Source organism: Oncorhynchus nerka, linkage group LG9a (genome assembly GCF_034236695.1).
Source record: "Oncorhynchus nerka isolate Pitt River linkage group LG9a, Oner_Uvic_2.0, whole genome shotgun sequence".
Lineage (NCBI taxonomy): Eukaryota > Metazoa > Chordata > Actinopteri > Salmoniformes > Salmonidae > Oncorhynchus > Oncorhynchus nerka.
Genome location: NC_088404.1, coordinates 45323529 through 45378495, shown reverse-complemented (window position 1 = coordinate 45378495; position 54967 = coordinate 45323529). Strand labels below are relative to the sequence as shown.

Sequence of the window (54967 nt, the reverse complement as noted above, 5' to 3'; positions counted from 1 at the left end):
GAGTCAATGGAGGAGGCAGGTGACAGGCTACTACAGGCACTGTAATAACCAGGGTCGGAGCTGGGACAGCTCGGCTTCAGAAAGCCATCACTGTCCATCAGATGCTCTCCAGCCTGGAGAAACAAGAGTTTAGCGAAATCAACGGACTCCATTACTGCAATGTTTTCTGAGCTAGGAATATCTTCAGTTTGTCTGTCCTTGGAGAGGCTGTGAGGAGTACTGGAGGACCCCAGAGCTGCTCCCCAATTTATCCTACAGGCAGGTGTGATATGGCACCATCAGGGTGCCTGGACTTCAAAGTGCCCAAGTACAGATCACACTAGAATTACGGAGTTCCTGGGAAACACCATCCTAGAGCCAGGTGTTAGGTGGCAGGCAGATTAGAATGAAATATGCATCAAGTTCAAGAATTCATGTTGGGAGAGATTATTGTTTTTAACAATTCACTAAATTGGGCAGTATCGGATAGGAATGTATTGATTATTTAATATGGACAGATGTATTGATGAATTAATATGGACAGAGGACAAAAACTGGTTGAATCAAGGTTGTTTCCACACCATAAAAAAAGCAATGTGATGACGCTGAATCAATGTGGAAAACTGGTTGGATTTTTTTTTTTTCACAGTGAAATTATTTGACAACGTAACCACATGTAAATCAAAACTAGACGTTGAACTGACGTCTGTGCCCAGTGGGTGGGGACTGTTAAAAACAGTTATAATTATTATATTTGTGTTTTGGAATGCAGATTATGCAAATAACTATAAAAACTCAAATACTATCCTATATCTACATAACACATTGCCGGCCTTCAGCAGAATCTTGTCATTCTCAATGACCAATAGTCCCATGGCTCTCAGCAGACCTCACTGGTAAAAGAAGTGTGCCAGCTGTAATGTGTGAAGTTCACACCTCTCCTCTGTTTAGACAAGCAGACAACTCCTACACTGCCTTGGGAAACAGAGGGAATATAGCTGTTTTGACTATTATTTGCCAACCATATTGTTTGTTTTTTCTCCCTTCATGCTGAGTACATTAAATGTTGTATCACAATTTATAGCGAGTCTTGTTCTGAAGAGATTGGCTCTGCCAAGATCAAGGTGATGGGTGACTTTCTATGCAGCAATTGAATTAGTCACTAGATGCAAAAATAAATAATTGTCTGGGGATGTCTCAATGCGATATCACACATGTGGGTGAAAACTAGTCTATAGTAATTGTCTGTATATAAAACTTGAAACTGGGCTCTAATGACAACTTTTGGAAAGAGTCATTTGATCATTAACAACCTCTAACTCCTTTTCCATATTCATAACCCCTGTGCACAGAAATAACATTGTGTTTTTGTGGTCTTAGCTGTGTTTCTGGGCCTGAGGTGCTATTTGGCACCTCTACCTTTCCCACCCCAGGAGTGTGGATTGCAGTGGTTGTGGAACCGGTCATAAGAGAATGTTCCCACAGAAGAGAGTCACATTTATCCCCTTCCCTCATAGGTGTAGAGCTATGTTGATGAGACCTAAAACATGGCCAGAAGACATACACACACACACACACACACATATAGCGTGTCTCACAGCAACACAACCAATGGTTCTTATTAATTTCTACAGTGAGTACAAATATAATGCCCACATTCCACAGTAGAGCCAAATTTGGTAATAAAAGAAGGAGAATGGGTAGAATTAAAACTACTAGAGTAGTTGACTCTCCACTGACTGATTTCCTTCTATTTTTTTAAAGGAAGCATGGTGAGTGAGGAGACACCTCTGTGGCACTGACAGAACTGACAGATGCACTGAAGAACAGGTCAGAAGGTAGCATTCCCGTCTCCTCTCATAACCTGAGCCTAACCTCTAAATCTGACCCTTCTGAATGTGTTGCAAATGTAATATTATGAGTGTTTAGCTACTGGCTAGTTCATCGAGGTTAGTGAAGCCAAAATATGAGACATAGTTCTTTGCCACGACTTTGTATCGTAGTAGTGTTTTGTCGGTGTTACATTTTCTAACACTCATAACTTTTTGTATTATCAATTTTGAATGATGAAATATTATTTTTGTATGTTTTTTTTTTGTTGTTGTGTATACTTCTCAACTCTACAGGAGATTTCTAAAATGTGATGATGGTCCCTTTAACCAGAATAAGGGATAAGCATAAGAAAATCTTGCCATCTTTATGATCTTAGGTTGATTAGCAAATCAACGTGAACTAGTTTTATTTATTATGGCTGGTTTAAGCTTTCTATTAACACATCAAATGCCCTTGGCAAGCTGATGAAACAGGCACTTCATTTTAATTCCTCAGATATCCAACACCTCACCTCTCCAGTGATATGCATATCCTAGCTCATCCTCTCTCACATTAGGGTTGTTAAGATAAGGGATCATACTCTCTCTCCAGACTGAGAGGTGCCAAAGCGGTGTCTCTATTGACCCGAGGATCAGTTTGTCTCTTTGCGGCTTGATACATCACTGATACATAGCTGATGCATAGATTATGACTAAATATCTAATGCATGGCAGATACATAGCTGTTGATACTTAGCTGTTACATAGTTTTTATTTAACTAGGCAAGTCAGTTAAGAACAAATTCTTATCACAATGACATCCTACTCCGGCCAAACCTTGGCCAATTGTGCACCGCCTGAAGGGACTCCCAATCATGTCTGGATGTGATACAGCCTGGAATCGAACCAGGGAACGTAGGAATGCCTCTTGCATGTAGTGCCTTAGACTGCTGCGCTACTCAGAAGTTGATACTGAAACATAGCTGTTGATACCTAGCTGTTACATAGTTGATGCTGTTACATAGTTGATACATAGGTGATACTGTTACATAGTTGACACATAGTTGATAAATAGTTGATACATAGTTGATACATAGTTGATACATAGTTGATACATAGTTGATGCATAGTTTATACATAGTTTATACTGTTACATAGTTGATACATAATTGATATTGTTACATAGTTGATACATAGTTGATACATAGTTGATACTGTTACATAGTTGATACAGAGTTGATACATAATTTATACTGTTACATAGGTGATACATAGTTGATACATAGGTGATACAAAGTTGATACATAGTTGATACTGTTACAAAGCTGTTACATAGTTGATACTGTTACATACAGTTAAAGTTGGAAGTTTACATACACTTAGGTTGGAGTCATTAAAACTTGTTTTCAACCACTCCACAAATGTCTTGTTAACAAACTATAGTTTTGGCAAGTCAGTTAGGACATCTACTTTGTGCATGGCACAAGTAATTTTTCCAATAATTGTTTACAGACAAATTATTTAACTTATAATTCACTGTATCACAATTCCAGGGGATCAGAAGTTTACATACAATACGTTGACTGTGCCTTTAAACAGCTTGGAAAATTCCAGAAAAGTATGTCATGGCTTTAGAAGCTTCTGATAGGCTAATTGCTGTCATTTGAGTCAATTGGAGGTGTACCTGTGGATGTATTTCAAGGCCTACCTTCACACTCAGTGCCTCTTTGCTTGACGTCATGGGGAAATCAAAAGAAATCAGCCAAGACCTCAGAAAACAAATTGTAGACCTCCACAAGTCTGGTTCATCCTTGGGAGCAATTTCCAAACGCCTGACGGTACCACGTTCATCTGTACAAACAATAGTACGCAAGTATAAACACCATGGGACCACGCAGCCGTCATACCGCTCAGGAAAGAGACGCATTCTGTCTCCTAGAGATTAATGTACTTTGGTGCTAAAAGCGCAAATCAATCCTGGAACAACAGCCACGGACCTTGTGAAGATGCTGGAGGAAACAGGTACAAAAGTATCTATATCCACAGAGTCCTATATCGACTTAACCTGAAAGGCTGCTCAGCAAGGAAAAACCACTGCTCCAAAACCCCCATAAAAAAGCCAGACTACGGTTTGTAACTGCACATGGGGACAAAGATCTTACTTATTGGAGAAATGTCCTCTGATCTGATGACGCAAAAATATAACTGTTTGGCCATAATGACCATCATTATGTTTGGAAGAAAAAGGGGGAGGCTTGGAAGCCAAAGAACACCATCCCAACAGTGAAACACGGGGGTGGCAGCATCATGTTGTGGGGGTGCTTTGCTGGAGGAGGGGCTGGTGCACTTCAAAAAATAGATGCATAATGAGGAAGGAAAATAATGTGGATATATTGAAACATCTCAAGACATCAGTCAGGAAGTTAAAGCCTCAATCCTATGGCCCCATCCTATAGAAAATTGTGGGCAGAACTGAAAAAGCATGTGCGAGCAAGAAGGCCTACAAACCTGACTCAGTTACACCAACTCTGTCAGGAATGGGCCATAATTCACCCAACTTATTGTGGGAAGCTTGTGGAAGGATACCCAATACGTTTGACCTAAGTTTTCTATTATTCTGACATTTCACATTCTTAAAATAAAGTGGTGATCCTAACTGACCTAAGACAGGGAATTTTTACTAGGTTTAAATGTCAGCAATTTTGAAAAACTGAGTTTAAATGTATTTGGCTAAGGTGTATGTAAACTTCCGGCATCAACTGTAGTTGATACTGTTACATAGTTGATACATAGTAGACAAATAGTTGATACTGTTACACAGTTGATACATAGTTGATACTGTTACAAAACAGATACATAGTTGATAGATAGTTGATGCTGTTACATAGTTGACACATAGTTGATACTGTTGCATAGTTGATACATAGTTGATACTGTTACATAGTTGACACTGTTACATAGTTGATACATAGTTGATACTGTTGCATAGTTGATACATAGTTGATACTGTTACATAGTTGACACTGTTACATAGTTGATACATAGTTGATACATGGTTGATACATAGTTGATGCTGTTACATAGTTGATACACAGTTGATACTGTTACATAGTTGATACTGTTACATAGTTGATACAGTTGCATAGTTGATACATAGGCGATACATGGTTGACACATAGTTGATACATAGTTGATACTGTTACATAGTTGATACATAGTTGATAGTGTTACATAGTTGATACATAGTTGATACTGTTACATAGTTGATACATAATTGATAGTGTTACATAGTTGATACATAGTTGATACTGTTACATAGTTGATACATAGTTGATACTGTTCCATAGCTGATACATAGTTGATACTGTTACATAGTTGATACATAGTTGGTACTGTAACAGAGTTGATACACAGTTGATACATAGTTGATACTGTTAAATAGTTGATACTGTTACATAGTTGTTACATAGTTGATGATGTTACATAGTTGATATATAGTTGATGCTGTTACATAGTTGATATATAGTTGATACATAGTTGTATTGCTTTTAATCTTTTTAATGAATTTATCTTTTTAACACTTTGTTCTAGCTAGCTATTTGTGTAGGTAGCTATCAAGTAAACCCAATGATAGTAGTTGATACTGTTACATAGTTGATACTGTTACATGGTTGATACATAGTTGATGCTGTTACTTAGTTGATACATCGTTGCTACTGTTACATAGTTGAAACATAGTTGATACATAGTTGATACTGTTACGTAGTTGCTACATAGTTGATACATAGTTGATACATAGGTGATACTGTTACATAGTTGATACATAGTTGATACTGTTACATAGTTGATACATAGTTGATACTGTTACAACGCTGATACATAGTTGATACTGTTACATAGTTGATGCATAGTTGATACATAGTTGATCCTGTTACATAGTTGAAACATAGTTGATGCATAGTTGATACTGTTACATAGTTTAAACATAGTTGATACTGTTACATAGTTGATACATAGTTGATACTGTTACGTAGTTGCTACATAGTTGATACATAGTTGATACATAGTTGATACTGTTACGTAGTTGCTACATAGTTGATACATAGTTGATACATAGGTGATACTGTTACATAGTTGATACATAGTTGATACTGTTACATAGTTGATACATAGTTGATACTGTTACAACGCTGATACATAGTTGATACTGTTACATAGTTGATACATAGTTGATACTGTTACATAGTTGATACATAGTTGATACTGTTACAACGCTGATACATACCGTAATTGCTGGACTATTAAGCGCACCTGAATATAAACCGCACCAACTGATTTAAAAAAAAAAAAAGTATTTTGTACATAAATACGCCGCACATGTCTATAAGCCGCAGGTGCCTACCGGTACATTGAAACAAATGAACTTTACACAGCCTTTAAACGAAACACGGCTTGTAACAAAAATAAATAGGCTGTAACGAAATACGGCTTGTAACAAAAATAAATAGGCTTTAACGAAACACGGCTTGTAACAAAAATTTAACAGTAGCCTACCAGTAAAGTCATTGGTCACTATCTTCCTCCTCCTGTGCACTGAAACCACTGAAGTCATCTCCTTCGGTGTCGGAGTTGAATAGCCTCAGAATTGCTTCATCCGATGTTGGATCGTTTTCATTGTCGCAAACCGTTGATGATAGTGGATTTTTGACAATGCTCCACGCTGTCAGGACCCACTGGCAGACTTGACCATAAGTGGCTCTTCGCATGCGGCCCGTTTTAGTGAAGGATTTCTCCCCACTTGTCATCCAAGCCTCTCACTGAACACGTAGCGCCACCTTAAATGCACGATTTACACTGATGTCCAGTGGCTGCAAATACTTTGTTGTGCCCCCAGGAATCACAGCTGGAATTGAGTTTGTCCTCTTGATGGCTTCTTTCACAGAATCTGTTATGTGGGCCCTCATGCTGTCCAACACTAGCAATGCCTTGTTCTTGTGAAAGAATCCTCCCGGTCGCTTGCCGTAACACTCCGTATGCCATTCATGCATTAGGCCCTCCGTCATCCATCTTTTCTTGTTGACTTTCATAACAATTCTTCTCAGGAAGTTTTCTTTTGGCATCGTCATGCGTTTAAAAATCAACATCGGTGGAAGCTTTTCTCCCGATTCCGTGCAGCTCAGAACACAGGTGAAGTGCGGTTTTTCATGCCCAGTTGTTTTCAGCGTGACGGATGAATCGCCTTTCCTGTTGACAGTCCGAGTGAGAGGCAGGTCAAACGTCAGAGGAACCTCATCCATATTTATGATGTCGTGCGGGCCTCTATCTTTGCATCAGTGAATTTGCGGAAGTTTGAAACGTTTTCCTCGTAGTCGGGAGGGAGCTGCTGACACAGACTCGTCGGTACCCTGATGGACAGGCCCGTACGTCTCATAAATCTTAGACACCACGATGGTCCACCTCTAAAATCCTCAAACTTCATTGCGGTGGCGATTGTTTTGGCTTTCAGTCGGATCTGCACAGTTGAAACACCTCGGCCGTCTGCTCTCTGTGTGTTGACCCAGTCTTCAAGCTCATTTTCTAGTTTGGGCCATCTGTTTTTCTTCCCTCTGAAAGCTTTTGTCGTCTTTTTGCACTGAGCCAGTTCCTCACGCTGCTGTTTCCAACGTCTTATCATTGACTCATTAAGGCCAAGCTCCCGTGCAACAGCTCTATTTCCTTTTCCAACAGCCAGATCGATCGCCTTCAACTTGAAAGCTGCATCATATGCATTTCTCTGTGTCTTTGCCATGATGAGGGTGACAAAATTACTACCGTAATCAGAATGATGGGAAGTTTGAGCGCGCTCGATTTACGTCACATTATGTGACGGTGCTCAGTTTTTTGGCGGCATGAATCTTGTGAAAGCGGGAAAAATCCATAAATGAGCCGCGTCATTGTATAAACCGCGAGGTTCAAAGTGTGGGAAAAAAGTAGCGGCTTATAGTCCAGCAATTACGGTAGTTGATAATGTTACAACGCTGATACATAGATGATAGATAGTTTATACTGTTCCATAGCTGATACAATAGTTGATACTGTTACATAGTTGATACACAGTTGATACATGGTTGATACATAGTTGATACTGTTACATAGTTGATACTGTTACATAGTTGATACATAGTTGATACTGTTACATAGTTGAAACATAGTTGATACTGTTACATAGATGATGCATAGTTTATACTGTTCCATAGCTGATACAAAGTTGGTACTGTTACATAGTTGATACATAGTTGATACATAGTTGATGCTGTTAAATAGTTGATACTGTTACATAGTTGATACATAGTTGATACTGTTACAACGCTGATACATAGTTGATACATAGTTGATACTGTTACATAGTTGATACACAGTTGATAATGTTACAACGCTGATACAAAGATGATAGATAGTTGATACATAGTTGATACATAGGTGATATTGTTGCATAGTTGATGCTGTTACATAGTTGATACATAGTTGATACTGTTATATAGTTGATACATAGTTGATACGTAGTTGATACATAGTTGATACATAGTTGATAGTGTTACATAGTTGATACATAGTTGATACATAGTTGATACTGTTACATAGTTGATACATAGTTGATAATGTTACATAGGTGATACTGTTACATAGTTGATACATAGTTGATAATGTTACATAGGTGATACTGTTACATAGTTGATACATAGTTGTTACATAGTTGATACGTAGTTGATACATAGTTGATGCTGTTACATAGTTGATACTGTTACATAGCTGATACGTAGTTGATGCTGTTACAGTTGATGCATAGTTTATACTGTTACATAGTTGATACTGTTACATAGTTGATACTGTTACATAGTTGATACATAGTTGATGCTGTTACATAGTTGATACTGTTACATAGTTGATACGTAGTTGATGCTGTTACATAGTTGAAACATAGTTGATTCTGTTACATAGTTGATACATAGTTTATACTGTTACATAGTTGATACATAGTTGATACTGTTACGTAGTTGATACACAGTTGATACATAGTTGATACATAGTTGATACATAGCTGATGCTGTTACGTAGTTGATACACAGTTGATACTGTTACATTGTTGATACATAGTTGATACTGTTACCTAGTTGTTACATAGTTGATACTGTTACATAGTTGTTACATAGTTGTTACATAGTTGATGCGGTTACCTAGTTGTTACATAGTTGATGCATAGTTGATACATAGTTGATACTGTTACATAGGTGATACTGTTAGATTGTTGATATGTAGTTGATACTGTTACATAGTTGATAGATAGTTGATACATAGTTGATACTGTTACATAGTTGATACATAGTTGATACTGTTACATAGTTGATACATAGTTGATACATAGTTGATAGTCTTACATAGTTGATACTCTTACATAGTTGAAAGATAGTTTATACTGTTGCATAGTAGATACATAGTTGATACATAGTTGATACATAGTTGATACTGTTGCATAGTAGATACATAGTTGATACATAGTTGATACTGTTACATAGTTGATACGTAGTTGATACATAGTTGATACTGTTACAAAGCTGAATCATAGATGATATATAGTTGATACATAGTTGATACATAGTTGCTACTTTTACATAGCTGATACATAGTTGATACTCATACATTGCCGATACATAGCTGATATTGTGACACGTGTGTGGAATGGCAGCACTTCCAGTCTCTGCCACATCGTGGCATACTGACCACGACATGGCACTTGATCCAAGCTTGATCTACCTGTTTATCGCTACAATATAGTCATTTCTACCAACAGGTTACCAGCATCCATGGTTTCAGTCAAAGTGAAAGATTTTAGATAAGTGAAGGAGTTCATTAATTATCCTCCATGCATCTGATTTATGATCCAGGGCAAAAATAGCTTGTTGTTTACTGTGCCCACCAGGGCTCTAACCAGTACTCTCTCATCCTTGTATTAGCATGGGAGTGCTAAGCTCTTTATCTGGTCTAGGATAAGAGGGGTCATTAGAATGCTAATGTCAGAGGGGGGTGTGGGTCCTGACTTATAGCTTCTCTGTGAAAGATAAACAGTGTTCTGAAGTTAAGGAGATTGTGTGGAAGCATACAATAGACCAACGATTGAAGCTTTGGTATGTACAGATGTAGGATCTTAATTTGATCCTGTGTTTCATAGTCATTCTTGATTATGTTATTCTTTACTCAGTGTCTGTACTGATGTGGAAGGTATAGGCTACTCATGCATTTAAAATATTGTTTTGAAAATGATGTTTTTGACCTACAGAGCGCTCGCTTTCATTTAATTGGTGCTGTGGTTATGTTAGCTGGCAGCCGGACTGTTTGAGTTCATTTCTATCAAAGCAGTTATAATGCTGGCAAATCTGCCATGCTGTGTTCCATAATCACAAAATGCACTCCGTGTCATATGCCTCTGTAAATGTCTGGTGGTGTGGGCTGACTTTTATGGAGGAAGTAAAACCGTCTAGACAGAAAAAGTAAAAAATATTCCATTAATATTTACATACTGTTACTTACATTTTAAAATGCTTCTTTACTTACAAACTTGCTAATTTACTTACAAAACCCTTACTTTTAAATACAGGAATAGCCAAAGACACATTAGTTAGTTATTAGTTAATATTTTATTATACACTTAAAAAAAAGTTTTGTATTTACAATGAACGTTGTATAAAATCTAGAATTTGGAAATAATAGAAACGAGTTATATTAACATATAAATACTCTGTAGATCAAAGTAAACGTCTATGACTGGACAGTAGATTCTCTTGATGAGGACTTCTGTTACATCCAGAAGTCTTGAGGAATGTTCTGATAGTGGACATCTTTTCTGTATATCTGAAGGGGAAAAAAAATGATTTTGTTTACTGGTTCAAACAGATTTTCTAATTTCCTTAAAACCATCAAACTGAAAAATTGCAATGAGTGATACCAATTATTGTGAGTAAACAAAATTAACAGCAATAAAACTTGTCATTGACCATATAAATGGAAAAATATTTGAACATCTAAATACTGTACATTGAATCTGTACATACCTGACATGACTGTGCAGCCTCTGCATACTCTGGCGATTCCAACAGCGAATCCATACTGGAGTTGAAGCTGTTGTCATAAGCACACGTGTCCATCTCACTGCTGAGTGGGTGCCTCTCCATCCCAGTGTTGTGGAGCGGGTACGTGGGCGTTGCTGTGTGGAGGATCTGTTCCTGCCCTGCACGTCTCCCCACCTCTGCTTCCTCACCCCAGCAGTACCCTGAGGAGGAGGTGTTGAACTGGCACAGGCCCACAGAATCTTGTTGAGGCGATACGTGGTTTCCTGACACGGTGAGGTTCAGCTCCTTCCTCTGACACACAGCCTCCTCGCTGAGCTCTAGCTGGGCCGACAGGTGGGAGATGTAGCCGATGGTGAGGCGCAGCGTCTCGATCTTGGTCAGAGTCTGTCCAGCCGGAGCCACAGATGGGGGCAGGTAGGTCCTGAGGTGGTTGAGGGCTTTGGTCAGGTCTCTCATCCTCAGCTTCTCCTTCTCGCTGGCACTCTGTCTCTGCTTGCTGGGGTTCTTGGAACGGTTCTTTCTAATCCTCCCTCCGGAGGGTCCTCCCTCGTCGCTGGAGGATGGGGAAGCGGACGCCTTGGCTCCTCCAGAGTGTGTGGACCTGTGAGGTTCTGTGGCGGTCCCCTGAGGCAGGCAGGAGGATGAGAAGTCCATGTAGGCAGAAGGGGAGAGGATGCAGGTCTCTGGAGAGGAGACGTTATAAAACTCAGAGTCCGAACTGGGATAACTCCAGTGGTACTGAACACCAACACCATAGTTGCTGAGAAGAGGGGCAGACATATCCATGCTGTCTGTCTGTGTCCTGTCCTGCGTGTTGAGCGGTAGGACTGAACTGAAGAGCTTGGCCTGTGGGCTGGTGAAGAGGAGAGCCCTGGTTTTATGTAGGAGTCGGAGGTGTGAAGTGACACCTCTGCAGGCCCTCTCAGGCCATCAACATGGCTTCCCAGAGCTTCTCAGAGCTTCCCAGAGCTCAGCCCTACTGGACAGAGAGAGGCTCCACCATGCAGTCCTCTGCTGGGAAATCATACAACTACTGCTGCTCAGAGAGAGACGTGTCAAATTTGACCCCTGACCAAAACAATAAACATTTTTGCTCACGTAATGTTTTTGCCATTGTGGTCTCAAATCATCTGGTTTTGTAATCATTTCCCTCATGAGTTACATCAGCAAATGATTTGAAAAAGGCCACTGTTCACAAGTTATTCATTTAGACCATAGTAGTTCAGAGGCTGAATTTTCAGATTCATTGACTGCCTTAATTTTTCATGAGGCGGGAAATAATTGCTCCAATGACAATGACTGAAACAAATGTTTATGCATATAGAGCCATTATTACACGTTAAATGAAATATTATTGAATATTTATAACAATTGTCAATCAATCCATCACTTGATCATTAATCATTGATATAACATAGGGAAAATTTGAAAGACTGCTGCGTAATATAATTTTTAACAATGTAAGTCAGTTACAGCATACCATTCCCTGGGCATGGCATTATGTGTACATTTTGGTCATCACAGCCCACTATGAAAGGTCTTAATTATGTTTGATTATCTCTTTAGTCCCAGTTACACGTGTGGCGTGACTTTCCATTACAGATTCACACAGTGGTTGTGTCTTTAGCTGAGCTCATTAGAGGTGCCAAGTGACGCCTTGGCTGTGAGAGAGTCACTCCTGACTCTTCTCTGAACCTAAACTGACCAACGGTGTACTCTGTGACCGGTTGACCTGTCATGTTGTGGTTTTAGGCTGCCATAGTAGATATGTACATTCACCCTGAATGAGACATCTGTACCCCTCCCACACCAACACACACTCCTATTCATTGACATCAATTCAAATATGAGCCAAAGAGAATGTTATTGATAGTTACGCAACTGCTAGTAGCACCATGAGCAATGGATGCATTGCCCACCTGATGCACTGGGACTGAGACTGGGGGAGGTCCGTGGGGGTTTTCCTCACACGTTTATGTTTATCCTGAAGCCTGGTTTTGTTAACTCGTGAACATCTCCATGGGAAACAGTGCAGGATTCGGAATTACATGACCCATCTCGACCCTTGGTGAACAGGTCAAGATCACTGAATTACCCTCTGTAGATAGATCAAGTATATAGCTGTGAATAGAATGTCTAGATCTGGACATTGTGAGAGAAAAAAATGACCCAGATCACTGTGCTGTACACACAACTTTGCATTTCCTTATGTGACTAAACATTCAAACCACAAAAGAAAATGTGTTCATTTCATTTGAGAGTTGAGCTACCAGATACTTGAACATGCTTGCCAATCATTCTCAGTCACATTTCTATGTGGAGCCAGTAGTGTATCTGTATTGCAGTGTTCCATTAATGTACACATTGTACAACGGTTGGCATCCATCACCATCCCCAGCTGCCCTGGCCCTGAGTGACCCTAGGCTCACCCTGGTCCGGGTGAGAGGGGCCAGTGGGACTGCGGGGGTGAGGCCAGTGAGCCTGTGGTGGCCTTTGGCACCTCAGAGTTACAGCTAGAGACAGAGCTGGCACCTGTCCTGTCCACCCCCCACGCAACCAGAACCTTCAGCCTGCCTGACATGGCCCAAGCCTTCCCAGGGGCGCACACTCAGCACTCCACAGTTGTTTAAAGCAGTGAGTCTAGTTTTTGCCTTAGAACCCAGTTTGTGGTTTTAGAGAAGAGCTGTGATGGATTTTCACCAGATTCATATTTGTATAGCAGTGAACCTCTATTATGTCCTGTATAATTGTTTACAATTCCTCATACAATATGCAAACCAAGGAATATGATTGATTCACTGTTAGTATTCTGTCCTGCACTACCTATAAATATCCACAGCTCCCATTTTTACTCTTGTATTGGACCCAGTGTCCTGATGTTGTCCCTGGGGAAGTGAGTTGTTTCACACCTCTGGTAGAGTAAACATCACCACCCACAAATCTACCCCCCTTCAATGCTCTCTGTTGAGGACCATCCCCCACGCCTCCAATGTCCCCCCACTCAAAACAGGTGAAATGACGGGAAGCCCTGAATGGGTTCTATGTCTGACTCGAAACATCTCAACCAAGCGTAAAGAGAGCATGTTTCCAACTCAGAATGAATGCGTTATGAGAGTTGTGTAGTTCCTCATGCTCGTGTTTTACACCTTTCATATCACTGGAGAAACCTGAACCAACCAGGTCTGTCTACCACCGAGTGGCATATTACATCGCTGATGCCAAGTAGAAACCAGACATCGCTCACAGTACACTGATAGATTTGATAGGTTTTTATTTTTTGTTACAGTCACAAAACGAAACATGTATGTGAAATGAATGTCTTTTACCGTGACAGACAATATTTTGAGATCAAAATAGAAAAAATCAAAGAACAACGCATGGCTTTTTCTGTTTTACAATGACGGACACACAAACTAACTCAGAAAAACAAACCGCCCAAGAACTGTATTCATAAGCCGATCCCTTGATAACCGCAGTGATGCAGTTCAAACATGTGCTTGAGAAAGAAACCAGGTTTTTATTGAAAACGCACGATTACTTTCTTGGTAGGTTCGGCAGAACCGTTGCATTCAGGTAAGGCGGATAACTTCCTGCAGCTCAGTTGATAACAGCTCCGTGTATGTTTTCAAGAGAGGTATAACAAGTATTAATTACTACATCATGTATCGGCAATAATGTGATTGTGTCTACCTCCGGAGGATGGAACAAGTGCTCGATAGACTAGCTAAAGGAAACCAAAGCTACACTTTGAAGAAGGATAATTCAATATCACCTTCATTCTTGCTTTGTAACTTTCTCTATTTAAAAATGTCTTACGTTATTGTGTGAATATAGTGTAGATACAATAACGACAGTCAAATGTAAAATAGTGTTTCAACAGCAAAGCATGTAACTGTTTGATTGTTAGTATGACAGAAATAATTGGCAAAAGTATTGTTTTGTATTGGGGAAAAAATGCAATTGGCTCCTCAATACTTGACAAGAAACAGCTTATGAATGCTTAAACTAACTAAAGTGATTGTTAATTCAAGCCGGTACAGGCTACAATCCCATCAGTTATTTACATTGACACAGACAGCAAACATCATTCAGACGACTTACTTTTTGAACAACACATGAAAAAGACACAGAAACATTACCTGGTAGGTAGATAACACCCACACACCCACATGCAACTCAGTCGACAGTTATCAGTAACAGCACGGTGTGCTTCAGTGAATCCCCCATCCCCAATACAATAAAAGCATTTCCCCCACATATTGTAAAATACATTTTCCTTCTTATTTCTATGTGGTACCACTTAAACAGAAAAACTAAAGATGTCGTCGCATAGACAACACAAATAAAGCACAACCAAGAGCATCATGTGCAGTAACGTGGAGGCTGAAACTGATAACATTTACAAGCAAGCACATAAACACACTCATGGACCAAACAGTTTGCTAAATGAAGTTGCTAGTTAGATTCAATTGTGACGTTGGACCACAAAAATCGACAAAATAAATCGATTTATCGTGGTTTCCAAGGGCATATTCATCAGGAAAATAACATTAGAATGGAACGGTCAAATACTGCAGTAAATTGCAGTTCTGTTGTTTCTCTTGTGTCGACCTACTGCTGGACTATAACTTCTTAACACTCAACTAAAGTTAGAAATTCAAAAATACAGTACAGATGTGGTGAAGGATATTTGCTGTTCTCCCACTCCATACCGTAGGTTGATTGTAACACAAGACAATAACAGGGAGGGAGTGCTACAGTCTACAGAGTTTACATTTTGGCGAGAAAGTAGAGGGTATGAGTTGAGAGCTATTCATTGAGGCAGGGCCAAGATTTAAAAAACAACGTAATTCTGGCAGAACAAAACAACAGTATGTGAATTCAAAATGGCACTGGGGAAAGATTTCCACGACCAGAAATCTGTTTTTGGTTACCGAAGTCGCCGTCGAGGTTTATACATGTTCAGATGTTTCATCTGGGCTCAGATGTACAGTATCATACATTAGTAGGGCAAATTAGGATTCATAGACTGATAAATAAGCAATTGAATTAGAGAAAATGTCCATTTGGTCCCAAGAATAATTTATATATACAGAGTAGATTTGAAAGAATTTCACTCCAAACACATAACTGGTGAGACAGAACAGACAATGAAGCACACTGTTAGTTAGCATGTTATTAAAGGTTCTCAATATGTTGCTGGAAAAAACTCCTGTCAATTCCTGTTGGTCACAGCCAATCTTGCTTAATGCCTGTGTGTCTCTCAGAGTAACTCCACCTGTAAAGGTTGCTCCTGGCACCTTTGACCTTTTGGCCAGTATGACCACCTCACTGGAGGATCTTCTCCCTGGTCTCAGGTAGCTTGAGGGCAACCAGGCCTCCGCACACCAGAGCAGCGCAGGAGAGGAGAATGGGGACGACTTTGGTGACCCCCACAAAGGAGGCAAAGATGGAGCTACCCAGGATAGCAGCCAGTTTACACAGGGCATTCAACACCCCAAACGCTGTGGCTCTGTGGGAGGAGGTCAGGGACACAGGTTAAGTAACCACAGGAAACTAACTTTATAACTTTCTGATAATGGGTTGACATACGTAGTTCTAAGAGTATAAAAATCAATCATACGATATAGAATAATCTAGCTATATATCCAATAGGCCTAATCTAAGAAATTGCTGTATGGTACCTTTTGGAGGCTGGGTAGAGTTCCACTGTGATGACCTCGATGCCGTTCCATGCTGCCACGCTGACCCCACAGAACAGACACTGCCAGGCTATGATGGCCGCCTGACTGAAGCTCAGGAACAGGAAGAAGGTGCACCCAGCTGAGATTAGCATGGAGAGGCCTGCAGAGAGAGGAGCAGAGCAGGCTCACGGTAGAATGTCGCTTAGCTCAGTGGCACGTCGTGTGCAGAGGGTGATGTAGCCGTGAGGTGTGCGGTACGATTCATTCACACTTCAATGTTCCTTGATCATATTTCAAGGCTCACACCCATAGATATAACTTCATAACACCTTTCTCATCTGACAATTGCAGAGCAGAATCCCAGGGGAGCAATAGCTGAGCTGCTGCTCTACACAGTATCTGCACTTGTCCTACCTGTCCATTGTAAGAGCTAATACAGCTCAAACGAAAGGAAGCTTTTACCATTGTACTTTGTGCAATGCAGACCTACTCACCTATGATTTTGACCCTGCCTATCTTCTCCATGAACAGAGCTGATATGATGTTGCCGGGGAGAACAGCCAGGGACCCCAGGAAGCTGACCAGGTAGATAAGCACGTCGTTCTCCTCGTCGATGTCCAGGTGACAGCCCTTCTTGTTGTGGAGGAACGTGGTGTTCTCCAGCTTACAGTCTATGAACTTCTCCTCGTACAGGTCTGGAGGAAATGTGACAAGGGCATTGATAATACATAAACAGTATACACGGAGTAACATGCATGGCTTTGCAATTCTTAGTCCATTGGTCAATATGTACTGTCGTTTTACAGTGAAACATAGCAATAGTAATTGATGATGCTGGCATGCATTAGACACTGTATGGTCACAATGTTTCATTCATATTGAGCAGGACTTGATTATTGCAAAAGTTCAATCTCCGTTTAACCTTTTTTTGCTTTTGGAAACTTTCCAAAGGGTTAAACTTGTTAACAATGTGATGCATTGGTTGGCCTACTGTAACACCTCCAGCGGCTCCCACCTGTGTTATAGAAGACGGTGGATCTGATGGTGCAGTTCTCAAACATTGTTTCAGTGGACTTGATGTCCTCAAAATAACAATCTTCAAACAGTGAATCCTCAAACTTTACAGACTTCATCTCTATGTTGATGAACCTAAAGGGATGGAACACAAAAGCATGATTCCTGACTTTTTGACCAAGTGGCACACAGCTAACTAATGGTTACATGCTAGAATGGCAGACAGCACTATCCCTCTTCAAAATTGTCTGTCGAATTTTGAAAGAAATTATACACTCCATCAGGAGCGCAACTTTCACTGGGGATGGGGCCCCACATTCAGAAATGCTTTTTTGCCCCCCCCCCAGTTTTATAATTGGAATGTGATACAAATGGAGGCAATGGTGTGCTTTAGGACCATGCAGACACCTCCTAGCGGTCAGGTAGGATGTTTGGAGTGTTTATCTGACTGGATCATTTAAAAATATATATTATTATAATTATGTCCACCTCACTTCTAAAACCAAAGTTGCGCCCCTGGGCACCATACTTACATAGAATGAAATGTTACACTGTCATATTAAAGAGACATGATAATGAAATGACTGTAATATTACTACACGTGGTACTTAGGTGTAGTAATGAGAAGGCCCAGAAGGGGGCGATAGAGGTGCCATACTTGTCATTGATGTATTCTCCCTCTCTGTGGATCTGATTCTCCAGGGAGAAGTTGAAGTGGAAGCGTTCAACTCTCTCTCTATGGAACACCTTGACTTTGGACTCATACTCCTCTTGCTGCAGGTATTTGATCATGTCAGGGAACCACACACCCAGTCCATAGTAACTGAAACACAATGGTAACAAGAGTTATTGGACAATGTAAAAAGGAACATTGACAACCAACGTTAGAATACACATACAGTATTTTTGCATCCTGATTGGGTGCCATTTGTGATGCAGTCTTGATATATTTACAATCAGCTGCACACACTATATATACACTCTTACCTTTTTGGCATCACATATATTGTACATATATTTACCTGAAGGCCATGGTGAACCAGATGATGGCCATGAACAGCGTACTCAGTCTCAGCTCAGGTCCCAAGAGAGAAGCAACGTTCCTCAGCATCTGCAATGAAAACATGGCATAGTGACACGTCACCTACTAATAGCCTGTTACTGTTAATGTTGGTCTCATTAGGTAACACGTTTGTTTTCAGGACATTTTGGGGCCTACCAGTTTGCACAGAGTGAGGGTTCGAACGGCCCATCGCTGTATAGCCGTCCCTGTGGCACTCTGGATCTCAATGAACTCATCCTCATTGGTCTTAGGAGCTTTGATGTGGGTCACCTGACGGGAATGAAATGATGGTCACTCCTCTAGTTAGGTTTCATGATATTCTGTGATGCTGAGAAACGGCAAAGCAGCCCTTCAAGAGCGTGTTATTTATTGTCAAACTGTTGTCGTGTCGCCACTCACCTGGAAGACCTTCTCAGGCTGGCCCTTAGCCCTCCAGTTGGTGTCATGGACATTCTTCAAGATCATCCAGGCCTCGTCATGTTTGGCATTCTAACAAAGACAACCACATACTCTGAGTGAAACCTCAGGATAGTAGTCCTCACTCTTTTTATCGATCAGTTTTATTTAACAAAATCGGTGTTGATTTATGAACGGGGGAAAAAGGATTGACACAATATGTTAAACCCAGAGTATAACGTTCCTGAACTGTTCATCTGTGAACAATCTTTTAATTGGAGAAAACAGATCTTACTTCCAGGAGGAACCTGGGGCTCTCAGGCATGAACATGAGCCCCACCAGGGAGGTGATGGCAGGCAGGGCACAGACCAGCACAAACACCCTCCAGCCGTGGAACTGGAACTCTGTCCCCATGCTGAAGCCCCAGCCTGGAACACAACACAGCCACAACATAATCCTTATTCATTCTCTACGTCTAGACTCAAGAGCCTGGAACACAACACAGCCACAACACAATCCTTATTCATTCTCTACGTCTAGACTCAAGAGCCTGGAACACAACACAGCCACAACATAATCCTTATTCATTCTCTACGTCTAGACCCAAGAGCCTGGAACACAACACAGCCACAACACAATCCTTATTCATTCTCTACGTCTAGACTCAAGAGCCTGGAACACAACACAACCAAATCTCTCAATGTGTCTAGAAAACAATCACAGTAAGATATACTAAAAGGGCATTATGATAATTTTCACACTTTCACAGTATTATTTCACAGTATTATAGGAAAATCACATTGTGGACTGCACTGAGATGTATTTCAATGCAAACCTAGAGAGTAAATTACTGGTACTGAAATATATTTTACTGTGCGTTTACAGACTAATATCAGCCAGTTAATGAACTCAATACATATGCTATATAATTTGGTTACATTTACACAACATGCTGGACACGGACCACTGTAGCTAAACTTGCTTATGTCAGCGAGATAATATTGATCCCAGGTCATAGTAAGAGTTTCCTGTTGAGTGCTTAGTGTGTACTATACCGTAGCGAGGGATGATGCCCCAGGCAGTGAAGGAGGCGTAGATGCCCCCCACCATCCAGAACATACACAGCCAGCTCAGGTGTTCCCCTCTCTTATCCATCTGCAGGAACTCTGAGAAGTAGGAGTAGACTATGGGGACAGAGCCTCCGATGCTGAAGGGAGAAACACAGGATCAGTATAGGAACTCAACGATATTGTAGACTACACAACAGATGTGTAATCTTGCAAGTATTATCTTTATTTCAAGGTCCAACACAGCCGTTTTTTGTGGTAACAATGAATTACCTTACTGTGATTGTTTTCAATTAAAATGGTCAAAAAGAAAGAAAAATGGCTTCTTAGCAAAGAGCAATTTCTCAAGCAAGAATTTTGCTAGGACTGTCTGGGAGTGGTCTGAGTGGGAGGGGACAACTGAAAAAGCTTTTATTGGCAGAGAGGTTTGGAACTCTCTTTCTTATTGGTCTGTTAAAGTAATTTACTGCCTGTCACTAGACAGGCCAGAACTCCATCCCACCAAAACAGGCAGAAATTTCAGGCGGTCTTTTTAAACAGCTCTTACACTAAAAGGGCATTATCATAATTGTCACAATTTCACAGAATTATTCCATCCTCATAGTTTGGAAATATATATAAAACACAGGGAAATCACATTGTGGACTGCACTGAGATGTATTTCAATGCAAACCTAGAGAGTAAATTACTGGTACTGAAATATATTTCTGGAGCAGGAGACATAAAGGAGAATAGTATTTTTTTGCAGATTTTTGTCAGTAGTTTGAGCTTCCCCAAATATCCAAACATACATGGATACACACGGAACTAATTCACCATGCTCTTGCAGCTGAGCTTTTCTTTTTACACAACACAATGTTTTTGCGTACTGTAGCTTTGACCTGATTCTGGAGTCAGTATGCATAGGCTTACATCCCTGTGGAACAACGCTATTCTGAGACAGCACAGTGCTGCGTTGTTGTAGGAGGAGGAAGGCTCTGAATGTGTTGTCCTGCAGTAACTATTTCTTGTTTGTTGTAGTTCTTTAGAAGCTGTGTAAGCATCGCGTCGTGATGTGTAAGCATCGCGTAACATTGTCAACATTTTATCAGGTGGAGAGGATCATGTTCAGGTTAAGCCCCAATCCTAGTTACAACCCAAATACCTTTGAGAAGCAATTCATCCCTTGTTTCCACTTTCTCTATAGACGGGGGTCTTTCTTACCCGATGCCAGAGAAGAGCCTAAAGAAGAGGAAGAAGCCGTATCCCTGGGCAAAGGAGGAGAGGAAGGCGAAGACACAGTTGACGGTGAGGGCCCAGATCAGACACTTCCGGCGGCCCAGTTTGTCTGCCATTCCACCCCAGATGAACGCCCCAACCATCATGCCCAGGAACACTATCAAACCTGCAGGAGAGAGAGAGGCAAGACACAGTCAGAGGCCAGCACAGCTACAGTTCACTAGCAGACATGTAGTGATATGAACTCTGTGAATAAAGTGGAAGGCAGATTCCACTCAACACACTGTTGAGATGACCATACAGTCTGGTTGTGACCATACATTCATTCTGGTTGTGACCATACATTCTGGTTGTGACCATACAGTCTGGTTGTGACCATACATTCTGGTTGTGACCATACAGTCTGGTTGTGACCATACATTCATTCTGGTTGTGACCATACAGTCTGGTTGTGACCATACAGTCTGGTTGTGACCATACATTCTGGTTGTGACCATACATTCTGGTTGTGACCATACAGTCTGGTTGTGACCATACATTCTGTTTGTGACCATACAGTCTGGTGTGACCATACAGTTTGGTTGTGACCATACATTCTGGTTGTGACCATACAGTCTGGTTGTGACCATACATTCTGGTTGTGACCATACAGTCTGGTTGTGACCATACATTCATTCTGGTTGTGACCATACAGTCTGGTTGTGACCATACAGTCTGGTGTGACCATACAGTCTGGTTGTGACCATACATTCTGTTTGTGACCATACAGTCTGGTTGTGACCATACATTCTGGTTGTGACCATACAGTCTGGTTGTGACCATACAGTCTGGTGTGACCATACAGTCTGGTTGTGACCATACATTCTGTTTGTGACCATACAGTCTGGTGTGACCATACAGTCTGGTTGTGACCATACATTCTGGTTGTGACCATACAGTCTGGTTGTGACCATACATTCTGGTTGTGACCATACATTCTGGTGGTGACCATACAGTCTGGTTGTGACCATACATTCTGGTTGTGACCATACAGTCTGGTTGTGACCATACATTCTGGTTGTGACCATACAGTCTGGTTGTGACCATACAGTCTGGTGTGACCATACAGTCTGGTTGTGACCATACATTCTAGTTGTGACCATACAGTCTGGTTGTGACCATACATTCTGGTTGTGACCATACATTCTGGTTGTGACCATACAGTCTGGTTGTGACCATACAGTCTGGTTGTGACCATACATTCTGGTTGTGACCATACAGTCTGGTTGTGACCATACATTCTGGTTGTGACCATACAGTCTGGTTGTGACCATACAGTCTGGTGTGACCATACAGTCTGGTTGTGACCATACATTCTGGTTGTGACCATACAGTCTGGTTGTGACCATACATTCTGGTTGTGACCATACATTCTGGTTGTGACCATACAGTCTGGTTGTGACCATACATTCTGTTTGTGACCCTACATTCTGGTTGTGTTGTTATGGATCACAGCGTTGTATTTTAGGAAACATACAATATACAAAGTTGTTCTTCAATTGCTCAACTACTAAAAGAGCGAGCCCGAGTAGCCCCAGCACATCGTGATAGCTGGGCATTGGTGACACTTTGATGTTGTCCACCGTGGGGCAGGCTTGTCCATCTCTCCTGAGAGATGATGGCCTACCCCGGCCAAAATGCAGGACACTGTCCTATGGACAGTATTGAGAAATCTCTCATTAGTGAAATAATTAGTGTAATAAAAAACATGTTTAATTGGACACACTCAAAGACAAACACAAACATTTATTGGAATAATTGTACATGTTTATACCCATGTTTTGTACTCTGCATTCTTACTCTCTCCAGGGCTAGGTCAGAGAGGTAAAACCGTGTTTCTAAGGTAACAACAGACTAAGTGTTTTTGGTCAAATTTAACAGCCTTGAGTGGTCTTTTGTAAAGCCTTAACAATTGTAACAGGTATGCTATTTAGATCTCAAAATTCTTTTTTTTGTGTTTTTACTTCTCAGTCTCTTTTTAGAACATACTGTTTAATGTGTACCTTACCTTTGTCCATCTTGCAAAGCTTGGCTGGAACAAGTATTTTTAGCATATAATGAAAGCCTGCATCAAGTGTAATTTTCTTTTAGTTCAAGTAAATGCTGACATTTGATAGAATCCTGTAGTTGGCTGTGTTTGTGCCTCAGCAAGCAGGTACAGTATTTTCAGATAAAGACTATTTAAGCCCCAGATAAGTACCTATAACGTATGTGACCCTTCCAGTACTTTTCTTTGACACTTTTCTATACACTGTACTGTATATGTACGCCTAAAGCTTCCCTCAGCTTACATGTAGCCTATCAACCATACCCATCTATCACTGGGGAGGAATCTTCCCAAAATAACTCAATGTATCAATGTGCCTAGCGCCAAAGCCTGGTATCACGCTCTGGGCCACGATGTCACTGCAGATGGCACTGCCATGGGGGGTGTGGGTGATGACTGGTGTGAGCGCGAAGGCCCGCCCATCACCGGATAAGGAGAAGACGACCAATCCCCCACGCTCCTCTCCCCGAAGGATAGTGACACTGCTGCCACTCTGCCTTCTGATTGGACAGCTTCCACCCATTGAGTCAGAATGTATGCTGTGGTGATCACAGTGAAAGTGTGGATTAGAGGCAGCTCATATTTCAGTCCCATTGAAGCTGATTGCTTATAGTTAAGGAGTGAAAATATCAACCCTTGAGAAAAACCAGAGTGCATTCTGTAAATTTGGACTAAAATATGTAGATGAAATTACTGTAAAGGGCAGCATTCATGCCACACTAAAACAGAACGTCTGCTAACTTATTCCTTTTGAAAGGAGATGCTACATGAGATGTTCCACTGTGATCAAGCATACCCTGTTGCCTCCGAGTACCTAAAAGTACCCTGAAACCCCCATACCTATTCAATTTAATTCAATTCAAAACATTATTTATACCCGAAGTGCCGTTACTTTGGGCATGTCAGTCAGTCTGAGATGTGAGGGCTGCAGAATGTATAGTGCAGTGAATAAAAGGTGATTGTGATCACTGCAGCATAAGTTAGCCGAAGGAAAGTGAAGCAGCAGGCGAACAGTATGTATCCTAGACGCAAGGTCAGTAGAGTAGCTATCGATCTCCTCTCCTCAGCTACCTGCTGACTCAGTACTTTCAGTACAGCCTGCTTGTGGCCGCTGGGAGGAGGCTGCTGGCTGGAGAGAGGGAGAAAGGAAACTGCCCTCTCATCCCAGATATTTGTCTCCTTGGACAGCTTCCACCCACAGGCTTCAAAGTGAAGGACTTGTTAACTCTGAATGACTAATTCACCACTGCACTAGAACAATGTGTCCCACTCTTCAAAGACGTCCTATTCTCAACCTTATTTTCCCATGTCTAGTTTGATTTATCTCCGTCAGTTATCTTAGATAGGCCATTTCTTTTAGATTGGCGGACATTTATCAAGCCTTTGAGTAGAAAACCTTGAACATTTGAATGCCCATTTATGTGTTGAAATATTCTACGTCAGTCTCTGAGAAGAACCGTTCAGAAATGCTGCGAACTCGTCTGACGTGCTTATTTAGCTAGCTGCTGTTGTTAAAGTGGAATGGAAAGAGGACCCATTTCCCTCAGACATGGACCTGCAAAATGCTGCATGGTCTCAATCAGTGTGATTGGTGGCGTGCCGCAGACCCGTTCCGGTTGCCAAAAATAATATATTATTTGCTGTGGGGATACGGATCATAAATTTCCCACCTGCTTCACTAAGCAGGAATATATTGACGTCCAGTAGTGCATGACAAGCAAACAGATTAATCTTGAAATCGACTGTGCCATTAGCTAATTTGAGAGCATTTCTAATTTACGGAGTACTTAAGTACCTCCTGGCTAGTATCGATTGCCAGGCTGCTATTGGCTGGAATCTGTTGACCCAGACATTGTAAACCTGTTAGTATGTCTTCTAACAAGTAATGGCATTTATCCATGACTCACCTAGCATGCCTTTCTCTCCATTGGATAAGCACATGTCCTTCTCCGCGCTGGGCAGCACGAACCCCACCACAAAGCACTCCACCCCATCAGCCATGAGGGCCAGACCCAGCACTATAAACAGGGTCCACTGGAACCGTCCATGCCCACAGTCCTCCATGATGTCCTCATACTGCTCAGCCAGCTCCTCCAGCTCCGTGGCCCCTGCCTGAGCCTGCCTGGCCTTGGCCCTCGCTGCTCTCTGGGCCGCCTTCACCTCGTCAGGGTGGGGGATCCCCTGGTACTCCCCCTCGTACATCTGGTCCTCGTCATCATGGCCCTCTGTGGCATCGCTGGCTGCGTCCTCCTCCTGAGGGTAGGACTCGCCCTGGTAACCGTAGCCCCCCTGGTCTCCTCCCTCTCCGTAGGTGCCGTAGGGGTCACCTCCTCCTTGGTGGTACACGTTGTTCTGGTAAGGGTCTGCCATGATGCCGCTGAGACGCTACAGCCAAGTCAGCACTGTTGCAGTGAAATCCTTCAGATGATTCTGGACTAGACTGGCATACTCCTGGACACCTTGTTCTGGTGCTTTGCTCCGTGTGTGTTCTTGTATTCCAGGTGCTATGCTGTAGATGTTTCTTGTTCCTGTTCTGAGGAGGTTGTTGTTCAACTACTCTTTTTAGCAGTACCTGTATTGGAACAATAGTGTTTTTTGCCTGTTCAGTTCTTCACAAGGCCTCATGCTGAACCTGAAAGAGAAAGTTTATTCAGTTATGCTATTCATATTTCTTATGATTGATAACAAAATCAATACTCTGTTAATTTACTCAGAACACTTGGGAATGTTTCATCCATTTTGTATAGATTTGACTAGGAGCTGAAACTAGACATACTGTAGATCATTGGGATCTACTGCCTCTATCTACTGTAGGGCCTTTTCCCAGTTCTAATGCACTCAATACTGAAACAGCTGGATGCAGTTTCAGATTGCATGAAAATGTCACTGGAGGTTCACTGGCATGATAAATGAATTCCTTGAAATTATCCATTTTAATAGGTTCCTTAGAGAATTCCTACTGCTACCTAAACATGTCTGTAGTAATATGCTACCTTAGGCCATAGCCTTGATGTATAATGTCATACCCTCTCAGATTCAGCTCACACTACAACACAAATGGAATATAGTAGACATCAATATTAACACACACCATACCCAATGAGACGTATAATTGTGTAATTATTGAGCGTAGAAAACATATTTTTCTTATTTCTTGGATACAAATCACTTGAAAAAATAAATTCTGCACTACTTGTAGTTAATTTGTGCAGATTGAAATCTAGATTCTAGTTTGAACCTATAGATCACATCTAGGTAATTCTGTATCAACTCTTTTCCCGAGCAAACAAATACAATTTGAAGGGTAATTATTTTATTTTTATTTTGTCTTCTTTTTTCTATTGTTCCACTTCAGATGAAGCAGTTTCACGTCTTTGACAACTCTGATAATGACATAACCAGTCAAACAAATCTCCCCCACTAATCCACCCTATAACAGTTCTCTTTACATCTCTACAGCCTGAGCGTGGTAAAGGAGGGAAGGCACGCTGTCACATTCACAAGTAAGCCTTTTCTTCGGCCCTCTCACACAACAAAGAGCCTGGTAATGCTGCAAATGAGATTTGTCTCGCCCGGGTTAATGCTGGCTGGCTGTCACTAGTCTCTACTGGCTCTCTGGATGCCTCAACTACACCCCCCCTCTCCATCACTTACTACCATTGTGTCACCACACTGTGGCTGCTGTCGAGGAAGTGGAGTTACATGGGTATCATAGTTTAATCGTTAATCCATTAGAAATCACGTCTCACTGAGAATAATCCCGATGTTTAGTTATTCCTTATTCCTCTAAATATTCTATATCAGCCAACCTTTGAGGATGTAATAGCCTACATTCTGTTGGACATGATCACACCAATGATCACACCAATGTAGGATCTTAATTTGAGACAGTTTTTTTACAGCAGGAAAATAATCTTGTAGCAACAGGCAATGTGAACTATTATGTGGGTTATAATTGATACATTTTTTGTTAGGGCAAATCAAGTCTGACATTTTTTAAAGTGGAAATGACTAACTTCAGAAGCCTTTTAAAACCTTGAATACACTACAAGTTTGCATTTCCTGTTGTGCGGGAAAATTCTCAGCAACAAAAGAGTGATCAAATTAAGATTCTACATCTGTATACGAGGGACTAAACTTGAATTAACATTCTAATTTGAATCATGGTGTAAAGAGAGACACTGTGAGGGACATTAGCATGTTCTTGGATTCATTAAACAAACACGGAGACCCAGGAGGTATGCAGCCAAGCCAGGTGCTAGTGTGTGCATGTGTGTGTGTAACTCTCCAGGATCTCTGTCCTCCGGGATCTCATTAACGCCTCCCAACCTCATTCACACCCAGCCTGCCTGCCTTCAGCCATACGTCTTCCCAAGACTCCTCCACGCATACCGCAGCCTTCCCTCGCCAAGTACAGTACTTCTGTTCTACACACAGCTCTTACCAAGGGCCTTTTCACTACAAAAATGAAATTCATGGTAATTTGAATGAGAACAGGCTTCATTCCAACAGAGCAAAGCAATACCTGTGACAGACTGGAAGGTTGTCTTGTGTGACACAATCACCCTGAGTGAATAGAATAGGGGGTCAGGGGAAGAAGACTGTGAATATGCCACAAGGTATGGTATCATCAGTAATGCACGGCTCCCCAAGGCATTGGTCCCACTGCGATCCAGTTTGAAGATGGGTGTCTGAGTAAAATCAATTTGTAATACATTTCAAAGCAGCTGTTCCCCCTGCCTAATTCCATAGCTCTCGGAATGATGTTGTTTGTCCGTGTATGTTTAGATTAAAGAACGCAACACAATCAGCTAGAGTTGTTGAGATGGATTCACAACGGTACAGTACACATTTAGTTTTTTCTTTCATATTGAAGAGGCAAGACTATTAAAAGCATACGATACAGGCCTTGTAGTTCTGCAGCTATGCTGGTTTTCCTCCTGTCCCGCTAGGTTCTTAATGGACAGATACAGCGGTCCTGCATGGCCCAGTTGGTATAGCATGGTGCTTGCACTGCCAGGGTTGTGGGTACGATTCCTGGGGCCACCCATATGTAAAACGGATGCAAGTCAAGTGTCTGCCAAATAAAATATATCTTACCATTGGATGATACTGTACTCTACAGAATGTCTATCAGGTAGAACTGAAAACCAGCAACTCTGCAGACCTTAAGACCTGCATTTCAATAACCCTGACATTATCATCTATTTCCCTTCATAAAGTGTGAAAATGCAGCACTTTTGTCCCCTCCTGAAAGCCATGACCATGCCTGAAATCTGCTGAACCTGCTCCAGTGCCACTTTTTATATGTTGACTAAGACAAGTGAAGGTCACAGATAGCGTCCATATAGACTTGGCTCAGGGAGGGAATCACTTTCAGCATGTTTACCAACTCCACCTGATACCCTGTACTCTGAGAACCCAGAGACACAACGAGCTCCTTACTGAGACAGAACAGAGTGGGACAGAGAGAGAGAGAAGGAAGTATTAACCTATGCTCTGTTTTCCAATTCACCAGTACAACGAGGTGTAAATGGTGGAATTCACTACTGTACAAAGACTGTAGGCTGTGTTTTGCAGCATAGTACAGCCAAAACCTTAAGTTTTTACAAATGCATGGCATGTTTAACATACAAATATCAAGGCACAAGACGAGACCCAGATGCAGACACAGGAGGCAGATGGTTGGAGTCTTACAATGTTTATTAATCCAAAAGGAGTAGACAAGAGAATGGTCGTGGACAGGCAAAAGGTCAAAACCAGATCAGAGTCCAGGAGGTATAGAGTGGCAGACAGGCTCGGGTCAAGGCAGGCAGAATGGTCAGGCAGGTGGGTACAAAGCCCAGAAACAGGCAAGGGTCAAAACCGAGAGGACTATAAAAAGAGAATAGAAAAGGAGTACGGGGAAAAACACGCTGGTTGACTTGACACAGAGAGACAGGAAACACAGGGATAAATACACTGGGGAAAATCAGTGACACCTGGAGGGGTTGGAGACAATCACAAGGACAGGTGAAACAGATCAGGGCGTGACAACAAAAGGCATAAAAGGAATTTGATCAGGCTTTTCACTCGTGGTTATAGTATTGGACCAGTAAGCAAAAGGTTGCTGGATCAAATCCCTGAGCTGACAAGGTAAAAATCTGTCATTCTGCCCCTGAACAAGGCAGTTAACCCACTGTTCCCTGGTTAACCCACTGTTCCCTGGTAGGCCGTCATTGTAAAAAAGAATTTGTGCTCAGCTGACTTGCCTGGTTAAATAAAGGTTACATTTAAAATATATATATATACAGTGGGGCAAAAAAGTATTTAGTCAGCCACCAATTGTGCAAGTTCTCCCACTTAAAAAGATGAGAGAGGACTGTAATTTTCATCATAGGTACACTTCAACTATGACAGACAAAATGAGGGAAAAAAATCCAGAAAATCACATTGTAGGATTTTTAATGAATTTATTAGCAAATTATGGTGGAGAATAAGTATTTGGTCAATAACAAAAGTTTATCTCAATACTTTGTTATATACCCTTTGTTGGCAATGACAGAGGTCAAACTTTTTCTGTAAGTCTTCACAAGATTTTCACACACTGTTTCTGGTATTTTGGCCCATTCCTCCATGCAGATCTCCTCTAGAGCAGTGATGTTTTGGGGCTGTTGCTGGGCAACACGGACTTTCAACTCCCTCCAAAGATTTTCTATGGGGTTGAGATCTGGAGACTGGCTAGGCCACTCCAGGACCTTGAAATGCTTCTTACGAAGCCACTCCTTCGTTGCCCGGGCGGTGTGTTTGGGATCATTGTCATGCTGAAAGACCCAGCCACGTTTCATCTTCAATGCCCTTGCTGATGGAAGGAGGTTTTCACTCAAAATCTCACGATACATGGCCCCATTCATTCTTTCCTTTACACGGATCAGTCGTCCTGGTCCCTTTGCAGAAAAACAGCCCCAAAGCATGATGTTTCCACCCCCATGCTTCACAGTAGGTATGGTGTTCTTTGGATGCAACTCAGCATTCTTTGTCCTCCAAACACGACGAGTTGAGTTTTTACCAGAAAGTTCTATTTTGGTTTCATCTGACATTCTCCCAATCTTCTTCTGGATCATCCAAATGCTCTCTAGCAAACTTCCGACGGGCCTGGACATGTACTGGCTTAAGCAGGGGGACACGTCTGACACTGCAGGATTTGAGTCCCTGGTGGCGTAGTGTGTTACTGATGGTAGGCTTTGTTACTTTGGTCCCAGCTCTCTGCAGGTCATTCACTAGGTCCCCCCGTGTGGTTCTGGGATTTTTGCTCACCGTTCTTGTGATCATTTTGACCCCACAGGGTGAGATCTTGCGTGGAGCCCCAGATCGAGGGAGATTATCAGTGGTCTTGTATGTCTTCCATTTCCTAATAATTGCTCCCACAGTTGATTTCTTCAAACCAAGCTGCTTACCTATTGCAGATTCAGTCTTCCCAGCCTGGTGCAGGTCTACAATTTTGTTTCTGGTGTCCTTTGACAGCTCTTTGGTCTTGGCCATAGTGGAGTTTGGAGTGTGACTGTTTGAGGTTGTGGACAGGTGTCTTTTATACTGATAACAAGTTCAAACAGGTGCCATTAATACAGGTAACGAATGGAGGACAGAGGAGCCTCTTAAATAAGAAGTTACAGGTCTGTGAGAGCCAGAAATCTTGCTTGTTTGTAGGTGACCAAATACTTATTTTCCACCATGATTTGCAAATAAATTAATAAAAAAAACAACAATGTGATTTTCTGGATTTTTTTCTCTCATTTTGTCTGTCATAGTTGAAGTGTACCTATGATGAAAATTACAGGCCTCTCTCATCTTTTTAAGTGGGAGAACCTGCACAATTGGTGGCTGACTGAATAATTTATTGCCCCACTGTATATATATGTGAGAATGTTGTGGAGGGTCCAGTACTCTAGGTATTGGCCCTTTCTTGTTTTCAGTTGAATGTTTATTTTTTATTTAGATTCAATAGGGAGCACCATGCAAAGATAACTTACATTTCAGGCTTACAGGAATCTTACCACATAACTACATTCAATCTTAATGGATTATTATTTGTTCTAATATTAGAGTGATGCTGTGATAAAAAGAAGGAACTCTGAAAAACCAGGAGAGGATACAGCCCTGGAGGGGTTCCACTAGCAGCACCAGGAGAGGACAGCCCTGGAGGGGTTCCACTAGCAGCACCAGGAGAGGATACAGCCCTGGAGGGGTTCCACTAGCAGCACCAGGAGAGGACAGCCCTGGAGGGGTTCCACTAGCAGCACCAGGAGAGGATACAGCCCTGGAGGGGTTCCACTAGCAGCACCAGGAGAGGATACAGCCCTGGAGGGGTTCCACTAGCAGCACCAGGAGAGGACACAGCCCTGGAGGGGTTCCACTAGCAGCACCAGGAGAGGATACAGCCCTGGAGGGGTTCCACTAGCAGCACCAGGAGAGGATACAGCCCTGGAGGGGTTCCACTAGCAGCACCAGGAGAGAACACAGCCCTGGAGGGGTTCCACTAGCAGCACCAGGAGAGGACAGCCCTGGAGGGGTTCCACTAACAACACCAGGAGAGGACACAGCCCTGGAGGGGTTCCACTAGCAGCACCAGGAGAGGACACATCCCTGGAGGGGTTCCACTAGCAGCACCAGGAGAGGACACATCCCTGGAGGGGTTCCACTAGCAGCACCAGGAGAGGACAGCCCTGGAGGGGTTCCACTAGCAGCACCAGGAGAGGATACAGCCCTGGAGGGGTTCCACTAGCAGCACCAGGAGAGGACACAGCCCTGGAGGGGTTCCACTAGCAGCACCAGGAGAGGACACAGCCCTGGAGGGGTTCCACTAGCAGCACCAGGAGAGGACAGCCCTGGAGGGGTTCCACTAGCAGCACCAGGAGAGGACACAGCCCTGGAGGGGTTCCACTAGCAGCACCAGGAGAGAACACAGCCCTAGAGGGGTTCCACTAGCAGCACCAGGAGAGGACACAGCCCTGGAGGGGTTCCACTAGCAGCTCCAGGAGAGGATACAGCCCTGGAGGGGTTCCACTAGCAGCACCAGGAGAGGACAGCCCTGGAGGGGTTCCACTAGCAGCACCAGGAGAGGACACAGCCCTGGAGGGGTTCCACTAGCAGCACCAGGAGAGGATACAGCCCTGGAGGGGTTCCACTAGCAGCACCAGGAGAGAACAGTCCTGGAGGGGTTCCACTAGCAGCACCAGGAGAGAACAGCCCTGGAGGGGTTCCACTAGCAGCACCAGGAGAGGACAGCCCTGGAGGGGTTCCACTATCAGCACCAGGAGAGGACACAGCCCTGGAGGGGTTCCACTAGCAGCACCAGGAGAGGACACAGCCCTGGATGGGTTCCACTAGCAGCACCAGGAGAGGATACAGCCCTGGAGGGGTTCCACTAGCAGCACCAGGAGAGAACACAGCCCTGGAGGGGTTCCACTAGCAGCACCAGGAGAGGACAGCCCTGGAGGGGTTCCACTAACAGCACCAGGAGAGGACACAGCCCTGGAGGGGTTCCACTAGCAGCACCAGGAGAGGACACAGCCCTGGAGGGGTTCCACTAGCAGCACCAGGAGAGACACATCCCTGGAGGGGTTCCACTAGCAGCACCAGGAGAGGACAGCCCTGGAGGGGTTCCACTAGCAGCACCAGGAGAGGACACAGCCCTGGAGGGGTTCCACTAGCAGCACCAGGAGAGGACACAGCCCTGGAGGGGTTCCACTAGCAGCACCAGGAGAGGACACAGCCCTGGAGGGGTTCCACTAGCAGCACCAGGAGAGGACAGCCCTGGAGGGGTTCCACTAGCAGCACCAGGAGAGGACACAGCCCTGGAGGGGTTCCACTAGCAGCACCAGGAGAGAACACAGCCCTAGAGGGGTTCCACTAGCAGCACCAGGAGAGGACACAGCCCTGGAGGGGTTCCACTAGCAGCACCAGGAGAGGATACAGCCCTGGAGGGGTTCCACTAGCAGCACCAGGAGAGGACAGCCCTGGAGGGGTTCCACTAGCAGCACCAGGAGAGGACACAGCCCTGGAGGGGTTCCACTAGCAGCACCAGGAGAGGATACAGCCCTGGAGGGGTTCCACTAGCAGCACCAGGAGAGAACAGGAGGGGTTCCACTAGCAGCACCAGGAGAGAACAGCCCTGGAGGGGTTCCACTAGCAGCACCAGGAGAGGACAGCCCTGGAGGGGTTCCACTATCAGCACCAGGAGAGGACACAGCCCTGGAGGGGTTCCACTAGCAGCACCAGGAGAGGACACAGCCCTGGATGGGTTCCACTAGCAGCACCAGGAGAGGATACAGCCCTGGAGGGGTTCCACTAGCAGCACCAGGAGAGAACACAGCCCTGGAGGGGTTCCACTAGCAGCACCAGGAGAGGACAGCCCTGGAGGGGTTCCACTAGCAGCACCAGGAGAGAACACAGCCCTGGAGGGGTTCCACTAGCAGCACCAGGAGAGGATACAGCCCTGGAGGGGTTCCACTAGCAGCACCAGGAGAGAACAGCCCTGGAGGGGTTCCACTAGCAGCACCAGGAGAGGACAGCCCTGGAGGGGTTCCACTAGCAGCACCAGGAGAGGACACAGCCCTGGAGAGGTTCCACTAGCAGCACCAGGAGAGGATACAGCCCTGGAGGGGTTCCACTAGCAGCACCAGGAGAGGACACAGCCCTGGAGGGGTTCCACTAGCAGCACCAGGAGAGAACAGCCCTGGAGGGGTTCCACTAGCAGCACCAGGAGAGGACAGCCCTGGAGGGGTTCCACTAGCAGCACCAGGAGAGGACAGCCCTGGAGGGGTTCCACTAGCAGCACCAGGAGAGGACACAGCCCTGGAGGGGTTCCACTAGCAGCACCAGGAGAGGACACAGCCCTGGAGGGGTTCCACTAGCAGCACCAGGAGAGGACACAGCCCTGGAGGGGTTCCACTAGCAGCACCAGGAGAGGACAGTCCTGGAGGGGTTCCACTAGCAGCACCAGGAGAGGACACAGCCCTGGAGGGGTTCCACTAGCAGCACCAGGAGAGGATACAGCCCTGGAGGGGTTCCACTAGCAGCACCAGGAGAGGACACAGCCCTGGAGGGGTTCCACTAGCAGCACCAGGAGAGGACACAGCCCTGGAGGGGTTATACTTGCAGCACCAGGAGAGGACACAGCCCTGGAGGGGTTCCACTAGCAGCACCAGGAGAGAACAGCCCTGGAGGGGTTCCACTAGCAGCACCAGGAGAGGACAGCCCTGGAGGGGTTCCACTAGCAGCACCAGGAGAGCACAGCCCTGGAGGGGTTCCACTAGCAGCACCAGGAGAGGATACAGCCCTGGAGGGGTTCCACTAGCAGCACCAGGAGAGGACACAGGAGGGGTTCCACTAGCAGCACCAGGGGAGGATACAGCCCTGGAGGGGTTCCACTAGCAGCACCAGGAGAGGATACAGCCCTGGAGGGGTTCCACTAGCAGCACCAGGAGAGGATACAGCCCTGGAGGGGTTCCACTAGCAGCACCAGGAGAGGACACAGCCCTGGAGGGGTTCCACTAGCAGCACCAGGAGAGGACACAGCCCTGGAGGGGTTCCACTAGCAGCACCAGGAGAGGATACAGCCCTGGAAGGGTTCCACTAGCAGCACCAGGAGAGAACACAGCCCTGGAGGGGTTCCACTAGCAGCACCAGGAGAGGACAGCCCTGGAGGGGTTCCACTAGCAGCACCAGGAGAGAACACAGCCCTGGAGGGGTTCCACTAGCAGCACCAGGAGAGGATACAGCCCTGGACGGGTTCCACTAGCAGCACCAGGAGAGAACAGCCCTGGAGGGGTTCCACTAGCAGCACCAGGAGAGGATACAGCCCTGGAGGGGTTCCACTAGCAGCACCATGAGAGGATACAGCCCTGGAGGGGTTCCACTAGCAGCACCAGGAGAGGACACAGCCCTGGAGGGGTTCCACTAGCAGCACCAGGAGAGGACACAGCCCTGGAGGGGTTCCACTAGCAGCACCAGGAGAGGACAGCCCTGGAGGGGTTCCACTAGCAGCACCAGGAGAGGACACAGCCCTGGAGGGGTTCCACTAGCAGCACCAGGAGAGAACACAGCCCTGGAGGGGTTCCACTAGCAGCACCAGGAGAGGACAGCCCTGGAGGGGTTCCACTAACAGCACCAGGAGAGGACAGCCCTGGAGGGGTTCCACTAACAGCACCAGGAGAGGACACAGCCCTGGAGGGGTTCCACTAGCAGCACCAGGAGAGGACAGCCCTGGAGGGGTTCCACTAGCAGCACCAGGAGAGGACAGCCCTGGAGGGGTTCCACTAGCAGCACCAGGAGAGGATACAGCCCTGGAAGGGTTCCACTAGCAGCACCAGGAGAGAACACAGCCCTGGAGGGGTTCCACTAGCAGCACCAGGAGAGGACAGCCCTGGAGGGGTTCCACTAGCAGCACCAGGAGAGAACACAGCCCTGGAGGGGTTCCACTAGCAGCACCAGGAGAGGATACAGCCCTGGAGGGGTTCCACTAGCAGCACCAGGAGAGAACAGCCCTGGAGGGGTTCCACTAGCAGCACCAGGAGAGGATACAGCCCTGGAGGGGTTCCACTAGCAGCACCATGAGAGGATACAGCCCTGGAGGGGTTCCACTAGCAGCACCAGGAGAGGACACAGCCCTGGAGGGGTTCCACTAGCAGCACCAGGAGAGGACACAGCCCTGGAGGGGTTCCACTAGCAGCACCAGGAGAGGACACAGCCCTGGAGGGGTTCCACTAGCAGCACCAGGAGAGGATACAGCCCTGAGGGGTTCCACTAGCAGCACCAGGAGAGGACAGCCCTGGAGGGGTTCCACTAGCAGCACCAGGAGAGGACACAGCCCTGGAGGGGTTCCACTAGCAGCACCAGGAGAGAACACAGCCCTGGAGGGGTTCCACTAGCAGCACCAGGAGAGGACAGCCCTGGAGGGGTTCCACTAACAGCACCAGGAGAGGACACAGCCCTGGAGGGGTTCCACTAGCAGCACCAGGAGAGGACAGCCCTGGAGGGGTTCCACTAACAGCACCAGGAGAGGACACAGCCCTGGAGGGGTTCCACTAGCAGCACCAGGAGAGGACACAGCCCTGGAGGGGTTCCACTAGCAGCACCAGGAGAGGACACAGCCCTGGAGGGGTTCCACTAGCAGCACCAGGAGAGGACAGCCCTGGAGGGGTTCCACTAGCAGCACCAGGAGAGGACACAGCCCTGGAGGGGTTCCACTAGCAGCACCAGGAGAGAACACAGCCCTGGAGGGGTTCCACTAGCAGCACCAGGAGAGGACAGCCCTGGAGGGGTTCCACTAACAGCACCAGGAGAGGACACAGCCCTGGAGGGGTTCCACTAGCAGCACCAGGAGAGGACAGCCCTGGAGGGGTTCCACTAACAGCACCAGGAGAGGACACAGCCCTGGAGGGGTTCCACTAGCAGCACCAGGAGAGGACAGCCCTGGAGGGGTTTAGCAGCACCCAGCCCTGGAGGGGTTCCACTAGCAGCACCAGGAGAGGATACAGCCCTGGAAGGGTTCCACTAGCAGCACCAGGAGAGAACACAGCCCTGGAGGGGTTCCACTAGCAGCACCAGGAGAGGACAGCCCTGGAGGGGTTCCACTAGCAGCACCAGGAGAGAACACAGCCCTGGAGGGGTTCCACTAGCAGCACCAGGAGAGGATACAGCCCTGGAGGGGTTCCACTAGCAGCACCAGGAGAGAACAGCCCTGGAGGGGTTCCACTAGCAGCACCAGGAGAGGATACAGCCCTGGAGGGGTTCCACTAGCAGCACCATGAGAGGATACAGCCCTGGAGGGGTTCCACTAGCAGCACCAGGAGAGGACACAGCCCTGGAGGGGTTCCACTAGCAGCACCAGGAGAGGACACAGCCCTGGAGGGGTTCCACTAGCAGCACCAGGAGAGGACACAGCCCTGGAGGGGTTCCACTAGCAGCACCAGGAGAGGATACAGCCCTGGAGGGGTTCCACTAGCAGCACCAGGAGAGGACAGCCCTGGAGGGGTTCCACTAGCAGCACCAGGAGAGGACACAGCCCTGGAGGGGTTCCACTAGCAGCACCAGGAGAGAACACAGCCCTGGAGGGGTTCCACTAGCAGCACCAGGAGAGGACAGCCCTGGAGGGGTTCCACTAACAGCACCAGGAGAGGACACAGCCCTGGAGGGGTTCCACTAGCAGTACCAGGAGAGGACAGCCCTGGAGGGGTTCCACTAACAGCACCAGGAGAGGACACAGCCCTGGAGGGGTTCCACTAGCAGCACCAGGAGAGGACAGCCCTGGAGGGGTTCCACTAGCAGCACCAGGAGAGGACAGCCCTGGAGGGGTTCCACTAGCAGCACCAGGAGAGGATACAGCCCTGGAGGGGTTCCACTAGCAGCACCAGGAGAGAACAGCCCTGGAGGGGTTCCACTAGCAGCACCAGGAGAGGATACAGCCCTGGAGGGGTTCCACTAACAGCACCAGGAGAGGACACAGCCCTGGAGGGGTTCCACTAGCAGCACCAGGAGAGGACAGCCCTGGAGGGGTTCCACTAGCAGCACCAGGAGAGGACAGCCCTGGAGGGGTTCCACTAGCAGCACCAGGAGAGGATACAGCCCTGGAAGGGTTCCACTAGCAGCACCAGGAGAGAACACAGCCCTGGAGGGGTTCCACTAGCAGCACCAGGAGAGGACAGCCCTGGAGGGGTTCCACTAGCAGCACCAGGAGAGAACACAGCCCTGGAGGGGTTCCACTAGCAGCACCAGGAGAGGATACAGCCCTGGAGGGGTTCCACTAGCAGCACCAGGAGAGAACAGCCCTGGAGGGGTTCCACTAGCAGCACCAGGAGAGGATACAGCCCTGGAGGGGTTCCACTAGCAGCACCATGAGAGGATACAGCCCTGGAGGGGTTCCACTAGCAGCACCAGGAGAGGACACAGCCCTGGAGGGGTTCCACTAGCAGCACCAGGAGAGGACACAGCCCTGGAGGGGTTCCACTAGCAGCACCAGGAGAGGACACAGCCCTGGAGGGGTTCCACTAGCAGCACCAGGAGAGGATACAGCCCTGGAGGGGTTCCACTAGCAGCACCAGGAGAGGACAGCCCTGGAGGGGTTCCACTAGCAGCACCAGGAGAGGACACAGCCCTGGAGGGGTTCCACTAGCAGCACCAGGAGAGAACACAGCCCTGGAGGGGTTCCACTAGCAGCACCAGGAGAGGACAGCCCTGGAGGGGTTCCACTAACAGCACCAGGAGAGGACACAGCCCTGGAGGGGTTCCACTAGCAGCACCAGGAGAGGACAGCCCTGGAGGGGTTCCACTAACAGCACCAGGAGAGGACACAGCCCTGGAGGGGTTCCACTAGCAGCACCAGGAGAGGACACAGCCCTGGAGGGGTTCCACTAGCAGCACCAGGAGAGGACACAGCCCTGGAGGGGTTCCACTAGCAGCACCAGGAGAGGACAGCCCTGGAGGGGTTCCACTAGCAGCACCAGGAGAGGACACAGCCCTGGAGGGGTTCCACTAGCAGCACCAGGAGAGAACACAGCCCTGGAGGGGTTCCACTAGCAGCACCAGGAGAGGACAGCCCTGGAGGGGTTCCACTAACAGCACCAGGAGAGGACACAGCCCTGGAGGGGTTCCACTAGCAGCACCAGGAGAGGACAGCCCTGGAGGGGTTCCACTAACAGCACCAGGAGAGGACACAGCCCTGGAGGGGTTCCACTAGCAGCACCAGGAGAGGACAGCCCTGGAGGGGTTCCACTAGCAGCACCAGGAGAGGACAGCCCTGGAGGGGTTCCACTAGCAGCACCAGGAGAGGATACAGCCCTGGAAGGGTTCCACTAGCAGCACCAGGAGAGAACACAGCCCTGGAGGGGTTCCACTAGCAGCACCAGGAGAGGACAGCCCTGGAGGGGTTCCACTAGCAGCACCAGGAGAGAACACAGCCCTGGAGGGGTTCCACTAGCAGCACCAGGAGAGGATACAGCCCTGGAGGGGTTCCACTAGCAGCACCAGGAGAGAACAGCCCTGGAGGGGTTCCACTAGCAGCACCAGGAGAGGATACAGCCCTGGAGGGGTTCCACTAGCAGCACCATGAGAGGATACAGCCCTGGAGGGGTTCCACTAGCAGCACCAGGAGAGGACACAGCCCTGGAGGGGTTCCACTAGCAGCACCAGGAGAGGACACAGCCCTGGAGGGGTTCCACTAGCAGCACCAGGAGAGGACACAGCCCTGGAGGGGTTCCACTAGCAGCACCAGGAGAGGATACAGCCCTGGAGGGGTTCCACTAGCAGCACCAGGAGAGGACAGCCCTGGAGGGGTTCCACTAGCAGCACCAGGAGAGGACACAGCCCTGGAGGGGTTCCACTAGCAGCACCAGGAGAGAACACAGCCCTGGAGGGGTTCTACTAGCAGCACCAGGAGAGGACAGCCCTGGAGGGGTTCCACTAACAGCACCAGGAGAGGACACAGCCCTGGAGGGGTTCCACTAGCAGCACCAGGAGAGGACAGCCCTGGAGGGGTTCCACTAACAGCACCAGGAGAGGACACAGCCCTGGAGGGGTTCCACTAGCAGCACCAGGAGAGGACAGCCCTGGAGGGGTTCCACTAGCAGCACCAGGAGAGGACAGCCCTGGAGGGGTTCCACTAGCAGCACCAGGAGAGGATACAGCCCTGGAGGGGTTCCACTAGCAGCACCAGGAGAGAACAGCCCTGGAGGGGTTCCACTAGCAGCACCAGGAGAGGATACAGCCCTGGAGGGGTTCCACTAGCAGCACCATGAGAGGATACAGCCCTGGAGGGGTTCCACTAGCAGCACCAGGAGAGGACACAGCCCTGGAGGGGTTCCACTAGCAGCACCAGGAGAGGACACAGCCCTGGAGGGGTTCCACTAGCAGCACCAGGAGAGGACACAGCCCTGGAGGGGTTCCACTAGCAGCACCAGGAGAGGATACAGCCCTGGAGGGGTTCCACTAGCAGCACCAGGAGAGGACAGCCCTGGAGGGGTTCCACTAGCAGCACCAGGAGAGGACACAGCCCTGGAGGGGTTCCACTAGCAGCACCAGGAGAGAACACAGCCCTGGAGGGGTTCCACTAGCAGCACCAGGAGAGGACAGCCCTGGAGGGGTTCCACTAACAGCACCAGGAGAGGACACAGCCCTGGAGGGGTTCCACTAGCAGCACCAGGAGAGGACAGCCCTGGAGGGGTTCCACTAGCAGCACCAGGAGAGGACACAGCCCTGGAGGGGTTCCACTAGCAGCACCAGGAGAGGACACAATAGTGTCATAATGTAACAAAGGAAGCTTGACACAGGAGGCTGTCCATGGGAATCGAATCGTTCCTTGAACGAGGTAGAACATTTTGCAGGTAGCATAGAGATGTGCTACTCAAACAGGGATTCCTTTTCACTAACGATACAAAATAAATAGGCTTTATGTTGGAAGCAGCAACATTGTATACATTTACGTAAGGCAGACTAGTAACCACAGTGATGATCAAAACACAGTGGTGTATTATTCATTACTGTCCTGTGATTGATCCTGAATGGAGATTGTTTTTAGGCATATAGACACTATATAAAAAAAGAAAGTATATCATGGTACTTTGTGTTATAGTTCACTGAACATTTCAGTTGTGTGGTCTGCAGTTTCTCCTCCCAGGTCACCAGTGGATATCAGGATTCAGGCTTCCACAGTGGGAATTGTGTTAGCGACATTGTAACAATGTGTTCTTCCTTTCCTCTGAAACCATTCCTACTCAACCCTATCTGTCTTTTCTTCCTTGTTGTTGGAGAGTGGATGATAGTAATACATAGCTTTTTGAATCTTTCATGGTCCACAGCAATAAATTGCAAGAAAGATGCGATGAGGAGCAGTGAGCCCACCCAGTCCTGTGCTATTTAGTTGAACGGATGTTTTTCAAACTGATCTCGCTACCATTTGCTTTCAAAACATCCAAAGCTCATTATTTGGAGGAGAGCATGACACGAGAAGTTTCTTTACACAGACATCGTTTCACGCATATTAGGCCTCCTTCCAGGAACAGAAGGAAAAGGCCTTTCTATAGTGAAGGAGAGCACGGTGGAAAATAAAGGGCCATTACTGAGGACCTTGATGCTGATTACAGTGGGATTGGAAGTCTGGTTCTGCTTCATTAACAGCAACTCGGGAAAGGTGTGTGTGTGTGTGGGCGCGTGTTCATGTGTGTGTGTGTGTGCATGTGTAGACAGCGGAGAAGAGAATAAGGAGCTCGCTTAAATCATAGGGGAATATCCAGCTAAATGTATTTTCATTTCAGCTTCATGAGCTCTATGCTCATCAGGAGAATTCGAGCGTGAAATATGAGGTTTATTATGTATTGTGGTGTCTTCTGACAGAGTAATTCAACAGAGTGAGAGGCAGACACTCTCAAGGCTACAGACTAAATATGTATTACTTTTCCTTTTCGGTAAAATCTCAATATTTAACACATATCGGCATAGATTTACTACATTTGACGAAGCCGGCATAAGCAAACAGACGGGGTAGACTCATATAGCCTCCTACAGTATTTCTCCACCAGACATTGTTGTGAAGGCAATTTGATCGAACTGAACTGGACCCGATTACCATTACATTGATGCTTGCCTTGCAACACCATTTGTTTCCTGTCTGTTGTCTGTGAGTATATGCCAGCCCCCCCCCCCGCCCCCCCGTGTATCCTCATTGGTGGGCACAGCCTCTGTTTCCTGGCACAGTGTGTGGCGTATCATGACAACACCAGGTAGAGATATCCTGAGGATGGCATTCTAGGCACAAGTCACAACCTGATCTTCAGATCTCTGAGTAACAACGGCGATGCCAATAGTCTCTGCGGCAAGAGCTCCATTTTGTTTGGGCTCTATAACGTCGTAACATCGTTATCAGCCATGCTAGATGAGTCACCAGGCTACGCCTGGGCAGAGATTTTGATCAGCTGGCGTCTTGACAAAAGGAAAGATGTGTTCTGCCCTCAATCAATCACGTAATGAGATGATGTAGTGATTTCAGCCTGCATCAGATGCATCTGTAACCATTAGGTTTTTAACCTTTCTCTACATGCCTTCTTCATACCAACGTACCGAGGCTATGGACCGTCACTCCCTTGGCATCCGCCCGCGTAGGCTACATCTGAGGGAGACTGCAGGTGGTTTTGCAGGCATAAATCTGGGTCAACCTGGTAGAAGTGGTCTTTGTTTCTGTAGTCAGGTTTCTTTCGGTTTCGCCTGGATCTGCACATCCGGCCAGCGGTTCATTTTCAGTGCCTCGCTTCTTATCGTCTCCCTTAATATAGCTGGTTCTGTGTTTCTAAGGAGTGTATGGTGATGAGGTGGTTATTTCTGAGACGGTAGTACATCATGACTACTCCAGTGATCAAAGGAACAGAGACGGCTATAATGCAGGTAATCAGGTAGAAGGACACAGGAGAACCATTAGGGAGCTAGAGTACGGCGAAGTGCACCTGGGTGCTGCGTCAGGCCTGCGGTACACTTACATAATTGCTGAACCTGTAATAATAGCAACCTCTGTAACAACCCTTCTGTCTGACCTTGACATGCCAAGCTGTTATTTGAGGAAAAGTTTAGGCAGCTAACATAACCCGTGGAAAGCCTAATGTCATACATGACATATTCACGAACAGGGAGAAAGGCATCACATTTCATGATAGAATTCTCAGTTTGTACAATTCTCAATTGTAACAAGCTTCAAAAAGTTAATTTGAGAGGTTAGTTGCTAATTGACAGGCCCAACAGACCCCTATTCAATCAAACCAAGAAGACATGAGAGGCTGTGAGTCATGGTGATTATTGGCATTGCTTGATGAAATACATGTTGAGCAATGAGATCGGCGGTTGGCCGGAACTAAATGACATGCAGTACGTGCTGTGCAGTGTTCATACACAATGAACAATCTGTAATCCCCTTGCACTGAGATTAAACCTCAGCCAGCCCCCCCGGCTGATCTGATCTGTGTTCAGGCTGGTCAATAGCACCTCTCCATCTCTCTCTCTGTCTCTCTCTCTCTCCACAGGGAAGGGCCACACCCTTACACTAATGCAGAGAGGGAGAGCGAGTGTGTGTGAAAGAGAGAGAGAGAAATCAGCCATTGAGATCGACAGATGCAAGCCACAATTTAATCCTGCTTAAGACTGCAGAAATTGCATTCCGTCCAGAGCTGCTCCAAAAGCTTTAGATTACTTTTTCAGCGGCAGAGAAAAAGGGCCAAATAATTTTTTAAAATCAGTACTCCATCCTCCCTTGCCCTGTTATAGTACGACCCTCGCTGTGGCATGCAGGACACAGCACTGATAAAGTCAGGATTGAAGGATAGCAGGAGGAGACCTGGCTTTTATTGATGTGTTTGAGAAGGAAATGAATGTCTGGCTGAATGAAGAAACCCTCCTCCATTTCCTTGGTTTGCCTTTCTCCTTTCTCCGGTTTTATGAGACCATGTTGACATCTCTGCTTCTTGACTGGATCTAATCTAGGCATTAGTTGTCTGGAAAGGAGGATAACACAGTAGAAATGTAACCTGGGAAATGTGAAATCTTTCCCTGAAAGGTGACATAGGAGGCCATTCGTAACTTATCTCATCGCAACAATGTCTCATATGAACATCCCTCTTGCTCTGGTCAGAGGGCAGCACTTCTCCCATGATCCTGGGGGTTTCAGGTCACTGCCCCACCCGTCCTCCCGTGGTTCTCACTCTCTCTCTCTCTCTGATGATGTCATGCCCAGCTGGGTGTTACATAACGCCAACCTGTGCTTCTCACATTTGGTAAGCACTCTTTCTCAAGCCATATATATCTATATCTATTACTAGACCATAGAAAAATACTGAGGACACTACACATACTCTACTATTATGACTATGACGTTTGTTTGGTTCGAAGAGATGCAGTACTTTAATGCTTCTGAAGTTCATTTGAAACGTCTCGCTCAACAGTTAATGATGTCTTGTAATTTTGCACAAGTTGAAAGAGTTCTCTTCACGTCAGAGTGTGTAACTGGCTTTCCTGTCATCTCTTCTCATCCCCTCTTCTCACTAATTGGGGTCTCACTGTGCTCTCCATTAGCGATACGTATCTCTTTATTTTGGTCTTAATGAGGGCTGAATCAAACATCTGGTGTATCAGATTGAGATCTGATGCTCAAGTAATTCTAATTATAAAGGGAAGATTATGTCATGCCCTGACCATAGAGAGCCCTTTTTTCGCTATGGTGTAGTAGGTCAGGGCGTGACTGGGGGTATTCTAGTTTATTATTTCTATGTGGTGTTCTAGTTTATTTTTCTATGTTGGTGATTTGTATGATTCCCAATCAGAGGCAATAATTGTAATCGTTGTCTCTAATTGGGATTATATTTAGGTAGCATTTATCCCGCCTGTGTTTGTGGGATATTATTTTGTGTTTTGTGCATGTGCACCACGTAGTCACGTTTCGTTGTTAGGTTATTGAGTTATTGTTTCACTTTATAATAAATATGTGGAACTCTACATCCACTGCGCCTTGGTCTGTCTCTCCTCATGAACGTGACAGAATACGTGCTTTTCAGTGTAGTTACATCATTGTGCGCTTTTTGCGAATATAGGCAATGACTAATACTCAGAATTCAAGGGGCCTCCCAGGTGGCGCAGTGGTCTAGGGCACTGCATCGCAGCACTAGCTGTGCCACCAGAGACTCTGGGTTCGCGCCCAGGAATTTTACCCCCTTTTTTCCCTAATTTCATAGTATCCAATTATTAGTAGTTACTATCTTGTCTCATCGCTACAACTCCCATACGGGCTCGGGAGAGACGAAGGTCAAAAATCATGCGTCCTCAGAAAAACAACCCAACCAAGCCGCACTGCTTCTTAACACAGCGAGCCTCCAACCCCGAAGCCAGCCACACCAATGTGTTGGAGGAAACACTGTGCACCTGGCAACCTTGGTTAGCGTGCACTGCACCCGGCCCACCACAGGAGTCACAAGTGCACAATGAGACAAGGATATCCCTGCCGGGCCAAACCCTCACGAATCCTGACGACGCTAGGACAATTGTACGCCACCCCATGGGCCTCCCGGTCGCGGCCAGCTGCGACAGAGCCTGGGCTCGAACCCAGAGTCTCTGGTGGCACAGCAGCCTTGGACCACTGCGCCACCCGGGAGGCCCAGAATTTGTTCTTAAATGATTTTGCCTAGTTAAATAAAAAGAGAAGAGATCTCTGACTTTGAAAGAGGCGTCTGAAAGGAACATAGGGGGTTTAAAAAATGTCTGTGTCTCAGTCACTAAATCTCAACCCAGAGCGCATCCTAAAACAGCGTTTTCCACTACCATCAACAAAACACCAAATGAAGGAATTTCTCATCCCTCCAATAGAGTTGCAGACACTTGTAGAATCTTCTCTGCCAATGTGCATTGAAGCTGTTCTGGCTTGTGGTGGCATTTTAAAACCCTTTATGTTGGTGTTTCCCTTATTTTGTCAGTTACTTGTATTTCATCAATGTCTCACATACAAGTGAGATACAGACACATTCTTATACATCCCGTAAAGATGTTTATTTGACCTTTTATTTAACTAGGCAAGTAAGTTCAGAACAAATTCTTATTTTCAATGACGGCCTAGGAACAGTGGGTTAACTGCCTGTTCAGGGGCAGAACGACAGATTTGTACCTTGTCAGGATTTGAACTTGCAACCTTCTGGTTACTAGCCCAACACTCTAACCACTAGGCTACCCTGTCACTGTTTAGATGGTATAGTAAATATCCGAGAAACCCTACACGACCAAAAGTGCGGTGGTGTCCACATATTTTTGTATAGTGTATAAACCAAGCCATCCCTACAGATTTAGGTTCTTCATTTGTTTAGTTATGCAAATGTTCCTGCACAACAGGAAATGGAAACGTGTAGTGTATTCAAGGTTTCACTTTAAAAATGTCAGACTTGATTTTCCCTGATGTAAAATGTATCAACCCCTATGAAAACGTCCATGAACTATAATCTACAAAATAATTCACATTATCCTTATTGCTGCAGGATTATTTTCCTGCTGTAGCAAACTGGCTCAAATTAAGATCCTACATCTGTAGGTAGGAGAATATAGCATCTCTTTAAAGGCCTGTCGTGCCAGTCAGGGGCCAGACTGAGGGATGGCAGTGTGCTGGCAAATGGAGAGGGATAAATAAAAATGAGAGGTTCATTAAACGGAGAGGGGGAGGCCAACATCTAGCACTTGGCCCTGCAGTGTGTACAGCTTTGCTTCAAGGCACATAAAGCAGATCACACATTAGCTTCAAGAATGTTTTGTTATCGATTCCCTCTCTGGCCCCTAGTTATAAAACACTTATAAGACGTAAAACACAGTACCAGTAGGAAGAGAAATTGCTATGAGCACCGTTTTACGGATAAACTGGAATTTACTGGATGGATCTCATATCCTGTTGCTCATTGAAACCACTGTTCATTTCCGGGCAGTCTCATCAGTCTCATTCAACAAGTCTCCCAATGACATTGCTGTGTGAACAATGCTTCAGCACAGGAGACAGGACATACAGTACATGTAAACAATGTAGCCAACCAGTCACCTTTTATGTATAAACCCACCTCAACCACTCCAGTACCCCTGCACATTGAACAAGGTAGTGGCACTGACCTGTATATACAACCACTCCAGTACCCCTGCACATTGAACAAGGTAGTGGCACTGACCTGTATATACAACCACTCCAGTACCCCTGCACATTGAACAAGGTAGTGGCACTGACCTGTATATACAACCACTCCAGTACCCCTGCATATTGAACAAGGTAGTGGCACTGACCTGTATATACAACCACTCCAGTACCCCTGCACATTGAACAAGGTAGTGGCACTGACCTGTATATACAACCACTCCAGTACCCCTGCACATTGAACAAGGTAGTGGCACTGACCTGTATATACAACCACTCCAGTACCCCTGCACATTGAACAAGGTAGTGGCACTGACCTGTATATACAACCACTCCAGTACCCCTGCACATTGAATAAGGTACTGACACTGACCTGTATATACAACCACTCCAGTACCCCTGCACATTGAATAAGGTACTGACACTGACCTGTATATACAACCACTCCAGTACCCCTGCACATTGAACAAGGTAGTGGCACTGACCTGTATATACAACCACTCCAGTACCCCTGCACATTGAACAAGGTAGTGGCACTGACCTGTATATACAACCACTCCAGTACCTCTGCACATTGAATAAGGTAGTGGCACTGACCTGTATATACAACCACTCCAGTACCCCTGCACATTGAATAAGGTACTGACCTGTATATATAACCACTCCAGTACCCCTGCACATTGAACAAGGTAGTGGCACTGACCTGTATATACAACCACTCCAGTACCCCTGCACATTGAACAAGGTAGTGGCACTGACCTGTATATACAACCACTCCAGTACCCCTGCACATTGAATAAGGTAGTGGCACTGACCTGTATATACAACCACTCCAGTACCCCTGCACATTGAATAAGGTACTGACACTGACCTGTATATACAACCACTCCAGTACCCCTGCACATTGAACAAGGTAGTGGCACTGACCTGTATATACAACCACTCCAGTACCCCTGCACATTGAATAAGGTACTGACACTGACCTGTATATACAACCACTCCAGTACCCCTGCACATTGAACAAGGTAGTGGCACTGACCTGTATATACAACCACTCCAGTACCCCTGCACATTGAACAAGGTAGTGGCACTGACCTGTATATACAACCACTCCAGTACCCCTGCACATTGAATAAGGTACTGACCTGTATATATAACCACTCCAGTACCCCTGCACATTGAACAAGGTAGTGGCACTGACCTGTATATACAACCACTCCAGTACCCCTGCACATTGAACAAGGTAGTGGCACTGACCTGTATATACAACCACTCCAGTACCCCTGCACATTGAACAAGGTAGTGGCACTGACCTGTATATACAACCACTCCAGTACCCCTGCACATTGAACAAGGTAGTGGCACTGACCTGTATATACAACCACTCCAGTACCCCTGCACATTGAATAAGGTACTGACCTGTATATACAACCACTCCAGTACCCTGCACATTGAACAAGGTAGTGGCACTGACCTGTATATACAACCACTCCAGTACCCTGCACATTGAACAAGGTAGTGGCACTGACCTGTATATACAACCACCCAGTACCCCTGCACATTGAACAAGGTAGTGGCACTGACCTGTATATACAACCACTCCAGTACCCCTGCACATTGAATAAGGTACTGACCTGTATATATAACCACTCCAGTACCCCTGCACATTGAACAAGGTAGTGGCACTGACCTGTATATACAACCACTCCAGTACCCCTGCACATTGAATAAGGTACTGACCTGTATATACAACCACTCCAGTACCCTGCACATTGAACAAGGTAGTGGCACTGACCTGTATATACAACCACTCCAGTACCCCTGCACATTGAACAAGGTAGTGGCACTGACCTGTATATACAACCACTCCAGTACCCCTGCACATTGAACAAGGTAGTGGCACTGACCTGTATATACAACCACTCCAGTACCCCTGCACATTGCACAAGGTAGTGGCACTGACCTGTATATACAACCACTCCAGTACCCCTGCACATTGAACAAGGTAGTGGCACTGACCTGTATATACAACCACTCCAGTACCCCTGCACATTGAACAAGGTAGTGGCACTGACCTGTATATACAACCACTCCAGTACCCCTGCACATTGAACAAGGTAGTGGCACTGACCTGTATATACAACCACTCCAGTACCCCTGCACATTGAACAAGGTAGTGGCACTGACCTGTATATACAACCACTCCAGTACCCCTGCACATTGAATAAGGTACTGACCTGTATATACAACCACTCCAGTACCCCTGCACATTGAACAAGGTAGTGGCACTGACCTGTATATACAACCACTCCAGTACCCCTGCACATTGAACAAGGTAGTGGCACTGACCTGTATATACAACCACTCCAGTACCCCTGCACATTGAACAAGGTAGTGGCACTGACCTGTATATACAACCACTCCAGTACCCCTGCACATTGAATAAGGTACTGACCTGTATATATAACCACTCCAGTACCCCTGCACATTGAACAAGGTAGTGGCACTGACCTGTATATACAACCACTCCAGTACCCCTGCACATTGAATAAGGTACTGACCTGTATATACAACCACTCCAGTACCCCTGCACATTGAACAAGGTAGTGGCACTGACCTGTATATACAACCACTCCAGTACCCCTGCACATTGAACAAGGTAGTGGCACTGACCTGTATATACAACCACTCCAGTACCCCTGCACATTGAACAAGGTAGTGGCACTGACCTGTATATACAACCACTCCAGTACCCCTGCACATTGCACAAGGTAGTGGCACTGACCTGTATATACAACCACTCCAGTACCCCTGCACATTGAACAAGGTAGTGGCACTGACCTGTATATACAACCACTCCAGTACCCCTGCACATTGAACAAGGTAGTGGCACTGACCTGTATATACAACCACTCCAGTACCCCTGCACATTGAACAAGGTAGTGGCACTGACCTGTATATACAACCACTCCAGTACCCCTGCACATTGAACAAGGTAGTGGCACTGACCTGTATATACAACCACCCAGTACCCCTGCACATTGAATAAGGTACTGACCTGTATATACAACCACTCCAGTACCCCTGCACATTGAACAAGGTAGTGGCACTGACCTGTATATACAACCACTCCAGTACCCCTGCACATTGAACAAGGTAGTGGCACTGACCTGTATATACAACCACTCCAGTACCCCTGCACATTGAACAAGGTAGTGGCACTGACCTGTATATACAACCACTCCAGTACCCCTGCACATTGAATAAGGTACTGACCTGTATATATAACCACTCCAGTACCCCTGCACATTGAACAAGGTAGTGGCACTGACCTGTATATACAACCACCCAGTACCCCTGCACATTGAATAAGGTACTGACCTGTATATACAACCACTCCAGTACCCCTGCACATTGAACAAGGTAGTGGCACTGACCTGTATATACAACCACTCCAGTACCCCTGCACATTGAACAAGGTAGTGGCACTGACCTGTATATACAACCACTCCAGTACCCCTGCACATTGCACAAGGTAGTGGCACTGACCTGTATATACAACCACTCCAGTACCCCTGCACATTGAACAAGGTAGTGGCACTGACCTGTATATACAACCACTCCAGTACCCCTGCACATTGAACAAGGTAGTGGCACTGACCTGTATATACAACCACTCCAGTACCCCTGCACATTGAACAAGGTAGTGGCACTGACCTGTATATACAACCACTCCAGTACCCCTGCACATTGAACAAGGTAGTGGCACTGACCTGTATATACAACCACTCCAGTACCCCTGCACATTGAACAAGGTAGTGGCACTGACCTGTATATACAACCACCCAGTACCCTGCACATTGAACAAGGTAGTGGCACTGACCTGTATATACAACCACTCCAGTACCCCCCTGCACATTGAACAAGGTAGTGGCACTGACCTGTATATACAACCACTCCAGTACCCCTGCACATTGAACAAGGTAGTGGCACTGACCTGTATATACAACCACCCAGTACCCCCTGCACATTGAACAAGGTAGTGGCACTGACCTGTATATACAACCACTCCAGTACCCTGCACATTGAACAAGGTAGTGGCACTGACCTGTATATACAACCACTCCAGTACCCCTGCACATTGAACAAGGTAGTGGCACTGACCTGTATATACAACCACTCCAGTACCCCTGCACATTGAACAAGGTAGTGGCACTGACCTGTATATACAACCACTCCAGTACCCCTGCACATTGAACAAGGTAGTGGCACTGACCTGTATATACAACCACTCCAGTACCCCTGCACATTGAACAAGGTAGTGGCACTGACCTGTATATACAACCACTCCAGTACCCCTGCACATTGAACAAGGTAGTGGCACTGACCTGTATATACAACCACTCCAGTACCCCTGCACATTGAACAAGGTAGTGGCACTGACCTGTATATACTTGCATTATCGTGTTTCTTTAACTCACATCATAGTTCCTGTGTGGTTTTTATTTGTACTTTGATTTTATATTGCACATTTTGTTGGGTTACAGTCTCAATTCAAAATAGATTAAATAGTTTTTTCCCTCACCCATCTACACACAATAACCGATAACAACAAACTGAAAATATGGTTTTAGATTTTTTTTTTTACAAATGAAATACAGAAATATCTCATTTGAATGCAGGCTGTAACACAACAAAATGTGGAATAAGTCAAATGGTATGAATTATTATTACTATAGTATTATTACAATCTGAGATAATAGCCTAAATCGTCATGATTATTAATATGTTGTCCCACAGCAGCGGCTGTAGGGAGAGACGAATCACTATGTGCATGTTCAGACACACAGAGGACATGTCTCCTATGACCAATATGCCTTGGCAGCTAACATTCAAATTGTCGACGATTAAAATCCAACGAATCATTTGGGAAGCCTGAGCTGCGAGACATTATGTTATGAGAAATATGATGGCATGGGTCTGAACAGCCTTTGTGACCCGGGGAGGGAGAGCGGAGGCGAGAGCAGAGGGTCTGCAGGAAGAGGTTCAGTGATGCCAGCCGAGCCGTGGGTTTACGATGAAGTGGGAGATCTACCGTGTCGTTAGGAGAAGTGCCGCTGTGCTTCTGTAACTCATGGTTACATATTAAAAACACTGGCATCTGACTCCACATTCTATTTACTGCCTCCTGTAACCATCCATCCTACAGCAAGAGACACTTTCTCTGAGACGGGTCTCGGGAAGCACATTGTTATGTTCTTTTTTATTGACGGAATTGTTCTGGAAGACCATTTTGTTGTAATTGTGAAAATGTACTTAAATTATGAGAAACATTAGGAATGGTGTCAACAGATAAAATGTAACTACAAAGTGTCAAAACACACCTTTGAGGTGTTCGATGAGACTACGGAGAGAGAAAGGGGCATGAAAAGGAAGAGAAAACGTGGGAGAGTGCCAGAGCAGGGGAGAGAGAGAGAGAGAGAGAGATGCTTTAAAGTGCAGCATATTAAAGATTCATACTTAGGGACAGTCTGTACAAGAGTATTTTCAGCCGCCAAACCTCTCGGCTGTACAACTAACTAGCATCAATAGACTCTTAAGCAATTAGCATGCGAGTACAGTTTCAACCATTTTGAAATGTTTTGATGATTTAGAGGATCATGTATAGCATCATTAGTGTAGCTTTTTGTAGTTGTCCACTTTTCATTGAAAATGGATATGAATGGATATGAATGGATATGACTCTTCTGCGTTGATTGCAGGAAGTGATTTTGTATGTGTACAAGCATTAGCATAACATATCAGTCACTTTACTCCCTCTATCAGACACTTACTGTGGGAGGGCCCACTTTAAAAACAAACTACTGGTCCTGGCCACATAATGCCCCTGGTACATTCAAAAAGCATTGTGTAAGTATTTGGCTTTTAATTCAGCTATTTGTTTATGAACATTTCATATTGATCTATTTAGTTCTATTTGTTTGTGGTTTTTACTTTATGCCTGAAGTATTCATACCTGGTTTTACCATAGTCCTGGTATTTTCACTTTTTAGAATCTACATATTGTCCCTATATCGACCAACAGTGGTCAGAGTGAAAGTAGACCTTGGATTGTGTGATTTCCCTTGGGCATCTAAGTTAACTACAGAACTTGTAGCAGCAAAGCATTGATGATTTGTCCTATTGCTCAATATGGAGTCTCCAATCAACCTGTCTATTTTGATCAAACACACATTTCCCTGGCCAGACTATGTACTGTATTGGTACAAACCATATAAACCCTATCTCAAAGCACACAACCATCCTAAAAATATAATAATCTAAGTGACCCTGTCAACATCTAAAAGTTGGTCTGGAGGATTTCATGTAGCTGTTACCCACATAACCTCTTCTGTCTGATCGTGATCAAGATTCATGTGGAATAGAGACAAAAACCTGACTGAATTACCTAAAGGACCACTCTGGGCCCACTGGCCTCTGTGGCCTGGCATGGAGAGTCCTTATGATGGGTGTCCCATTCCACTCCCATCTGTCAACACTCTCCTCATGACAGCAGGATAAGATAGAATGGAAGTGGGATCTCTGGCTTTTGTCTCGTTAGGAGGGGGATGACGTGCTAACAGGCCGGTTCTGGCTGTGGGATCTAAAGACGGTAACACACCGCCACGCTTGGCTTTTGGCTTGCGTAGGCAAGCCATTTATTATGGATAAGTACCACATGTTCCTTTCCAGTGCAGCAAGAACCCTGCCCCCTCACACACACTCTCTCACACACACTCTCTCAGTACATCCCAGCTAAGTAGAGCAGCCAAACCTACACCCATTTAGACGCGGCATCAAATCACTTCTGTGATCCAAGTAGCATAGAACACATCAACAAACTCCTGGTTCGAAATGCTCTCATCCATAGCTATTTTCAATGCACACTACCGTGAAAATGAATCGTGCTGGAATCTATGGCGATCCATCTTTCATGAGTATCTTTGTGAAATTACAGTACAAGAAAAGGTCAATGGATGCATCTCCCTTTAGACTTTGTTTTCGCATCCTTGCTATTCTGGTCATGATTTCCTATCCTTACAGTGGTATCAAATACATTTTCATTGGCAATGCTACATTGATGCATCAATACATTTCAGGGCAAAGTGCATCTGAACTGTATCTATTGATTGTGTAATGTCACCCGTAATCTATCTTGATGAAATTGGAGTTTCATGCTCGCGTGTTAAAAATACATGGTCCTCCTCATTCATTTTGAAGACGGGTTTTACATTTATGTACACTGTTTACTGCATTAGCTTATCTTTTAAGGTTTCTCAAAAACACCCCTGTGATTTCTGTTTTGAGATATAAAAAGTTTTCTGAAACGCGCAGGGCTCTTTGAGATAGCATCTTCAGCCTTTTCCTCTGTTTTTTAATGGATGAAAACACCATGAATTATTTTTTTGTCAGAATCTATTTTAAAATCAAGAGATTAGAATGCAGAAATCTGTTATCTTACCAGAGTTGGCATCAAAACAGTTATTCCTCCTTTTGATAAAGACCAAAGCAACCCATGAAAGGGGTCAAACCCAGGACCGGGGCCTACGGTAGTTAAGTAACACAGAGGATGCCTTCCTCTAGCTCCAGTATACGGCTCAGGAACAGATTAGGGTCTGTGCCTGTTATCCGCCCCACTCATCAAAGGAGGAGCTCCCTATTCCTGATCACGCCCACCCCATCACATTCACAATGGTATGGTAGCGTCCACCCAGCCTCTCTGCAACAACAAGCTCCACCCCCCCGGCAGGAGGAAGAGACACACCACTGCGCTGATCTGCGTGTTTGTGTGTGCGTGATGGAGTGAGAGTGAAAATGAGGCGAGAGCAGAGAGCAGAGATGG

General features: G+C 45.6%; 1 protein-coding gene across 1 annotated transcript; it reads right to left on the bottom strand.

The window, feature by feature from the left end:
* Positions 1 to 14145: 14145 nt before the first annotated feature.
* Positions 14146 to 54754, bottom strand: sv2bb (synaptic vesicle glycoprotein 2Bb). The gene is made up of 13 exons (XM_029668324.2): positions 54587 to 54754; positions 25331 to 26055; positions 21323 to 21503; positions 20108 to 20259; positions 19347 to 19480; positions 19055 to 19144; positions 18812 to 18925; positions 18615 to 18703; positions 18251 to 18415; positions 17594 to 17727; positions 17073 to 17273; positions 16579 to 16738; positions 14146 to 16406 (listed from the first exon to the last, which is right to left on the bottom strand). Exons 2-13 carry the CDS (start codon positions 25791 to 25793, stop codon positions 16223 to 16225), a joined length of 2067 nt encoding a protein of 688 aa, XP_029524184.1. The 5' UTR covers positions 25794 to 26055; positions 54587 to 54754; the 3' UTR covers positions 14146 to 16222.
* Positions 54755 to 54967: the final 213 nt, after the last annotated feature.

What these genes read in the sequence shown, in the direction of transcription:
- sv2bb (XM_029668324.2), bottom strand. Translation starts at nt 25,793, where the DNA reads ATGGCAGACCCTTACCAGAACAACGTGTACCACCAAGGAGGAGGTGAC. An exon ending in GCCCCAGGTTCCTCCTGGAA is followed by an intron (nt 19,145 to 19,346) that starts GTAAGATCTGTT and finishes TGTCTTTGTTAG; the next exon opens with AATGCCAAACATGACGAGGC. An exon ending in CTCTACCCAGCCTCCAAAAG is followed by an intron (nt 16,407 to 16,578) that starts GTACCATACAGC and finishes CTCCTCCCACAG; the next exon opens with AGCCACAGCGTTTGGGGTGT.